Raw genomic sequence first — 60948 nt, forward strand, 5'->3', positions numbered from 1 at the left:
GACAAAAGTCATGTGCTCCGTGACTGCGAGACAACGCGAAACCCACGTTCGCATTTGGCAAGACCCGAGGCTGCTCCTTCCCTCCGTAGCATTTGACGACCTCCTTCCACCCCTATCACCTATTACATAGTGCGGATCCGGTCCTTCCTAACCTGTCCAACATCGTGCTTCCTTCTACACCTACACAGTAAATTAACCTTTTTTTATTTTCAGGCGTTTCTTCCCCTCACTTTTGTTCGCTCCCACCGGAGACGTCGACTCCGCTTGCACTGCCCAGCCGCAAACACAGTGGACCGCCGTACTGCGTCACCCGCGCTATTTTAGCACCGGCAGGCGGCCCTTTTCCCGGCAGCTGCATGCCGACCAGTCTGGTGCGGCGTCCGAGGCCTGCCTGGTCAATCAGATGACCTGGCCATATTGCGGCCAGGGGTGTTGCGGTCGTTCTTGCCAGCCGCGAGCTAGTGTCCAGCACAGGTCCTGAGGGGCCAAGTGCTGGGGAAGCTGGGAAGGTGCAATGGACGACCACAAGTGGAAACAAAAACAGACAAGAAAAAGGAAAGAGCGGCTGGCACAGCAAGCGACAATGGCCTTGGCAGCATGTTCATTCACAATGCCGAGATCCCAAGCGAGGTGTGCCAACCGCTAATGCTTCTTTTTCCTTCCTCCATCATACGGCGCCGTCGCATCCAGAACGCAGACTTCCACGCATGCTGCCAGTCCTGCTTCCCCTTGTCCCACACTCATTGTGACAATGCGGCTTTCCTTAGCGAGACCACCAGCTTTTGTCAACCTTTTTTCACCCTCGCCTGTCGCATGCCCCTTGTTCCCTGTCAGCTTTCAGCTGCCACGACCTACTGTGTATCTCTCATGGCGATGACGCTTGCTCCTCCCCATGCTCGCAACTGTTCAACGGCTGATGGGGCTACTGGGGCCCGATGTGCGGCCCTTTGTTGTTATTTTTCAGCTTGCATAATGTCTCGGTCACCTGTTGCCGCCACTCAGCTGAAAGGACACCGAGGGGGACGGGAGATGAATGGCCGACCGACACACCATGCACGCTCTCCAGTATGCACAATATCGAGACATGCAATACGACCTTCCAGCTCGAATACGACCGCAGGAGCATTGCAGTACCACTGCGCCATGAACCAGGCTCACGGTGACCGCACGGCCGCTCGCGGGAGTCCCGACCCAGCGGCCTGTTGGCATCTCGCGCATTGGACGTCGACCACAACCTACCCAACTTTTGCCAGGCGGCACTCGAATGATCTCTCCTGGTGCCCAAAGCTTCATTGGCTGCCCTCCGCCCCTCGTCTCGAGTTCCCATTTGCCCCCTGACGGCCCCCTCATGCCTGCCACCTCCTCCCATTTCATTCGGTAAAGCCCAATTACAAACGGTTGTTTTGTGGCTCAAATAGGGGGTAGGATCCCGTCGCTTGTCCCGGAAGGCAACACACGGGCCAGGCCCAGGTGCCAGGTGCCAGGTGCCAGGTGTCAGGTGCCAGTACTGCTGCCCAGGCTGCTGTGCATGCACGATGTACTCAGAGCCTCATAGAAGAGCTGCATACCAAGATCCGGGGTGACTGCTTCAAATGGTCGCTCTGAATGCATAGTTTGCCCCAGTAAAATACCCCAAACTCCCTTTTTGAATGAAAGGTATCATCGGTGCAATTTTGTTTCCGTAGCGGAAATATGCAAGTGGTTCAGAAAGGAAAGGCTCGACACGGACAACTAGTCTGTGTTTCATGGTCCCCGATAAACAGGTATTGTGAACTTGTGAGCCTGGCCACATACGGAAGTACTCCGTAATTGCAACCGCAAGGGTCCGTAACATTTGAATGTGTTTGAACAACTGGCGTGTAAGACCTGGAAAACGACAACAAACAGCAACAAACGAAAACGAAGAAGACATCACAAAGGAAACCAGCTTGAAGATCACTTGACGTAAGGGTTTTGATAGTGTACATGACCCTGTGGGCCATCCATTTCCGCCAGACGCACAACTGTGTGGGTACTCTGCACATCGTCGCCGTGAACACAAATACTTTGCGCCCTGCGACGGGAACAGTGATTGCAAATCGCAAAAGGCGCAAAAGCACGGCGCTTAAAATGGCACGAAGGAAGCGAGACAATGACAAATGTTGCCCGGCGCCGAAAATATCGACGAAATAAGCAGAAAGACCCTCGAGATCTTCACCACACGAGAACCCTACGTTCTGCCGAGCATGTCTCACGATGCAATCCGACTACCGCATTTGTCCTCGGCACAACGGGGCACAGAGAAAGGCAACGCTCCGCTCGGACGGTTTCGAAGTCCCAAGACAAAAAGAGAAAATGCGATGTCACCGAAACGAAACAAGGCACGAGGAGGGGGAAGAAGGTTTTTTTGGACTAAATGGACGAAAACACACAAAACAAAATAGAATAAAAACAAAATGCTTTGTTCCCGCTCTTGTAGGTAGCTTGTGCTTGCATGATCTTGATCGCCCTGTGCGTCGCGTGCTTTCGTGTGCTCCGTGCACAGTTTCCCCCAACCGTGCCCTTGGTGCCGGGATTTTGTGTCGGGACTTGTGTAATAGGCAACTGTCATCCTATCGTCCTGTCAACCTGGCTTTTTTATGCAAACGATTTGCCCGCCTTTTCGGGCGTACGTTGAAATGGACAGACCGACAAGCAACGCAACAAAATCATAGTCGGCAGATACAACACCGTACTCTCCTCCAAGTCAAAATACTCGAACACAATGAAATTGTTGGGGATGAGCCGCCGAGAAATCAACGAGCGGTGGCCGATATTGCTCTGTGCTTTTAGGCCTCTAGTGATGTGGTGATACTGGTGGTGATACTCGATATGAGCTGCATTGATTGGCAGGATGTTCCAAGACACCCACCATACCAAAGTCAGAGGCTCGTAACCCACCCGCGCAGTTGGCCGTACTCCGTGTTTTATTTGGTATTTGTGTTATTGCTGTTTTGATCATATCGCTCGTCTTATTTGGTGGGGCGATCCCGCATCGCCGACCTCTCCCCCGTACCATATTTGCTCGCTATTTTACACAACGGATCTAAGGGTCCGAGGGGGCCTTTTCGATAAGACGGACCTGATGGGCTTCATGGAACGAACAGATGGGTCCCAATGCGCCTCCAGGGGGGACGGGGAGGTGATTGTGAAGACACAGCAGCAGAAGAGACGGCGAATCTGACGATCTTGTGCAAATGCGGCAAGCAACGTAAGATAGAGGGGGCGTGTAGAATGGCACAATGCGTCCGTCGGAGGTATTGTATGGAAGAGGGAAATAAGATGACAAAATCGCAACAAAGGATGAAGTCCAGGAGGACACCACGCGCACTCCTGCCTCAGCCGCGCTTTCCTTTCCTCGCCGCGTTCTTTCCTTGGTTTTTGCGCACTTGCCCATTGTCAGTCCACCCCCCCTCGCGCTTTCCGCCACGGGCCCGCACACCTTCCTTGGGGACATCGCACAATTAGCGCCATTGCAAGGGTGGAAGGAGCCACCACAGGATGGGGTCGACTCCGTACGATGTTCTCAGTTTCCTCCGTTTCTGCATTGGCGATCGCTGTCACTTTGCCCTTTGATTTAAGTCTTTCGTCTCTTCGTCGAGACAACAGCCCAGCGTCGCCCACTCTGCGACGGGAAACGACAAATACAAGCAGGCCAATAAGCTGTCCAGCCTGAGCGGCAACAAAGAGAGCCGGCCTTCGGGCTCCACCGGAACTTCGTGCCATTGGTGCTGTGGGCACTGCCCACCATCATGAGGCCGCTACAGGCGAGACAAGACGAGACAAAACAAGCAAAACCCCGAGCCAAGGGCAGAGGGCGAGACAATACGAGACAAAGCTAACGGCGTCGGACAAACCCAAGGCGTTACCGACCTATCGAAGAAACGGAGCTGAGAGGCGGGGGATTCAGAACGGTGGACGGCGCACCGAAAGCAAACCCAGCAAGAGGACTGCCCATCAAGCACAGGATGTATTTCAGCGTCAACTGCGAGCATGCGGATTTGATGCACATTTTTGACCTAGGTCAGTTGGCGGAGTCGACCCAGAACCCCAAACGACCTTGGGATCTGCCTCTGCCATTGGTCCCGGAAAGAAATAAGAAGAGGACTAGGCAGGGCTCAGACCTGTAGTGCAAATGCCCAAAGAAGCAAACGGGGTGTCCCTAGCAGCCCCAGTGATCGGCGACCCGCCGTGTGCCTGCCCGTATCCATATCCTGGGCGCTGGGTTTGGGACGGGATGATGTGCAACAAGCTGGTCCTGATCCTGGTCTTGGTCCAGGTCCTACGAAGTAGGTTCTGGTACGGTCTCCCATTGTATTACGTCGTCGTCGTCTTACGCCGTTCTTGCTTCGACACCGCAGGACAGATGCAGCTTACAAGACTCAAACAACCAGATGCGCCATCCATGCTCCGTCGCTGTTTGCTGTTCAACCCTCGAGGGTCCAAATCTGCAAATGACACGAAAGGACGAGACGAAACAATGGGACCGAAAGGACGCCTATCGCTGCATTCAGCGTAAGTGCATTGTCCTCGGTTTTCATGTTCGCGCCACATTATGATATGTCACTTTTTGTCGCTTTTGGGCCCTCAGTTTTGTCCTCGGTCGTAGCACCCTCCTTCAGCCGCCCCCCCCTCTTATGCCCCTTCTCACTTATCCCGTTTGCACGTCGTGCATCGTACGGCTTCCCAAGGCCGCTGCTTTTGGTCCCATGCTATCCTTGCCTTGTCGATCGACTGGCCATTCACGATGCTCATATCGTCTAGGCCGTGCAGGAAGCTGCAGCAGCGCCGTCCAGAAAAATGTCAAGGTTTTCGATGCGGCGCCCAATGAAGTCACTGATCAATAAGACAAGAAGACAACGGGGGGCAATGGGATGCCACACAGACGACGTCCGAGGAAAAATAAACAAGAAAGCAAAAGCCTACCGTTCACCAAGAAAAATTGACAGGATACGACATACATGAACAGGGCGACATCGAATCACTAGTCCAAACGACAGAAGTGCACAAACAGGGATCGAGGTACCGAAAGATGATCAAGGGTGCAGAGAGCCACTCTCCTTACAGATGTCATTTCGGATATTTTATTTCATGGCCTCGTGCATTCGTCGAGCAGAAGCGATATCAGCTGCGAATTATTCATAGTCGCATGTTAGGGCACATGGACTCGCAGAGCAACAAGAACCGACGACAAAGCCACAAATCTGACAGCATTGACCCTCGACTTTTCTGTGTGCTGTATCACGCCGTGAGATGATACGGATGCCTTGCTAGTGATTAATGATGCTTGTCCTACCGTCCGCCTGCAACAAGGACAAGATCGGCGAAGCTTTACTTCTGCTACGCTCGAAGGCGTACCAGAACACATCCGCCTTGGTACATCTTGGACACATGTGGCCAATCAACCTGGCCTGCATGCATATATATGCACGCCCTGGCATGCAATGTACGCTCATTCCAGATCAGCGGTGTTGGCAGAGTGCCGGCCGAGACATCCTCCGTTGACTCCCATCTCCTTTCACTTTTTCACACCTCGATTCCACTATTCCCCCTGTTCATGTCGGTAAGGCTAGCCCGTGACACGAATCAATGCAGAATCGCCGAGATTGGATCAAGGTCGCACATCATAACGGCGAGGCCGGACCTTGGGGTAAGCAAGCAGGAAAGTGAGACCAAGAAATATGGAACCACGTTGGAATGTCAGCCTTGAGATGTCTCGCAGTGAAACGAAACAGAACAAAAAAGAACGAAAAGAACGAAAAAGAAAGAAAAAGAGAAAGAACAGAGATTGAAATCACGGGCGCGGAAAGAACGGGAAATTTTTAAAAAAAGAAAACATCAGTGGGTTCACGAGGACCGACGTCCCAAATGTTGCAGGACTAAAGAATGGATGATGTGAAATTCAAGGAAGAGGAAAAGAATGACGATCACCGGCAACGACCACCCAAAGTGGCATGCCGTGAGAGGCCCCAACCTCTTGGGAATAGAAGCCACACACATTTCGAATACCGGTGTGCGGAAAAGAAAACATAATACGACGTGTGAGGGGGGATATGTGAAAGTACGGGTGTGGTCAGCGCGCCCAAGGTGAGCAAATGAATATGTTGAGTATGTTGAACAAGCTAATAGACAAAGCACCTTTGCAAGAACATTGCGCCACCTGATCCCAGGCATGTCTTGCATGCTCCTTTGTAATGCCTTTTCTTTCCTATTCTCTCACTTCCCGTGGATTTCATCTTCGGAATGTTCGCGGATGTCCTATTTTGGCAGAAGAGAAGCAGAAAGACAGAAAACGATCGTGACCGTGTAACAAAAATGAAGTGGAGATAGAACCAGAACGAATGGGACCTGCGAGAACAAAAATGTTATTTCAAGCCCCCTTCCCCAGTCACTGCAACCTCCCTTCACCTCCCTCGTCCTCACTGCAACCCCCCTGTTTCCACTGTCCCGCTTTGTTTTCCAAGGAAGCAAAGAAAGGTGTCGAATGGCACCCTGTCAAGGAGTCATTTTCGGCTTTGTGCCCCAGTTTTTTGTTTCCAAGGCCACGGTATCTTTCCAACTAGATGGGAGAGGAGGAACGATGTACATGAACGCCGAAACAAAGGGGCTACCAGCAAAAGAGGAACCAGATGAGAGGAGGAAATAAAGGCTGCCTGATCGAGTACGACGCACGGCTTCGGCACTTCGAGTGCAGAACGAGGAGACGAAGACACTGTTACTGTTTACAGCGCAATGTAAGATACAACTATCAAGTACCGGTGGCTTGAAAGTAGAGAAATGGCACAGGCACAAGCACCAACACGGACATGCTTGTCTCGGGGGCGAATCCACGGTGGTTTTCTACCACATGCAGAATACAGCCAATGAAACTATAGATAGCCTTGGGAAGGCTTTTTATCTTGAGGAACCGCCGTATGCGGTCGTGATGAAGTTTCAAATCGAGCCTGTATGAGGCCTTTTTTAAGTTAGTGCATGGAGGAGAGTGACAACTCTCGGTACAATGTATGGAACGCCTCGTCACACCGGCAGACATTGACTCCGGATATTCGGAGCAAAATGCAACACAATCGCGCAGTACAACCTTGACACATGTTTCGATGGGCATGTCAAGACGAGAAATGTGAGACACCCTGTCATATTCGTTAACGAGGAAGGAGGAGATATGATGGTGGCCATGGAGACCTATGGGTTACTGGTCGGATGAACGACCATGTGTGCAGCCTGCGCCGGACGTTGCACTGCAATAAATAGCACTCAAGGTAAGTGGCGTCAAGATGCAACATGGATGAGCGGCATGGATAATAAAAGCTGCAGACAAGAGGCCGTTCTCAAGAACCTCGGCTGCGCTTCGTTTGTAGCGGTGTTGTTGGTCTGATTGTACTGCACAGTAGGTAGCCTGTTGAACTCCTTCTTCGACATCTTCCACGGTGCTTCGTATATGTGTCCGCTCTCTCTCGAAGAGACGAAAAAATAAACAAAAGAATAGCTTATATTGTACGATGGTATCAAAAGTTCGGTTCTGTCCTTGTAAAACGACACCCTTAACAAAGTAAACAAAACACTGCGTGGCAGTCGAGAATATCTAAAAACGCCCAGTATGTGTTTTCTGTCCAAAAAGAGATGTCCAAGAAGGTACCCAGAAAAGAACAGCAAACTAAACAAAAGAAAAGGCCATCGTCGCAGCTGTGTGTAAATCAAGCCAGTATGGGAATAAGCCGCTATCGCACGAGCTTCTCAATCCGCACCAGCAGCTTACCCTCTGTCGGGTTGCCGCGGGCATCCATCAGGCTGACGAAGCGGTAGCCCGTCCGGAGCCGATCAAGACGGATACAGGTCCAGCCGGCCAGTGTGTCGTTTCGTCCGAGAGCGGCTAGCTTGGCACGTTCTTGTGTATTTTTCGACCCCTCGTCCTCGACACAGAACCTAGAACGCAGTTGTTAGCAGATGTTGACTCACCTCACAAGAACTGGTTACACATGAGGTTGTGGGGGGCGCGATACGTACGATACAAAGCTCAGCGACTCGACGATGCCTGTAATATTTCGGAAGCGTAGCGTCTCGCCCTGGACGCCCCAATCCGGGTGGTCGGTCTCACCGGGCGACGTCTTCTGCTTGAGAACAGCCTCAGGGAGTTGCACCTGTGACGCGGCCAGCTTGAGTGCCGCGGCCGTGGCCGGCGACCCTGTTGCTGTTGTCGCCGCCTGGGACGCGCTCACAGCCGTGGCGACGGATGAGGCGCGTCTTGTGATGGGCATCGGCGGCGTTGACGAGTGCGACAGTGTGTGCGACGTAGCCGTCCCACCTGTCTCCGGACAGCGCTCCTCGTTGTGCTCCACATTCAGCTCACACTTGACTACTGGCTGGAAGTGTGCATGCCCACGTCCCGTGACCACACCGGCTGTGGACGATGTTTTGTTGGCCACGCCGCCAAGCTTTTTTTTCTGCTTCCTCTGGAATGCCGGCGGCAAAGGCAGATGCTGACCGGCGTAGATGGTGATGTAGAGGTCAATGGTCTGGACTGGCTCGGCAGTGCCAACAGGGCAGATCTTGGATCTCAAGCCGATATTTGGGTTCGGACTCGACATTGGTGTTTTTGTCGTCCGTGGGGTCATATTGACAGGCGTTGCGATGGCACTTTCACCAGCGACGCTGCTAGCAGCAGTGCCCGTAGCTGTGGGCGCGCCGCGGTAACCGGGCGGCTTCAGGACCCAGTCGTTGGACCCTTCGAACATGCCGTGATTCAACATCATCGCCTTGTCCAATGTTTGCCAGTTGAGAGCCACCATTTGCACGCCACGACGCCAGCAGCAAGCCGGATCAGGATTGGAGCTTGTGACATGCTTCGTCGCGTTCGGATAGGCCCGCATCATGTACTTCTTGTTGTGCAAGAATAGGTCTTCGTGGTTCTTGAGGTGCAGTGCTTGGATGGTCGTTTCGCTGAGGCTGAAGATGTGCGACGGCAGCTTTGCATCCCGATTGGAGAAGGAGTGGTAGTGGCGGCTTTCTGTATAAACAGCGAGGCTGCCCAGTTCCTCAGTGATGCGAGAGTTTTTGGTGGCGGCCACGTTAACATTTGTCGATGACACGTCGTCCTCGGAACCTGACGTGCCACCGCTGTTATCCGTTGTAGTCATGACCGTCAGTGATGCGCCGAGGCCGAGCCCCTGCAAGTTGGCTGTGTTGTTTGTTCCAGCCGATGTCCATTGTGGTGTGTAAGGTTTCTTCACTTTGACGAGGATCTTATTCTGAAGCTCACCCAGTGTGGGGAGCCGCAGGCGAGGATCGGTCCCTTCCAGGGCCTGGTCTAGAAGGAACTCGCCCCATTCCTCTTTCATGATTTTAACCATTTTTCTCTGCTGCACGGCGTTTGTGTGTACCTCGAGGCTCACGATGACGGGCAGCGTGTTGGTTCGAAAGGCGGTGTGGCGAACAGCCCTGCACACGTCACGGAAAGGAACGTGCGTTCCCAGCGTCCAGTCGTTGTAGAGGATGTTGTGCGCGTGCATGACAACAGGCTCGTCGTCGCCGGTCGCTTCAATGTTGTCTGGGACCTCTGCCGGTATGGCAATCTCGGTGTCGGGTGCTGTAACCGAAATCGTGGCAATGGTGGGCTCAGACGGATCCTGTGACGTCTGTGGTGTTTCCGAACCGTCTCCAGCCGACGAGGCATCATGCGTCTCGTTACCCTCATCGTCCCCGTCAATAGCCTCCTCCGGGACAAGCGTGCTGTCACGTTCCTTGAGCTTGGCCAGCGCATCCCGTTCTAGGGCGTTGGAGCATGGGGGTCCACCATCAACGTCGGCATTTTCGATATGGGTGGGCGCAGTGATGCTCAGCTGGCTGAAACTCGACGCACGGCTTCGCGAGATTTTCGTCGCGAGCAAATTTGAGATGACCTCGAAGCTTTCGTGTATAGACGTGGCCACAGAGCTCGACGAAAGATGACGGCGGTGACTTGACGGCTTGCTGGCGTTCTTACGGCCGGTGGTCTGTCGGCTGGCTTTTGTCGGCGGGTTCCAGACGTCAATCTCAATACAACGGCAGTTGTTTTCAAGGACCTATCAACACCGTTAGTAATGGATTCGTTCTATTGTGAAGCTGTGGAGGTTGTAAAGGCAAAAACGGTGGTCTCTTGTTAACCTTTTGATACTCGCCGACAGACGCCTCAGACGAAAGCTGGTTGCCGACCAGATACGTGTTGTGGCTGCTGCTGATAAAGTAGTGCGAGATGGGAAACGATAGATCTAACACCTCGGCCACGTGCGGTGGCCGCGCAGCGGCCCAGCCATACTGGTAGCACCAGACCTCGAGGAACTCTTCAAACTTGTACCGTTCTTTCTCTAGAGGCACAGCCAACGTTTCACCCTGTGTGTCCTCAAAGAAGCGGGCCAGCTGCCGTCGCGAGAGCGACGGGGAAGACACAAAGACGGCTGGGAGGGCTTTGTAAAACGTCGGCGAGCGACCGCAAAGCTCGCGGAAGATGTGTTCGAGTCGCGCGAGGGTCGTATCGCCGAGAGAAATAACCGGGCTGTTTGGATAGGCCTCCGTTGCGTCGGCGAGGTCTTTGGTCGTCACGACCAGCCGCCGTCTATGGTGGCCATTGTGGGTGGGCGATATGAGGGTGGTTGTGTCGACGAGCAGGCGCAGGACATTTCGGCCGCCAGGCCGGTTGTCAGCTACGGGTGCTTTGGCAGACGAGCGACGGCTGCGCTGCCGAATCTGACAAGAGAAAAACATGTTAGTGTAAAAAGAATGCAGGAGACGTTTTTTGTTTGGGGGCCAGTCACGAACAGAGAAGCACATCGCAGCCGAGTATGAGCCCGAGCCCCTAGGGCCGGCGCGGGCGTGGGAGCGCTGTCAATTCCGAGCCGGGCCGCTGTGCCCAAGCAAAAGAAAACAAAGCAAGGTCGAACGACGGTTGATCGGTGTGAGTTTCACAGCCGCGACGCCTTATGTTGGGGTTTGTTGCGTTTTGCCGGGCCTCTGGATCGGGTGCGTGCTTGGTAATCCGTGCAGCAAATCGCAGGCAATTCGGCGAGGAAAAAGTCGTGAAGGCCGTCGAGAGTTGGTACGTGTTGTCGTTTGCGTATAGATGGACAAGGAGGGTGTTTGTCGAGTGCAAACGATGCTGACAAGTTTGTTGTGAACAGATGGAAAGGCAGGGGAAGAAAAACGTCGCGAGATGAAGAACAGGAAAGATAGCAGGCCAAAGAATGTGGAGTAGGAGCGATGGAACTCGAAGACGATTGCTCAAAGGAGGGAAAGCTAAATGGAAGGAAGGAACGAATCAGAGTAGCTGGTCGCGCTTTCTACCTTTCTGCTTGTCTTTGGCTTTTATTTCATCCCTCGTGCCTTCCGTTATTTTTGCTTCATCAGCAAGAGTTCGTTAGGGCTGGATCTGGTCTTGCATCGTCTTGCTCACAGCCTCGACGCCTCGCATGCATGGACCGAAACAATGGACCCAATAGATTGAGAGCAGCCCTACGCTCGGTCGCGGAGGGCAAATAGGGGAGCGCGTGGATAGCCACCGAACAGCAACGTAGTTCTGGAGACGCCCTAGAAAGCACCTTATTGGCAATGGCCTGGGAGGGAAAGTGCGAACGAGGAGCACGGCTGCGCGTCTTGTGAGGAGGTAGAAAACTGGCAGGCGTTAGAGCCTCAATAGTTGCAGATCCACGCCGAAAATGGAAGGCACGGCCGGCGTGCCCAGAAGGCTGCGCCTCACCAGCTGCCTGTCTGCCGCAAAAAAATAAAACGGAAAATGAGGGCGACGGCAAACAACAAAAGAAAAATATATTCCGTAAATGAGTAAAAATAACGAGAACGAATGAAATAAAAGCGATGCTTTACCAATGGTCGGTCGGTAGCCATTTGTGACAATGAAATCGTGGCGATGAGGCTCTCGGGGCATTTCATTTGTTTTGACAGGTGCGATGGGCCAATGACGTAGGGCGCCTGCTATGGATTCAAATTTGGCAGCCCATTTGATGGCAGCCCGTTTGATAGCAAACCGCTTCAGTGCGCTAAGCTTTCGCTGTCAAGGCAGTTGGCGGCGGCCAGGGCCGCATAACGCCCGCCAACCTAATTAGCACTATTGCAGTTCTAGCCTTTCTATTCTGCTCTTGAATAGGTAGCTTAGTACCTCTGGGGATTAGTAATTGCCAGAACGACAAGTCATGCGAACCGCGTCTCGGTTGCCTTGAGACAACCACCCCGGTCTGCGCAAGGCGTTCACGGCTTCGGGCGCTCACACTGCAACGACCACATTTTATATTGCCACCTATTCATTGATGCAATGTCGAAGTCATCCGAGGAGAGCGAGGCCGAAGTGCGGTCGTGGGGCTTTGCCCACGTCTTTACTTGGACGGATGGACCGTGAGTGGGTTGCCCTGCAAATATCTCCCATCCACTGAGCCTCGTCCAGGGACTGACCGAACATCTAGAAACTCCTACTACCGGCCGCACAAGCACGCCGGCCCCACCACACATCTCATCCTACGCGGCCAGTTGACAATTGCCTATCCAGACGCCCCTGGTGCCGCAGCAAAGACCACTCTTGGAGTCGGTGATCGATGGGATGTGCCTGCGGGCAGGAGCCACGAAGTCTGGGTTGGGCCGGAAGGCTGCACATATGTCATTGGCGAATAGATGTGCCAGGAGGCAGCAATGACTGCTACGACAGGAATGCCGTCTGTTTGAATGCAGGCACAGTTTTTTGTATTAGCAGTCACGTCGGGGAGGAGTCGAGCTAAAGTGTTTCGGGGCTATGGTCGGTCTACACAGCCTTCCTTGTACTTCTTACCCATATATTGTCCGCGTACGACATGACTGAGAGCGAGAAGCTGTTCAAACAGCGTGGGAGGGCCTCAACTTATCTCGGACATGCCACAGCATTGGACAGCCTGGATTTGAATTGACGGCAGCACATTAACTGGTTGAGATGCCGACGGGCACGGCGACTATGAATAGATGTCTCACATTATGATCTCATAATCGCAAGACAGGTCGTCCACCGACTGTGCATAATTGATTACGGTATGAAGCGCTTATCTATTGACCTCCAGTTCTGGATTGTCTGTATTTGCTATCCCCGGGTTGAAAGAAAAGAATAACGTGACGGTATCCGGAAGCAGGTACGTCTTGCATCCGCTACCAGACATCTGCTGTCCCTATTCTGGAGATGTGCGATTTCGCAGCATGAGATTTGCTCTGGGCACAGTCTACCCGGCTATCAGATGCAATGAGGCAATGTGAACGGCCTCAATTGTTGATTAGGCCGTATCATGTTCTAGTTTATTCTCTCACTTTTTGCATTTTTCGTCAAGACACAGGGGTGGTGTAAGGGAGAAGAAAACGGGGTTGAAAATGGTGGTTGAGGCGCGAAGGATGATAAAACGACGGGAAGCAAGTTCAGACGAAGTCAAACAACAAAAAACATGTTTGGCGTCGTTGCTTTTATTTATTTTGACCCATTACAAGCAAATTTCCAGCTCCGTAAAACGAGCCTTGAAGATGATTGTCGTTCCTCTTGCAACGAAGCTGCCGAGAACAGTAAGCTCTGAGTAGGGAAACCCATGGATACGACGGCGTATCCATCTGCAAACCGAGCATCAATCTAACTCAAAATCAACATAATTCTACACAAGGGGAACGGGTCTTGTTGCATCCGGGGGCGGGGAAGAGGATCAAGACCGGACCGCGTGGTTTGAGTGGCAGACAAAACTGTCCCCCTAATTGTGAGTCCGAAACAAGAAACGCATAAAACTGGCAAAGGCGTCGCAGAAGTCCCCTTTCGGCAAAAATCGAGAGACGATTTGGTCCGCGCAGGACAATCTGGCGAATGCGCTCCGTGCAATCCCTGCCCAGAAGGCTGGAGGGGATTGCGTTTCAATCGGCAAAAGTCGACGCCGCGTGACGACTTCTCTTGTTTGAGCCCTCTTATACAGTCTGCCAATGAAGATCTAAATAGTAACGTGCATCAATTACGATCGTGCGTCGTAATCATTACCCCCCATCCAGACGGAACAGTGTCTGCTTGATACATATTGTGACCGCTGACCACAACTCCAACTGTGGTGTCTCCGGCCACTTGATCTGTGGTGTTTCCGAGGCGTCAGACGAATTGCAGCTAATGTCCTTTTCATGCCCGTCAGCCGGGGCTTGTGTACACCTACAGTATGTTGTACGTCAAGTGTGACCAGAGTAGAGAGTATAGAAATGGTTACATGGCACATATTCGTGAAGCTCCGAATGCACCAGTGTCACGATGCACTATCTTTGCTTCTGTTATTTTTGGAGTCTACACATGCATTTGTTCATCCCGCTTTATTTTGATGTCTCAGCCTTGGCAGAGTTCATGCTTTCGGAATGTAACTTTGATCGACCGATCGGAATTCATAAAAGACAAATGCACCTTAAGGAGTAGATACAAGATCAAATTTCAGTGTGGTTGAGAGCTGCAAACAAAACATTCGACTGCAGTGTCAACTAAGCTGATCAGCATATGGTGCGTTACACGATTGTCTTTGATTTTATTTGCTTCTGCTGAATCACCCTCGCGTCCTACTTGATCTTGACTCATAAAGCATGGGACGGCCGTCTACGACATACATTGTCTCTGAGTGTACCATGGAACTTTGGTGGCTCCTGCAAGCCCTTTTCCTGCTGAGCGCCTACGTTGCACGAAGTACTTTTTATTGGACCAAGCAAATTTATGGAGCAAAGCAAGACAATCCACGGAAATCCTCCTTCATTCCTGGTTTATTTCATATCGCATCAAGACAAAAGCGAGACGGAAAAGGTCCAGCGCTGACCATTCTGGTTGTGCATCCCGTAGGAATATGAGAAATTGCCAGCTTACTCTGGGCAATTTGCTGCTCTGCTGCATGGATGTTGGATCCTACGCCCTGATCGAGACGGCAACCCAATGCCAGCATCGCTCCCGCCAATGACTGGTTGGGCTTTTTGCATTGGGACTCAGAAACGCATCCAGCACATCCACGGAGGAAATGGACTTCTGCTCTCTCTCTGGGCGGTGGTGGTCTCTGAAGGTCCTTCAACCTTCTCCTGAGAACATCCACGCAAGGATTCTTTGATGTCTGCTTGGATACCGCTTTCGAATGAGAAATATAGATCTTTGAACGGCGACCATCCCGATACCACGCTACAGAGACGCTACCAGTGAGGAAGCTGGCTCAACGGCAATAGGGCGCACGCTCGCGCGTTTGCGGGAGAGGGAACACAGGGCTGAGGACGTAAGAATTCTCCGTACAAGGAACGGGGCAGGCCTTCGATACTTTATTTTCTGCACTTTATGTCACAGACGTGGACGCACCTTACCCACAAGTGATACGAATAATCCAGCGTCGTATCACATCAGCACCCTCATTTCATTAACGCGAAGGATGCAATACTGTTTTTAGAAATTTGTTTGCTGGGAGCTTTGTGTTCTGTAGGATTGGCCTATTTCGCTGACCGCTCTACACATAAAGTACTACTTCGTATGTACGAGTAAGTCCACCTGCCAGGACATCGACCGCTGTCCGCCTGTCCCATTTCTTCTCCGCTCGTAGTTCTTCGCCGGGACCGACAGGGCAGATTAAAATGCCGTAGGAGCCAAGGCTGGCCGAATGGACCCTGAGGCTAGTTTCGTTGTTCGTATTGTACGAATTATGGAGTTCGTTTTCTTCTGCTCCATCTGCTCACACCATCTCCATATTTCCCTTTTGTGTCATTTTTACCGTATTTTCCGTACCCCGTACTCCGTACTCTCCACGTCAGCCGCCTTTTCCTTCTTCTTTATTTCGGAAAGCGTAAGAATTGGGTACGATGTGCGGTAATGCGTGAGAGCTGCAGCTCAAATGAGCCCTCTCATCCTGCAATGGCGAATATGGTCTAGTACTCCTTTTTTTCGTTGCTTCCTTACACCTTAGCGTTGCTCTCAAGCTTACGCCGCTCTCATACGCTCCTGCCTCCTGTCCAGCCAAAAACTAAAGAGAAAGCCAATCGTTGACGGCCACCATTTGAAGGTCTGAAACGCGTCCGTCCAGCCGCCCCAAACGGCCGTGGCGGTCTGGCCACTCATTTTGCCGCTTCCTTTCTTGCTTGATTCGTGACTTTGCGATCGGTATTCCTGGCGAGCCGTTGCGGAGCAGTTTTTCTTTTGTCTCCTAAACGGCGCCGCGCAGGACGTGGCCAGCATGGACGGTGTTGTTTGCTCCTTCCTCGCCTTGGACGCTGGAGTGTGCTGTTGCTCCTTCCTGCTGTGCTTGCGATTCGACGTCCACAAATCTGGCAGGAACGAAAGCCAAGCACAGAAAAGATGCAAGATGCGTCGTTCTCCGTACTTCGTACGTCTTTCCCTCCTCAAACAGGTGCGGAGTCTTTAAATGAAACTGCATTGCATTCCAGCAGATCGAGAAAGTGCGACAGGGGTGTCGCTCTTGCCACGCACCATCAATCAAACGCCCCTGCGTCCCTTCCTTTTGCGCGCGCACTGTACTTTCGCAATATGGGCAATATTTGCAGGAAGGAGCGTGCAGAGCCGCGTTCCCCATAATGCAGTCGATACGGGGGAACAGAAAGACAACAAAGCATCCAATCAACAAAACCTCAACAAATCCTACTGAGTACTTCCACCCAGTCCTCTCACCAACGCAACGCCAGGGGTCGTCTACCGCTGTAGCCCGTCTAGGCATAGTGGCCAAGGCCGCACCCGCACCCCCTTCTTTGCCTTTCACACGCGCCTCGTCTACTGGCCCAAGTCAATTAATGGGAATGGGCTTGTCCACCAAGTAGACCAGGGGTGAACAGCTCCCGTGGAGACTGGCAGTGAGGTGAGCGGTGGACGAAGGCCTTGAGATGTAGGCCGGAACTGGGTTGCATGACAGCTGCAACCTCTTCGAGGTCAAAACACGACTCAATGGCTGATGCAGATTCATCAGCAGAGCAACACCACCCGCATCCACCAACGGACTTACATCGACCCAAATCCGGCCTGCTCTGTTCACCCGACTCTGCCATAGGCGCCAACGTCTGCTTTTGGTCGCCCTGCTCTGGCTTCCTGCCTTCCTTTGGTACGACCGTGTCCAGTCAATCCACGGGCGGGTAGCAACGCTGTGGCCCCAAGCTCGTTCTCGGTAAGTGCTGACAGGGTCTCATGTCTCTCCTCCTTCGACCGCTTGCTTTCACCTCCAGTACGCTCGCCGTTGTCCCCAATAAACCACTCATCCTACTCAGTATGTTGTGCTGTCATACATGATTGCTGTCTAACTTGATCATAGGAAGCCCCTGTCTCTTCGGTCCTCGCATCTCATCACCTGCAACTTCTTTTTTTTTTTTGTCATTCTTTGCCTCGTACCCTCCGCTTTGTCTGTGGGCTCCATCTTGGCATATGTTAATACGACATAATTGCACGCCCCTCCGTCCGCTTGCTTTCTCTCCACTTCGACTTCAGCCACCAGTCGTGATCGACGGCGAGCCTGTTTCCTTGTTCTTCAGATCTGTTTTCTTTTCTCGCCTCACTCCCCTCCTTCGCTCCTCTCTCTCTCCTCTTCTCCCTTTGTTCTTTGTTCTTCTCTGCGTGCCCCCCGTATCAAAGGGCTCTTCTAACAGCTCGTCACTTTGACGGGTGTTGAGCAAGGAAGTCTCGACTTCGACAAACCGGGCCCTTTTCCCGACAGGTCCTCTCCTAGATGCTCTCCTCGCCTCCTTTTCTTCTCCTTGTTACTTGGACTTTCGTCTCATAGTTGCTTGCCCGGGATCGGTGCTTGTCTCTCCGCGTCACGACGTTTTTCGTCCTCTTATTTTACGTCTACACCATCGACGCCTGAATTCAAGTGTCTTTTCTTGCCCATTGAGCCTGCTTTATATAGAGGACACTCCCAGCTCTTCCTTCCATCCGGTCCTCCGCCAATCTTGCTCTTGATCCTAACCAGCATCAATATTCCTGCATTGAAGCATATATAGCCTCCAGAAACGATCTACATACGTCCCCCGTTCTAGCATCGGCCACCTTCTCTTTTCGTGCCTCTCGCCACGCAATGCCAGCTTCTACTTAACATTTTTCCGGCCTCAACACGCTTCTCCAGTTCCTCTCGACCTGCCGCCTCTCCACTGCCAGCTATTTACATGAAGCCGCCCATTGCATCCACTGCTTGTGTAGCGGCTGCGCAGGTATAGAGCATAGCTCTGTATGCTGCCCTGCGGTTCGGTTTGACGGCATGGGAGTTTCAATGGACCGCATTGTCAACCTGAGCCGTCGTTCTTGTCTAGAACCCACTACCGGACGGGAGAACCAACATTTGTGACCATACCCTCTCATCCTCCTCTGTTCCGGCTGTTTGCGCCTCGTGCGCGGCTTCTCCCTCGAACCTCGCCTCTCATGCCTTGTGATCGTCTAGCCGTCTTTCAATCTCAAGGGTTCCCGTTTCTGCTTTCTTCCCTTTGAAGCCGAGATGGGGAACCAGTCATCATCCGAGGCCTACGGGGAGCCTCTTTCTGTCCCGCCGCCGCCGCATGAAGACCGTCCTCTTCCACCACTCCCTCCTCTCTCAAACCACGCCTCTCGCACCTCGCACATCTCTCATTACTCCCACGCCTCCGCCTCTACCTCATTATCTGCGTCTGCTGCTCTCTCTGCTTCTGCAGCTCCTTCTGACTCTGCTCAAAGGTTGTCCAAACCCCGGATCCGTTCGACAGCTGCCCTGTTAAAGAGCTCGGATGTTGCTGCAAAGGGCCCAGGCTCTGGCCTGAGACGCTTGTCAACCGCTGGAATAGCTCATCTCGTCACCTCATCCTTCTCCTCTCCCAATACGCCCACATCGTCATCCTTCGCCACCCGTCGCCGCTCTTCCTCTAAATCGCGGCCACTCCCTCTCCCACCACCCTCTCTCCTCCCACCGTCACCAGGAGCGCAGAGTCCGACCGTCTTCACGTTCGAAGAAGCTGTCGCGGCTGCCTCTAATCAGCGGGACTCTTTTGCTTGGCACCCACCGGTTTCATCAGTCTACCCATCTCCCAGCCTTGATCTCGAGCTCCTCCAAGAACAACAAGCCCGCCAGCTCGCGTTTGAGTTCCGTCAACAGCAGAACCTGCTTGAGTTCCACCAGTGGCAGCGGGAAACGAAGAAGCTACTGCGAGAGCGTGAGCGGCGGCGCTTCACCAGCTACGAGTTTGGTTTTTATGACCAAGCCGTCACCGACACTGAGCTCGACGACGAAGACGACAAACTCCTTGAAAGGGGGCGCCAGCAGCGACAACAACTGAAGCAGAAGCAAAAGCGAAAGGAACGGTCAAGGCGATCTTCCGTTTCTTCCTTCTTTCGGTCACGGTCCTCGCAACGGTCTAGCCTGGACCTAAATCGACCGGACGACCGTGAATACCGTGATTTTCGTGACTACCAACGGCGAAACAGCATCGGTTCCGTGTACCGCGGCACTGGCGACCGAGCTGCGTGGGATATCGGCTCCATGACGCACGACCAAGTCTTAGGCCAGTACTATGGTGCATCGCTTTCCGAGAAGTGCGTGGCTGCTCCCTCTCTCCCTCCCACTTTGTTTTCCCCTCTAACATGCACCCAGTTGGCCACCACAGGCCGGTTCTCGCACCTCTTGGAACTACGACATGTCGTCATATGCGGCCAAGCGACTGCTCCATATGGTCGACGACAACCCTATGGATAACAGGCTCGAGCAAGCGTCAGTAGCATCAGAGAGCAGGTATTCCATGGTGTCCGAAGTGACTTGGAAGAGCTCCCACCCTGTCCGCTCCGAAAGCCCAACACTCGCCAGGGCCAACTCGGATCTTTCCCTCTACGCCCCTGTCCGGAGAACATCGATCGTTCAGATCCCTGGCGTGGCCACGCGTAGAAACAGTACGAGCAGCTTTACGAGCGTTGGTGGCGCATCGATGCGACCTGTGTTCCGCCACAGCCATCCTGCCACAACCCCAAGTCTTTCCCGACGTACATCATTCGAGTCAACCGGTAGTCGCATCATGTCGATGCCGCCACCAGAGCTTCAAAGACTTGAACTGAGTGCCGACAACACCGCTAGATCAACGGCCCGTGTATCAACACCGCCCGATGGCGAGTACAACACCATTGGAACTTTCAAACTGGGCTCGTTACGTATCACGAACGGAGCTGAGAGCCCCATGTCTTCGCCCGAAACAAAAAGGGCGCGGAGAGAAAAGGAACAGGCGGCCCAAGACGAGGCGTCGGCACGCAGCCAGGCCCACGCCGCAGTGGAACGAACACGAGCCTTGGCTGCTCTATCGGCGAATAGTGACACAAATTCCAATGCCGTCGTTACCGTTACAAACGCATCGTCGGCAGCCGAGAAAAGCGATGGCGGTCGCATAATTAGTCCCCTCTCGCCGGCCCTCTTCCAACCCCCCGCTGAGCTCTTTGCCGGAAACGTGCCAAAACCTGTCGTCATTCACGAGCTGCCCGCTCGCGAGCCTGTCGTCTCTCCTACTGAGCTTCCCCAAATTGAGGTCTTGCAAGACATCTTTGCCGATTTCGAATTCAGCTCGTTTTCGTTTGAAGACACGGTTCCTGCCACCTCGGTTGAAACGCCGTCCGAGCTACCAACTCTCGTACAAGCAACGCTGCAGACAACATCCAAAGCAACCGCCCAGGACGATCTACTCTTCGATGAAGATGATCACAGCACCTCCGGCTACGCCGATGCAGAGGTTCTCGATGTCCGTCTCGATCCGAATGCAAAAGCTGCGGCCAGCCGTGGCAAGTCTGAGGCTGTGACAGCTCGGAAGAGCGCCCACAGTATGCAGAGCGTCAGCCGATCCGACAGTGGCTTTGTTTCAAGCCCAACATCCGAGTCATCTCGCAAGCCGCTCAGCAAAGCCGACTCTGGCTACAGCTCCAACGTATCTCTGCGGTCGTTCAAGCAGGCTGCGGCAAAGCTTATCAATTCTGGTTCCAAGGCGGTCAACCGACTCTCTTCTGATAAAGATGCGAACGCACAAGGTGCCGAGAGGCAGTCATTCATCATTGACGAGCTGCAACTTCCAAGCCCCACCATCAACAGCCCTGACATGGAATTCCGGTCAATGTCTCCGGCCACCAATATGCAGATCAAGAGGAAACCAGTTCCGGTAAGCGCGGTCCCGCCTCCGCCACCGCAAAGGGATGCTCCTCTACCTCCAGCCCCGCTGCCAAAGCCACAGGCTATGTCTCCAGATAATATGTCCAGAGATGCGCTTCCTCTCTCGCCTAACAGCATTTCGTTGACCGGTACCTCAACTCCTGCAACTTCAGAGTCGTCTGTCCCCGGTCTACAATGCGGCGCTCCGGCGATGAGCAAAAAACACCACGCGGCACCATTGCCACTCGACAACATCCCGCCCGTGCCTCGTTCCGGCAGCCAAGCGTCGCCCGCAAGAAGCCCAGTTCTCTTGACACCTGCCAGCGTTAAATCAGACGGCTCAATATCGGCTCACAGCATTGGCAGTGGCACTCAACGACCTAGCAAGCTACTTCGGTTCCTCAGCTTCGCTAACGCCTCGCCCAACGGCACCCCTGCCAACAAAGGTCCTCCGACTGTGAATGTGACACATATTGAAGAGGACGACGCAGCCAATATTCCTTCCGTTCCAAGCAATGTCAACGACAACTTGCGTGAGCAAACAGGCCTGTTTCCCATGACCAGCAAACGATTGGCTTTGAAGACACAGATGAGCAGGGATACACTCAAGACCATCTTCAGTGTTGGCAGTCTCGAGACACGGAGCAGCAGTGACCTTTTTTCCAAGGCGAAGGATAGCATGCCAAGCGACTCGCCCGTCACATCAAATCGCCGGAATACATTCCAAGGCCCGTCCTCGCTCGTTTCTGCGGCGGCTGCTGCCGTCAATCCTCTGAAAGCCGTCACTAAACGCAAATCCCGCCTTACCATGACAGTGGACTTTACCGACGAGTTCGAAGAAGCTCTTCATGCCGAGGAAGCTCAGGAGCACCGAGACCGCTCTTCCAACACGGCCACCCCCGAACCATTGCAAGAAAGCAAAGTTAAAACAAGCCGGCGATCTTGGCTTCGCTGGAGCAGAGAAGGGGACCGACGGACGCCTAGTCCGGGAAAACCCTCGGATGACGATGCTTCCGACCAGGCCGCTGATCAAGAACAAGGAACGAATACAACCGATGAGTCTGCTTTTGGAGCAGGTCGCCTCCGCCGCACAGAGTCTCGATCGTCGTCGATCATTAGCAGGACCATGAGCCTTACTTCGCAGCTCGAGCGTTCTCTCAGCTTAAAGATCACGTTCCCCAAAATCTCGATGTCGCGCCCTTCGACGTCCGACCGTCCGGCTATACCGATTTCTGCATTTTCTACTGCGTTCAATAACAGCCAGGCGCTGTCTCCGAGTCTTCCAAGCCCGCTATTTGCAGGAGTCATGGAACAGCAACGGCGGGCTATGCCACCAGATACCTTTGCAGCCGCTTCGCCACCCGTGAGTGCCCGGATGCAACAAATCCGCCCGACTGTGCTTCGAGTCCCCCCTCCTCTACGTCCGCAGTCTGCATCACCAAGTGAAGCAGGATGTCGCCGCCCGTCGCGCCAGAGCAGCCAAGACAGCCTTTACAACTCGGCGTCCGCCCAGTATTACCGGGTGGCCAACCTCGCGTCTGCTACGGACTACAATGATACCAGCCACATTACCGGTACCATTGTTGCATCGCCACCGCCGCTCGATTCGCCATCGCACTCAAACTATCCCAACCTAGAGGCCCAATTCGGCCAAGACTATGGTAATGGTGTGGATCGCCACCGCCGTGGTTCTCTAGACAGCCTACCTCACGCACATCGGTCCGTTTCTCTTTCCGGAAACGACACGCACATGGCGTTTGTGGCAGCCGGAGGGGGCATGTTCAATCGGCACAGACGGAGTGACAGCCAGGACAGTGAGCCGCGTGTCGTCCGACATCGCGCAAGCTTCAACGGCTATAGCCTTGGCCCCAGCCAGTCCTGGAATGGGGACAATTACTCAATATCTCAATCAAACCGGCCTAGGCGGAACCCTCCGCAGATGTCAAACGGCTACACAGGCCAAGTGATGGACCCATTTGGTGGCGGCCATCGGCGGAGCGGCAGCGCAAGCAGCGGACCTATCGATTTCTACAAGATTCAACAGCAGCAAGCCTGGGACTATTACTACCAGCAGTACGCACGGCCTCCTCCTAATGTCGTACGAGGCTCGCATCATCGCAACAGGAGCATGGGCTCTCGCCACGGCCCAGTTTCCGGTCCTCAAGCACCCTATCGAATTCTCCACAGCTACAACTCGCCAGCATACCGTGGTGTGCCCATTTGGGGATAAGAAACCATCATTTCTGCTTTTCATTCTCTCTTTTCCTGTCTCCTTTTTTTTAAAAAAAAATTGTTTCCGATACAGTCTTTTCCGTGGTCGATCACTCTTTACCCATTTATCCATTTTATTCCTACGTTTTGATACCCTTCGAATGTGGCTTGCACCAAAACACCTCGAACAGCTCCTTCTTCAATGAATGCGCTGTTGACTCTTTTAGTTTGCGCAGGAGCTAAACGGTTTTCAGCATCATCCTATTACTTTCTTGATATTTCGAACGACACTCAAATTATCCGTCTTTTCGGATCTCGCGCTTTTTCTTTTGTCACTCGCTACCCACCTATTACGAACGAATACGGCCGGGTTGTATTTTTATCGGTATCTATGGTGGCACTCCGTTGCAAAGAACAGAAAGTTGGTGCGGCTTGTCGTACACGCTCATTACTTTGGCGCCCACGTTTTTGAATTTTTCTTTTTGTTGGCCCTATTTTGGATCTCTCAAGATTGCTTTATTTACTTTTGCGGGATAGATTTTTGAACGGATCCGATTGCTTTTTATATTTTGGATATTTTAGCATACAGCGAACAAAGGTTGCACATGGACGGGAGGATTTGAAATACTTGGAATAAAGCACACCAATTTGACAGACGCAAACATACCACGTCGACTTCAAAACCAACATGCCTATTTAACACTACCATCCTTTGGGCCAAAGTATGTCAAGTACGTTCGATGTACTTTGCTTCTTGTCTCACCCTGTCCAAATTATTAGTGATTATTGGCCAGCTCGTCTCAGCTAATTTGTTGCTCGTTAAGGTTCAAAACGCAAAATGGATCCTGCCCGCCGTCCCCCATCCACCAACAACACGAAACAGAAAATTACAATAAACGACCGACCGACCGACCGACCAATAAACTAGCTGACCACACGGTTCCTCTGATTGTATGCCACCGCAAAGCACAACGTTGAATTCGCTCAAATGACCACGGAGATGTGGTCATCCATGTACATGCCAATGTCGTCCATGAACAGACTGGCAATCATGGAGATGACGCCGAAGCCGATGCTGCTATAATACACGAACGGGTAGGCACCGGCGTACGCCTGCTGGCCGGCGGTTATGATCGAGTGATACAAGGCCGAATCGGGCCCGCCGATGCCCTCGAGACCGGCAATGACCTCCGTCTGGGACGTGGCCGTCAGCATAATGACCTGGCTAATCAAGGCCGTCACGTTGGTGACGCCCGTGGAGCCCGTGGGCGACGCGGCTGCGGCGCTCTGCAGGCCCTGGAGGACAGTGCCAATCAGCTCGGACTCGAGGCGCGGTACCAGCTCGTGCAAGAAGACGTTGTAGTAGACGCAGTAGCCGACCGCACCGCCCACGACGCGGACAGCCAGGGTTATGGCCGTGGCCGTGGCAATCAGGTCCTCGGGGCAGATAACCATGGCGACGAGTGATGCGGGAACGACGATACCGCCGACGCCGAGACCGGCAAGGACCAAGATGACATAGACGGCGGCAAGGTTGTCGAGCGTGGCGGCAGCCAGCGAGCCGCAGCCGGCCGTCATGACAACGCTGGCGCCAAAGAGCAGCCAGCGGTTGCCGCCGCGCCAGCGGGTCAGGATGGCGAGCGAGATGATGCAGCCGATGAGGACAGACAGGGCAAAGGGCAGGCCGCGCAGGCCGACGCCGACGGGATCGTGGCCGTACATGTTGTAGGCCTGCGAGGGCCACAGCATGAGGACGGAGAAGAAGTTGGCGCCGGACACAAAGGTGATGACGAGGGCCAGCCACATGGTGCGCGTGCGGGGCGGCGGGCCGGTGGCACCTTCGTGGTGAGGGCCGACGAGGCGGCGTGGCACCATGGGGTAGGGCGCGAGGCGGGACTGCCAAAAGGCAAAGGCAACCAGCAGCGCAACGCCAATGATCAGGGGCGCCAAGACGTGGGCGCTCGACCAGGCATACTGATAGCCGGCCCAGAGCAGGCCGGCGACCAAAAGGACAATGCCGCCAATGGATAAGACGCCGCCGACGACGTCGATGCGCGGCAGAATCTCGCTGCGCCAGGAGTGGAAGCCGGCGCTGTTGGCACGGGGCGGTGGGTGGTAGAAGACGGCGAGGACGAGCAGGCCGGCAAAGGAGTAGACGGCGGTCAGGACGCCGACAAAGCGCCAGCCGGCGTTAGTGGCGATGAGATTGGCCCAGAGGACGGCCGGGCAAAAGGGCAGGATGGTGAGGATGAGGAAGCCAATGTACTTGCCGCGCTGGCTGGTGGGCGCGATTTCGGCGGTGCCGGCCAGGGCGGTCAGTTCGTTAATGCCGGCGCCGACGCCTGAGATGGCCATACCGGCTGATTTTGTCAGTTCTGGGCAATAAAACTTGGACACAGCACACAAAGGGAGGAGGAGTGAGGACCGACCAATAAACGAGTTCATGTTGTGGGCAAAGGCGCAGACGAGCTGGCCTACGACGACAAGGCCGCAGCCGAGCAAGGCGACATAGCGACGGCCCATGAGGTCGGACAGGGCACCGACAAAGGGGCAGACGGCGGCCGAGGCCAGCAAGTTGGCCGTGATGAGCCAAATCCAGCGGTCGACGCCGCCAAGATCGCCATAGACAATGGGCGGGATGCCGCCCCAGAAGTAGATGGGAATCTGGGCGCTTGTCCACAGAAATGCCATGCCCACGAGGGCCATAAACCGAGCGCTGTTCATCGGTTGGGAAGTTAGCGTTGTGCTACGGCACGGAGTGGAAAATACAAAACATACTGGCGCCTTCGCTTCTTGCCGGCGTGTTCCTGTTTGGTCGCCGTTGGCCTCCACCTCCATGGGCTCAATGTCCCGCATGCGGTTGGACTCGTCCGTCTCGTTGACGGTGACTGTGATTTCTTTTTCGTTCTGGCCCTGGCTCTGGCTCTGGCCCTGGCTCTGGCTCTGGCTCTGGCTCTGGCTCTGGCTCTGGCTCTGGCTCTGGCTCTGGCTCTGGCTCTGGCTCTGGCTCTGGCTCTGGCTCTGGCTCTGGCTCTGGCCCTGTTTCGGTTGCCGGCCGTGGACAGCTTGGTCTGTAGCTGCCGAGGTCGAGGACGTCGAGGCAGCGGCTGTGATCATGGTTGTGGTCGAGGCCGATGGAGATGTGGAGCAGATGGTTTCGTTGTCGGTTGACGGCAAGCGCACCGATTCTTTTCCGTGGAAACTCGACATGTTTCGAATTGGAGCGAGGGAGAGAGGGAAAGAAAAGAAAATCAAGGAAATAAGAAGAAAATATGAACAGGGGGGATACGGGAAGATGTTGGTGCCCCTTCTTATGATTCTTGACAGTAAACAAGAAAAATATGGAGAGGATGAAAGGGGGGCAAAGATGAAGAGAAAGAAACAGGGAAACAGAAAGACAAGGTAAAAGACAACAAGTTAAACAGGCGTGCCAGGGGAACGATGGAAAACGCTGCAGAGAAACGAGAATTATGGGTACTGCACCGGGAGAGTCAATCAGGAGAGCCGAAGAAAGGGGAAAGAGACATAAAGAGTGGAGGGTGCAACGACAAAAGGAAATAGCCAAGACGAGATAGGAGACCAACAACAGGAAAGATACAGGCACAAGGTGGAACAACCGAATGGCAGACGGAGTCGACGGGACGTGGAGACGCCATCAGCATGACATGCATAGGATGCATACATGCCGAGAGTTCTGGCCTGCATCTGCAGTATATTCCGGTGAACCGCGACGGATTTTTCTACAGCGTGGCCTATTGATCAACTGCTTCGACATCCAGGAAAACCTGTGGCCCTTGACAGTCGTCGACCGCATTTGGCGCCGTCTCTCCTTCTCGCCCTATTCATTAAAGTAGGGACTGAGGCGATGGCGTTATGGCCGTCTTTCTTTTGTTGATCTGGAAACGTTTCTCACGTCTGCTGTCTCTTTTCCTCGTCCGCTCGTCTCTTGGCTGTATTGTTTGGCTCTTGTCTGTACCACGCAATGGTGAAAATTTGTGTGCACCCTCTGTCTCTTGCTGCCTTTGTGCCACGTCATGGTTCGCTTGCCACCATTCCGAGATCTGTATGTGTGTGCAGGGGGAGAAAGGAGTGGAGAGATTGCCTACGAAGGGATATGTGCCCTGCTCGACCAGGAACATTGTTGCGAAAATAAAGGGTCATGGGGGCAAGACGAAAATCACAGGCGAATATATGGATTGCAGGGCAGTGCATGGTTGTACAGACGGGAAATGGTCTGGTCGTACAAGCCGTTGTGCAGTTTCCGAGTTTTATTGTTATTATTATTTTTTGTTTAGGTCCTCGATCATTTTCAAGTCCAGGTACCAGTTGACCAGTTGAGCCGAAATCTTCATGTTTGACTGTCCTTCATCATTTTCATACGAAGTAGTTAGTTTAATTGCACTCGACGTACATCCTACTATATCAATGTTATTACTGTTTATAAACAAAGCAGACATCTCATACACCGTCAAGCACGCGTGCTGCCGAAGACCACTCGGCCATCCGCATCCACCTTCATTTCAAAAGAGGGCAGTGATACTCTGTATTTCGCACCCATTTCACTCTCTGCTCGGATAAGACAAGAAATGGCTCAACGAGAAGAAAGAAGACGAGGACGGGTTTTTTGCAGTCGAGACAAGACGCAGAAGAGACAAGTGGGAGCACGTCAAAACGAGTCCTCGGCCGTGAGGGCAGATTTGAGGTAACGGTGTACAAGAAGAGGAGGATACGGTTAATCAAGACGAGGTTGGAGCACCGAAAGGGGTTGGGGAAGAAGATAGGAGAGGATAGACGATAAACGATAAACGATACGAACAGAGAGAGAAAGAGAGGGGGAACGAAGAGGTGAATAGGAACAAAACAAAAATAATAGGCCCAAGACGAGAATACACCCTACCACAGTCGCTGCCACCAACTTGCCCTTCTCTGCCTTGTTTTTTTCTCTGCCCGTACACTGCTGTTTAAAGAGTGTGGTAGGACACATACAACCTGATACAAGCCTTTACCGTCCGCCAACGTCGCACAAAACGAGTGTGAGAGAAAGGGCAGTCTGTTCATTGGCAAGCTGCCGGTCCGGTAAAAAAAATGAGAAAATGAAAAGGGGCAACCAAGACGAAGAACGAAAAGAGAAAAGAGAAAAGTAGAGGAGTGTGCCAAGTTAGGACGGAGGACACGAGAAAGGAGGACAGCACAGCATGCACAGGGAAACCCCGAGTTGGAGGCGCCAAACAGGGGCGAGGAGCAAACAAACACGATAGACAGGATGGACACATGGGCACACCGAGTTTAGGCCGTGATAGGCTGGTCTCACTTGCGCTACAAATTCAGATACAACCCGAGCTGGAGACATTGCAAATACGGGATCACAAGCAAGTCATCGAGACTGTCAACGTGAGACAGGAAGAGGAGAAACAAACGAGACTGGCAGAGAGCCATGAGACCAAGAATGTAAAAGGTAAGATTGGATAGACAAGGCTGTGTGGATGGAGGCAAATGGCGCAGAAATCAGTCACAATTGGATCTCAGACGAAAGAGGCGAGTTAAACAGCTGCCACCTCGATGGCCGGGCTGAAGGTGTTCGCAACATTGACTTACTGTCCCAAGTGACTATGAGAAGACAGCCCTAGCCGGAACAAAATTCATACTGTCTACAGAAAGATCCTACATCCTTCACGTCCAGGATATGGGGACGAGACGAGTCGAGGCAGATTCACTTGATGGTCTTTGTTTAATTATCGTCTGGCCGTCATGAGGCGTTACTTTACTTGGTAATTTTACAAGGTTTCTCTGTTTTTGCGATATTTTGTCCTCCCTTATGTAAAAAGGACACTCATCTATCCGTTCATTTTGTTCCGATGCAGCACCGAGCAAAGCCATCATCTCGCTTTACTTCACTTGCGCAGACAAGCCGGACGCAGCTGGTATTGTAATTGCCTTTATTTTTTTAAATAAAAAAGACATAAAACAACCGGTCAACGGGGATGAGTCCATCGATATATTCTACTCTTACATTTTGTCATGGCATTACGCTTACTCTTTCCACGCCGTGCTCTTCCTTCCTAGGCCCACGGAAGCGCCGTCTTTGCCCATCAGGCCCTGTTTCCGCCGATTGAGCGGTTCCGTGGTGCAGTTGGTTAGCGCATCGTACTAATATTTCCGCAAGAGAAATCCAATGCGAAAGTCGAGGGTTCGAGCCCCTCCGGGACCATTTTAGTTTTCTTTTTGCACTTTTTCCATTCTTTCCCTTCAGTGTAGACAGTTTACAAATATATATATACAAGCATGGCCCTCCTGCCCTCCTTCGTCGGACATACGGGTGCACCGATAAGATGAGGGCAAAATCGAAGTAAAAAAGTATAACCCTCCCGCTCCGTCGTCGGACGTACGGTTACTCCGATCGGCTCGCTGGGTTGATTCTACCTACTATAACCTACTACCGGGGATCAGAGGGAGATAATTAAGAGAATAAAACAGTTAATAAAAGATAGAAGTTAATGATAATTTACGAAAGAAGGTTGATGTTAAAGTTGTGAGAACACGGCCACGGTAAAGGTCAGAATAGATCGGACCCATAAAAACGGACCATAAAACCCCCCTCTAACGAATCAAATCGATTTCGCGTCAGAAACTAACGAAAAAGTGGAGTAAAAAAGCGATTCTGACGAATAAGAGGGCTCAAATGGACGAAAAACTGGGGGCCGCTAGCGTGACGGACCAATCAGGCTGCAACAATCCGCAAAGTCTTTAAACAACCAATGAACGGAGCGTATTCAGGAAAAAGCGGGCCGAAACGGACCAATAGGAGGCGGCTCTCAAAACTTCTTCATGGTACCTTAAGATTACCATTTGAAGTACCATTTGAATTGTTATGAATTCTCAATCGTGGCCTCTGAAAATGGTCTCGTCTCTTGCCTCGTAACAGAGGGAGTGATTACTCTGAACAAGGCGATATTCGTTTCCATAGTACCATACTCCATAGCACACCGCACCAACTCTGCTGTATCGTATTTGTCCTCCCAGTAAACACAAAACTACAATTCAATAAGGAACCGCAAGGCGGCGTTCTCGCAGCCGCCGGCCAACGGGTATACAGTAATCGAACAGGATAAAATACAGTAAACACAAAACACGACACACTTCATACCAACACCGTCATTATCAATGGCTCCGGACACCAGCGCGGACATCAATCGGGGCGCGGCACCAAGCTTGGCTGCCATTGCTCGCCGCCGTCGTGGACTATCCGAAAAAGTCTTGGGCGCCGCTGCCGCCGGCCGTCTGCTGCAGCTCTTTGCCGAGCTGTTCGCGAAGCTCCTCCTCGAGCAGCAGGTCTTCCTTTTCCTGCTCGAGCGTCTGCTGCTCGAGCGACGCCTGCTCCTTCGCAGCACGGGCCGTCTGCTCGGGATGCTGCGGCTGGGCCAGCAGCTTGGCGCGCCGCGCGCTCGCAATGTAGTTGGACACGTCGCGCGCGCCGACGTTCTTGCGGTACTTGAGGCGCAAAAAGGTGACAATCTGCTTCATCTTCATGTCCATCTGCAGCAGCACGTCGATGCTGTCCTTCTGGTCCGCGTCCAGCGACCGGTGCACGCGGTGCGCAAACACGTCTTCGCTGGGCGCGTGGTTGTGCACCGAAAACTGCGCGCCCGTGCGGTGCCGCACCTGCCACAGCCCGTCGCGCCGCTCCTTGACGTACACGGAAAAGTGGCAGTCCGTCCGCCGCGACGCCGCCCGCTGGCGCTTCATGACGCGGTTGGGATCGCGCCCGCGGCCCGAGCGGTCGCACGAGTACATGGCCGTCGTCAGGCCGCCCGACGTCTGGAACGACCGCGATGTGATAAATGCGTAGCCGTGCGCAGCCGCCAAAGCGTTGATCGCCTTGTACGCGTCCTCGCGCGAGTGGTACACGGCCTCGGGCGGCAGCACTTCGGGGCCGAAGCCGGGAAACCCGTCGGGGTAGACCTGCGTTGCTGCCATCGGCGGCGCCGTCGCGCTGGGAGTGTGGCCCACAAAGGAGTCGTCTGCATTCGCACCCGCATCTGCGTGTGCATTTGCCCCTGCCATCGGTCCTGTGGCCGTGCCGGCACTCGCATTCACTGTCGCATGGTGATTCGGCGTCGCGGGCATCGCCGCCATCGGCACCGCGGCCGCGACGGCGGATTTGGCGGCACCGGAGCTCATTGTGGCCGCTGTCGCATGCTTTCGCGCTTTCGTGCGAACCCCAGCGAGGGCTGTACGGTCCCCTGAATAAAGAGCGGGAAGACGAGAGCGAGCGTACAGAGGGGACGGTTGCAATGTCCGGCGTCGAGATGGGGACAATTGACAAAGCTGCAGTACGCCGTGCTCCGTGCTGGCGTACCATTAGAGATGCCACGCGCTGCAGGGCTGTTTGATAGCCGCCAAATTGAGGTGGCGGGTATCTTGACAGCTTAGTCATATCTTAGGTAAGTCTGCTCCGGGGCGGGACTGCCCTGGCGGACAAAGGTGGGGCTTCGGCGGGACACTGCAGACGGTGCACAACGGAAGCCGCGATGTCAGGGGTCTCTTTGTTGATCAATACGCTCTGCTTTTTCACTGCACCATACTCTCGTTTCCGCCAGATCTCACCCAGTCCACCCGCTCCCCCGTTTCCTTCAAGCCCCGCCCACCTCTCTTCCACCACCCTACGACGTACAATGTCCCGGTTGGCCCCCCTTGTGTTCCCCGCGGCGGGCCCGCGGCACACGGCGACGGTGATCTTTGCACACGGCCTCGGCGATTCGGGCCATGGCTGGGCCTCGGCCGTCGAGAACTGGCGCCGCCGGCAGCGCCTGGACGAGGTCAAGTTTATCCTGCCGCACGCGCCCGCCATCCCCATTACCGTCAACATGGGCCACCGGATGCCGGGCTGGTACGACATTGTAAGTACTCCGTAGCTGTGTCCAGCAAACACAACAATCGCGACCGGATGAGTTTTGAACCCAACCTAACGCCGGAACAGGCTGCCCTTGGCGGCTCGGCTGATTTGCTCCGCGAAAACGAGGACGAGGCCGGCATGCTCGAGAGCCGCGACTACTTCCGCCAGCTTGTCCAGCAGGAAGTCGACAGCGGCATCCCCGCCAGCCGCATTGTCCTTGGCGGTTTCTCGCAGGGCGGTGCCGTCGCGCTCTTCTCGGGCCTCACCAGCCCCGTCAAGCTGGCCGGCATCGTCGGCATGTCCACCTACCTGCCGCTGACCCTCAAGCTGGAGTCGACGTACCTGCCCAAGGCACCCGCCGTCAGCGCCAATGCCCAGACGCCCATCATTATGTGCCACGGCACCCTCGACCCCGTGCTGCCCTTCCAGCTGGGCCGCATGTCCAAGGACAAGCTGGCGCAGCTGGGCTACCCGATCGAGTGGAAGGAGTACCAGATGCCGCACACGGCCACGCCGCAGGAGCTGGACGACGTCGAGGCCTTTTTGCACAAGGTGCTGCCCGAAACGTCGGTTGGCAAGACGGAACTGTAAAGGTGGTGGGGTGAATAAAGGGGTTAAAACAAAAGACGGTGCGGCGGGAGTCAGGTATGTACTCCAGTTGTTGCTTTGGAAGTTGACAATCCTCGGAGAGAGCGACACATAAGCAGCGGCACATACGAAGCGACACAGAACAAGCCACAATTAAGCGTCATATAGAACCATGAAATTGATTACCGACATCCGCTGCGTTATTCCTATGAGACGAGCAAAATGCCCAGTGAGCCAGTGAGCCAGTGAGCTAGTGAACTATTAATGTATTAGAAGCATAAAGTGCCGCAGACCGGAGCTGCCATTGTGCAATTTATGCATAGTAACGATAATCCAAAAAGGTATTTCATTGCAGTTTGCGCAAATCTAACAAGGGCTACTACCCAGCCTCTACACAGTCTCTCATCGTCTCTAGTCGCTGCTCAGCAGACGCTCCACGGCCCACGAGACGGAAAAGTTGCGCAGGTCCGAGTAGTGCTGGCCGACGCCGACAAACAGGATGGGCACGTTGGTCGCGTGCACCAGGCTGACGAGCGTGCCCACCATGCTGCCGACGGTGTCGCACTTGGAGATGATGAAGCCGTCGAGGCTGCGCACGCTGCCAAACGCCTGGTTGAAGCTGCGCGCCTGGGCCACCGAGTCCGTGCCCACAAGCGCCTCGCCGACCATGAGGATCTTGTCGGGCTGCGCAAACTTGGCAAACTTTTCCAGCGACGACATGAGCCGCTGGTCGTTGTGGCGGCGGCCGGCGGTGTCGATCAAAACAACGTCGAAGCCGTGCTGTCCCGCATAGGTCACGGCGTCCTTGGCCACGGCGGCCGCGTCCTTGCCGTATCCCTTTTGGTACAGCTCGACCTGCCCGCCCTCGCGCGCCGTGAGCTCCGTCAGGTTGCGCACGTGCACGGCCAGCTGCTCGACGGCGCCGGACCGGAAGGTGTCGCCGGCCGCAATCAGCACCTTGTAGCGGTTCTGCAGCAAGAAGAAGCAAATCTTGGACAGGTTGGTCGACTTGCCCACGCCGTTGACGCCCACAATCGACATGACGTAGGGCCGCGCGGCGCGCAGCGTCGTCGCGCCGGGGCGTGTGACGGCGTCGATTTCGCGCAGCAGGTCCAGCGACGAGGTCGGCGTCAGCATTTTTGTCAGGGCGGCCTCGAGCGCCGTCTTGACGCGCGCGCTGGTGCTCTCGAAGCTGCCCGTCTTGGTGCCCAGCAGCTCGGCCTCGACGCTCTCGCAGAGGCGCACGGCCGCCTCGCGGGCCACGTTCTTTCGCAGCAGGTGCTCCTCCATGCCCTTCATCGTCTTGTCCAGGTCCGCCTTGGTCAGCGTCTTGCCGCCCACGACGTTGCGGAACAGGCCGCCAATCGTGCTCAGGCTCGAGCCCACGAGGCCGCTGCTGGCCGCTGCGGCAGCCGACGATGCCGCCTTGCTGCTGGACGCATCCGCGTCGGCGCTTGCCAGGATCGAGCGCACCTCGTCGTCCAGGTCCTTGAGCACAAACTTGCCGCCCTTGGCTGTCTTGCCCCACGTCGATGCGTCCACCTGCTCGAGCGCCGGCCGCTCTGCTGTGGTGCCGCCAGCGTCGTTCCTGCCGCCCTTTGGAAGGTCGACAATCGAGTAGTCCAGCTGGATGTCGTCGTCCTCCTCGGCCTGGCCGTCCGCGCCCCACTTGCGGCCCTTCTTGGCCGTCTTGGACGTTGTCTTGTTGTCTTTCTGGTGTTTCCGCACAGTCGCCGCCTCGTCGCTCGACTGCACAGCACTGCCGCCGCCGCTGGCTCCGCCTGCTGCTGTTGCTGCGTTTTGCGCCTTGCGCGCCCGCCGCGACAAGTTGCTCAGCGGGCTAGGCTGTGCGGATGTTGTCGCGCCATGGCCGGCCTGCAGTCCGCCGCCGCCGCCGAGGCCGCCGGTGCCGCCCGGTGTCGAAGGTCGCGAGTGGGACGGGGTGATGGTGGGAGTCGAGTCGGGCAAGTCGGCTGCTGCTGATGCCACGTGTATTGTCGACCGCGACTTTTCGCTCATCAGAGACGCAGACGCAGACGTAACCGATCCGCTGCCTTCGAGTTCGTTGAGCTGCTGGTCGAAGTAGTCGTCGAAGCGCGCGCACTCGACAATCGTGGTGTTGGGCCGGGTCAGCTGGTCGCCATAGAGCTTGACAAAGAGCGTCTTGATGTTGTCGACAAGCTTGTCGATCCACGAGAGGTGCAGCAAGGATTTGTAGACGGCAACAAAAATAATGCCCAGGTCCTTGGCGAAGGCCCACTTGACGGCGTACTGGTCGGTCAGGAAGGGCGCATGGCTGCTGCTACTACCGCCGGCGACGGCCGAGGCAAGGTCTTCCTTGGTGCCGGCAGTGGTGGCCTCCTCGATGAAGACGTCGGTAATAAAGCGGTTGACGATGGACGGGCTGACAAAGGCGTAGCTGCGCGACCACAGGACGACGCCCGATGTGGTGATGATCTCAAAGCTGTCCAACATGTTGGCGGTGCATGTAGGAAGGGGGGCGAAAAGGGAAAGCCGGAACAGGTGAGGTCGGGAGGCGGAGGTGACGATGGCGAGAAGAAAGAGTCGAAAGGAGAAAAGAAAAGAAAGCCGAGAAAATAAGAAATAAAAAAACGAGCGAATTCAGATTCGTACCGCAACGCTTAGCGGGGTGAGAATATAAATACAATGCCACACGAGGGAGGCCCGGCGAGAGTATGCGCGGTCTCGGATGCCGGAAGTGAGGTATTGGACAACAGCAGATGCGCAGAGTAGTGTATGTGGAAATCGTCGAAATGGCCTCTACAAGCACAGCCTAGAACCCTGCATGTGCTGGCGATCTGATGCGATAAGAGCGACGCGCCTATGCGATAAGGGGCACAGTACGGAAAATAGTTTAGCCGGCGTTGGGAACTTTGGAAGGTGCATTTGGCCCTCTCAGGTCGGCAGGCAGGGGCGAAGCTTCCTGGTGGGCCTTGTGGGGCATTTGTGGCAGCAGCGGGCTAACAGCAAGAAGAGCAGCTGCTTCTCCCAATGGGACTTGCCTAGAGCTAAAAGTAGCCGCAGCCAAATGAAACGAAAGACGACACATTGCGACAACGTCGACACCACATAACCCACACGCGACCACCTCTGCTAGCCTTTTGTTCGTGACGCATTCGACGGTCATTCGTTTGCCGACAAAGGGAAGGACACATTGTCACCGACGACCTACCCAAGCGCACTCTGACCACTCGACGACGGGACATCGCCGCCTCCTTTTTGTGGCATCGACCTTGTCTCAAGAAACTCTCTCGAGCGTTTCCCCTTCCTCCATCGGCTCCCCCCACACCCATCACGGCCATGCAGCGTCCCGCGTACGGGCAGTCGCCCCCACTTCACCACCCCGTTCCCCAGCATGTGTCGACGGTGCCGCAGCTGCGGTCACCACCGCCGCCGACGTCGTCGCAACCACAGCCTCAGACCTACGGCAGTCCGTACCAGCAGCAGCAGCAACAGCAGCAGCCACACCAGCAGCAGCAGGGCGGTAGCTTCCCCATGGGCAACATGTTTGGGCAGTACGGCCAGTTTATGAACGATCCGACGGCACAGGTGGCCGCGCAGCTCTCGCACACCGCGCTCCGGCAAGGGCAAGAATACGTTGAGCAGAATGTAGGCCGGATTCGCTTGTTGTCCATTCTCTTGTTGTCCCTATTTCCTTTGTCCATTGTCCCCTCCGTTGCCGTTCCGTGTCTGACCTGTCTAGATCAACCGCTATGTTAATGTCGGTGTCCTGAAACACTACTTCAACGTGTCCAACTCGTACGTGCTCAGCAAGCTGTTCCTCGTGCTGTTCCCCTGGCGCCACAAGCCCTGGTCGCGCAAGCAGACCGTCGGCCCCGCCGGGCAGGAGGGCTGGTACCTGCCCCCGCGCGACGACATCAACAGCCCGGACATGTACATCCCCGTCATGTCGGTTGTCACGTACATTTTGCTGTCCACGCTCGTCGCCGGTCTGCGCGGCCAGTTCCAGCCCGAGCTGCTGGGCTACACGGCCTCGGTGGCGCTGGCCGTCGTCGGCGTTGAGATCCTCGGCCTCAAGCTCGGATGCTACCTGCTGAGCATCTCCAACACGTCGCAGCTGCTCGACCTCGTGGCCTACTCGGGCTACAAGTTTGTCGGCGTCATTGCCACCATTGCCGTGGCCGAGCTGGTCAATGGCGGCAAGGGCACGGGTGGCTGGATCGGCTGGTCGCTGTTCCTCTACACCTTTTTGGCGAACTCGCTCTTTTTGGTATGTACCGCGTCCCACGGCAGTCTCCCAGTGTCTCCTTTCTCTAACTCGTTTTGTAGATGCGCTCCCTCAAGTACGTCCTTCTCCCCGAGAGCTCGGCCGACAGCCGGCCCATGCAGACGGACACGCGCGCCAAGCGCAACCAGCGCACGCAGTTCCTCTTTTTCTACTCGTACGCTGTCCAGTTGCTGCTTATGTGGATCCTCAGCCGTGCATAAGCGGTGAAAACGGTGAATGGCACAGGGTGAGAGACGCCAGTCGGCGAACAAATTCATCCGTTTACGGGACTAGACGAGAGATGGATGGGCATGTGGGTAGACATACAGGCGGTTGGGCGATCGGGTCGGGAATGGGTGTCTGTGCAGGGCCGGCAGACTGGCAGAGGCATTCAACGACATTACATACGGCGTACGTGTTCCCCTGGATTTGTTTTATTTTTATTTGTCTTTCTTTGTCTCCCTTGTCTTTCTTTTTCTTTTCTTTTCTTTTTGGTCTATTTCCTTCAATTTTTTTTCTCTTGTTTTAGCTCCTTGTGTATCATATAAAGCAAGCTTCTGTTTTTTGGGAGCTGGCCCCATCTCGGGCTTCGAAAGTCGAAATGGAAAAACAATAAAGTTTCTGTAGATATTTCACTTGTCATCATTAGTACGCTGTCGCTGCAACGAACAAACGATGCGGACACAGCGGCCAGACGAGTCTGCTATGGCCCAAACCGATGCTATGCTTCCAGCAGTCTTTCTTTGCCGTTAATCCTTAAGACCCCTTCGCTCAGGTGTGAAATTGCAAATGGTAGCAATGGCCAGTATTGTTTGTATTAACTAACGACTTACCAGCCATCGTGAAAGGGCGCGAGACATAACATTGATGACAAGTATTTATTTAGCATTTATTTAATATATATTAGAGAATATAAACTGGTTCTTTAACGATAATGGCGCTGTTCTCCGTTGTTGTCCTCTTGAACTCAGCTGCCATTCTAGAAAGATACAGCACTTGTCAGTGGTCGGTGCGCCGGGCCGGCTCCTTCCTCCTCTCACAACCATTGGCTTGGCGGTGTGGTCCACTCACCCACGTTGCTTTGCTCTTTCCCTTGCTTGGCGCACGCAGCTCCGTTCCTGCCCCATCTGACGGACTTGCGTACCCAACGCAGGATAAACGCCAACACGTCAAAAGTGCTCTTGCCGAATTTGCCAATGCTTGCCGGGAAATAACAAAATCCAATCTCTCACTTTTCTTTATTTTCACCTCTCTTCCTCACCCTCCCAATTTCATTCAATCCCCGCCTATCCGCACATGTCAATGTCTCCGACATCGTCGCCCGCGGCTGTTCATATCGCAGCTGTTAAGCTTAATCTATAGCCAACCCCGCCGCCCATCAACCCAGACCGCCATCTCTTAACCGGGTTTTCATTTTCTCTTGTCTTTTCTTTTATTTTTTTTTATCCTCACTCCTCTTCGGACGTTCCGCGTCGTTTCGAGTGTTAGCACACAGACATCATGGCCACGCCACCCTTGCTGCCCATCACAATACAGGCGGTTGTGATGAGCGTGGTGTCCAGCCTAATCGCGCAGCTGCTAGCCGCCTACCAGAATAAGGTCAGCTCCCTTTCTTTTGTGGTGAGAATATCATGACCGAAACGCACAGCTAAATCCCCGGCAGACTCCGCTGGCGTCTGCTTTTGACGTGGAGGCGATCATCAAGTTCGTTGTCTTTGCCTTCGTCATGACACCGCCAAACGTTCTCTGGTATGTGTCCCTATGGACTTTGACAGCTCTTGTCAATGTACAGAACTGCCAGCGTCTACGTTTGTGCAGCATTCCTCTAAACAGCTCCCGCACCATAGGCAAACCTTCCTCGAGAGCTCGCTTCCCGGGTCGCGCAAGGCCCCCGCCAGCAACGACAAAAGCGATAAGCTGCCCAAAGAGTCGCTCAACATTAAAAACACAATCGCCAAGACCCTGCTGGACCAATCGCTCGGCTCGAGCGTCAACACCTTTTTGTTTTGTTCCTTTATGGCCGCGTGGGACGTGCTCGTAACGCAGGGCCAGTTCTCGGCAACGGCCACGGCACCGGCAACGGCTGCCAGCCTCGTGGGCACCGCTGTCGTGAACCGCGTCCGCACGGACTTTGTTCCGTTTATGAAGGCCGGCTGGCGCTTCTGGCCGTGGGTGAGTCTGGGCAACTTTGCGCTGGTGCCGGACGTGGCGACGCGCAACCTCGTGGGCGGCCTGGCGGGCATCGTGTGGGGCGTGTACGTGAACCTGTTTGCGGCCGGGTCGCCGCCGGCTTTGAAGGAGGAGTAGAGGAAAAGCGTCGGCAAAACAAGGGTCGAAACCAAAACCTCGCAAAGACTGCGCATTCATCATGCCAGCAGAACAACTAATATATAGGCGGGGTATCATCTACACCGGCGTTTATGGCGAGACCGTTGAACAGCATAACTGCATGGACGAGGACAAAAGGAGGCTTGTGTGCAGTTTTGTTTTAAAAATGTAAACAATTCATAATATTCGTGTCAAACAAATGGTCGCAGCCATGCAACAAAAAGGGCCGAGTAACGCCAGGTCCCGAGTAACGCTAAGATACAAATATAAATACCGAAAAATGAGGTAAAATGACAAAAACAAAACAAAACAAAAAGACGCCACTGCACGTATCCATTTTTTACTTCTCCCATTTTCGGATAGGGCCCTTCTCATTCTCCTGCGATGTATGTAAATGCTAGAAGGGGATATAAACAGAATATAAGTGAGAAATATCGAGGAAAAGAAATTGTCAAGGCGAGAAAATGGGGAGAGAGAGCAGGCGACCGCCCTCATCAACGCTGGTTACTATTCTGGCGACGTAGAACGACGCCTTCATCCAGCTGCTCGATGTTGTCCTTTTTTGTAAGCTTCTTGAGAGCGGCGGTCGATGGCGCAGCACGAGATGTTGGCATGCTCCCCTGACGGTCGTGGGTATCGGTGTCATCGTCCGCCTTTCTGGCGGCAGTTTGCAGGGCCCGGACATCTGCCTCCCACAGAGTCCGCATCACCAGCTTGATGTGCTCAAACAGCAGGTGCATCTGGAACGGCTTCACCACGACATCGTCGCAGCCGGCCGCACGTGCGTCCGCAATCTGCTCGGGCCGCGCGTTGCCAGTGATCATGAGCACGGGTATGCGGCCCCCCGCAAAAGTGCCTGCCGCCTCGAGGGCGCGGATGTGACGTGTACAGGTCAAGCCATCCTGCACGGGCATCTCCATGTCCATGAGCACAACCGAGATCGGATAGGAGCCGGGCACGCGGCGGTCCGAGACCTTGATAATGTCCATGGCCTCAAGGCCGTTGGCCGCGACCTGCACATGGAAGCCGCTCTTTTCAAAGTAGCGCCGGGTGACTTTCTGGTTGACTATGTTGTCTTCGACGAGCAGGACGCCGCGGATCTCGGGTGGTCTGGTGGGCACGGAGGCCAGCTGACCGACGGCCTCGATGCTTCCTCCTTTCGTGGGTAGCGCGGCGGGGGGGTTCGTTGTCGATGGTGCTGCTGCGGCGGCAGTGACGAATGGCTTCTGCGACTTGGTAATGTCCACAGCGTTGGCCGTGCCGTCGATGCTGTTCCTATCCAGCAGCGGAAGGTCGTTATTGGACCCACCCGATGTAGGGCGGGGTGATTCAGACACCGAGGACGTGCAGGGATCTTCATTTGGGGCCGGCGTCGCAGTCGGGGTCGGAGCCGTTGCTGTCAGGTTACCAGTGACGCTGCCAAGACCCGCGGCCAGAGCAATCTTGGCGGCTTCGCCCGGCGACAGAATCTCGGGGACGGCGGTGGGCGGTGGGATGTAGGCCTCAATGTAAAAGGCAAAGGTTGAGCCCACCCCGGGCGTCGACGCGACGCCAATGGCGCCGTTCTGAATTTCAGCGAGTCGCTTGCTGATAAACAGGCCCAGGCCAGACCCGCCGTGCTTGATGTGTGTGTTGGACTCGGCTTGGACAAACTTTTGGAAGAGCGACTCCATGCCCTCCTTGGTGAGGCCCTCGCCAGTGTCTTTGACCTCAAAGATGAGGAAGACAGACTCCCCCATGGGCGATTGAGAGTGGGCAGCAGCGGGGGCGGACGATACAGACGTCGGAGACGTTGGCGAGGCCGGGGTGCTGGGGGCGGCAGCGTACTGAGTCCCAACATTGGCGCCACCGCCAGGGTAGTTGTACGCAGGCGCCAGCTTGTTATCGGCCTGCGGGGGCACAAAGGCGACGTGGCACAGGTCATCCGTGGGCCGGGTGCGTGACACGCCAATTGTTGTAGTGACCTCACGGATGTCGACAATCTGGGTGAACTTGAGCGCGTTGGTGAGGAGGTTGATGAGGATCTGCTTGACGCGAGACGGGTCGAGCACAAGGAATGGGGTGGCGGCGGGGGTCGACCCAATCGGCGGTGAGCCCACCACACGAGAAGAAGACAAAGGGGGGCTCGTGGTCGGGAACAGAGACGAGGCCGGCAGTTCGCGGTAGTATGAATCATCCACAGACATGCGCAGCTGAATGTTCTGCTGCCGGGCTTGGACCTCGAACATCTTGAGCGTGGAGCGCACAATCTCAATGGGGTCGACGGTGACGGGCGTCACGGCGAGCAGGTCCGAGTCCAGCTTGGACATGGTCAGGATGTCATCGACAATGGCTTTTTGGTGCAGAGCAGAGCCGACAATGATTTCCGCATAGTCAATGCCGTCCTCGAGCATGCCCAGGGCACGCTGGCGCGGGTCGGACACAGGGCCGGCGAAGGCGCGCACATCGTCACGCAGTCTCGTCAAACACTCGAGAACGGCGTCGCCGCAGTGCATGATGACCGTCAGTGGGTTGCGGATCTCATGCGACGTGATGTCGACAAAGTTCTCTTGCTGGCGTTTGGACTCTATGGCTTCCTCCTTGACCTGGCGCTCGCGTTCCAGCTGCCAGCGCCGCAGAGAAATGTCGCTGAGACAGCCAGTAACAGACTGGACCTTGCCGTCTGAGTCCCTGACAGGCAGGAACGAGGCCTCGACCCAGCGTGGCGCAACGATGCGGCCCCCCGCGCTGTCGTCGGCGGTCCAGGGCTTCTTGAAACGCACCTCGACGGTCTGGTGGTCGGTCTCTGCGTCGCCACGGTTGGCAAAGTGGCTGGTGGTGTGGGCGGGCGAAGAACCCTCGGGAATGTCCCAGACACCGCTTCCGCTTCCGCTGCCACTGCCACTGCCACTGCTTAAGCTGCTGCTGTGGCCCGCCGCACTCACAAGGCGGTCGAGACAGCGCTGGACCAACGGCTGGTCCTCGGGGACGACGCACTTGAGCCAAGGATGGGTGACTTCGTCGTCCTGCTCGTCGTCGATCCCGCTGTCCTCATCACCAGCACGCCGCTCCAACCCACACATGTCGTAAAACACACGGTTGGCGCCGCGCAGGCGGCCGGTAATGTCCATGTCGTACATGCCCACAGTGGCAAACTCGGCCATGCGGCGGAGGTTGTTGGCCTGCTGGGCGTGGCGGTCGGCCGCCTCGGCAATAGTCTGGTGCTCGGTGATGTCGCGTAAGCAGACGAGGGTGCGCACGAGCCGGCCTTTGCTGTCGGTTTCGGAGTGGGCCGTCGCCAAGACGCGGCTGCTGCGGTGCTGCTCTTTTTCGTGTATCGACGACGGTGCTAGGCTGTTGCGCCGGATGGGCGGATCTCGCGCGTCGCGCAGCACAGCGGCGGTGGCTGTGGCATTAGCTGTGTTTGATGTTGTGGCTGCCGTTGCGGTGGTCGGCGTTGTTACCCGAGCCGGCGTTGACGGCTTGGTGCTCGCCACGCTGAGAAAAGAGGCCGGCTTATGCGGCGTCTTGATGACCAAGTCGTCCTTTTCTGCTGTCGGTGGCAAACCGTCGGTAGGCGCTGATGATGCCAGAGGCGGTAGCGGGAAGGGAGTGGCTGTTGCTGGTGTTGTTGTCGTTGTCGTGGTGGCTGCAGTAGCTTGCTGGTCGCGCTTCTTCACCCGGAAACCCAAAGTCCGGTTCGGACCGCTCGCCGCCTGTGCAAAGAAACACCGCACGGCGTCCTGGTCGTCCTCAACGACACAGGCCAAGAACTGAGCCCGGTTCATGACCATTCCCTCAGAATTCGCAGTATTTGGTGCCGAGGGCGGCGGCGTACAGCCCATAATATTGTACCAGGCACGGTTGGCGAACGAAACGTTGCCAGCAGCGTCAAAGACGGACATGCCAACAGGCATAAAGTCCGTAATTGCCCCGAACTTGAGAATGTACTCGGACGGAGAGGCAGACGGCGAGTTCTCCGCAAATTTGTTACCAGACGCGGCAAGGCTCTGCTCGGGCACATCACTGTCGAAGCCGGCCTTGGGCTTGCCCACGGCGGGACCCAAACCCGACTCCTCTTCTGGAGGCGAGAAGACAGCCGACGCAGGCGGCGTCGGCGGTTCAGGTGGCGGCTGCAATGTCTGCTTGTCGGTTGTGATCGTCGGCGTTGTCGTGGGCGTTGATGCTGGCGTAGATCTGGAGCGGGTGAACAATGGCCGTGTTGGGGGCGGCGGCTGTGTGGAGACGGTCACGGGGTTTGTTGTGTTGATGTCGGTGCGTGTTATGGCAGGCGCGACCGGCGCGACTGGCAAGGCAAGTGCGGTTGCGGTAGAAACGGTAGGCGCGGCCGGCGCTGGCGGTGATGCAGGAGCGGCAATCGCTCTTTCCTCGGTTGGTGTTCCCAGCTGGTTGGCGCTAATCACGACATAGCGGGCGGGCCCGGTGCCGAGTACGGCCCGTGTCCAAAAATGGTCCAGGTGTGCGACAGGTGGCAGGGCGGAGACGGTGGACGTCGAAAGGCCGCCCCATATGGCGGCATGGTTGGCGCGCGGTGCCGAGACGATATCGCGCAGTGTTGGTAAGCCGGCCAGCGCCGGGTTGACGTATACAACAGCGGGTCTATTTGGCTCCAAAGACACCACAAAGGTCGGGCGCGGGTCGACGTCGAGGAGCTCGACGAAGCTAAATTGGGGAAGGGAAAGCATAGGCGCATGAGAGGTGGACGTAACGGTGGACGGCTCGGCGCTGGCTGCTGTAGAAAACATCAACGGATGTAATGTATTTGGCTGCAGTGATGGTGATGGTGACGGCGATGGCGATAAGGAGGATGGTGTCTGTCTTAATGCAGAGGGAGGTGGCAGAGCGACTGTCCGTGGTATCCTTGCCGTACGGGGTGCAGACCCGTCGGTCGAGCCGTGTGCCAAGGCGGCGGCAGTATTTTCGTACATTTCGGGCTGTACCGCCGCCGTTGATGTGGTTGCCGTCATCGGTCGCGCTTCCGGTAATGGCGCCGGTGACCTCGTTGCGCATGTCACACCCGGCGGCGGATCTGGGTCGTGCGTGGTGGGTGATTGGTGCGTCATGGTGTCATGCCGGGTGAGAAAGCAGCAGCTAAAAATGTTCCTCGAGACTCGACTCGCGGTCATGGGGCGGCAAAGGAAACCGTTGCCCTACCGGCCACAGGTCGAGTTTCCCGTTGCGCAAGCGGTTCAGCACCGGTTGAAACCGTGAGCAAGTAAAGTAGAGGGCGCACCAGCCATAGGTTGAGGAGAGAGTATGTGAGAGAGAGGAAAGAAGTCGTCCGGCGTCGAGGCTTAGTGAGAGAGGAGGTTCATGCTGAGGCCTCTGACGACTGAACAATTTTGATCCAGGGCTGTATCGTATGTGATCTAGTTGTGACAAGTTGAGGAGTTGAGAAGCCCCGAGGAGCTGAGAAGAGGAGATGGAGAAATGAAGGAGAAGAGGAGGTTGTTCGAGGGTACGGTAAAGAAACAAGTATTTGGGTATGTCGTGACGAGAAACAGGGGACAGGGGTGGGAAAAGATGACAGACAAGGGGGCTAACCTTGGAGCTAGCGACGAAGAAGAAAGAGAGAAGGAAAAACGAAGGCCAGTTGCTCCGTAATAGTAACGGTAAACGAATGTGGGAAGGCTACAGTTTTAATTTTTAATTTTTTTTGTTGGCACCGGGCCAATGCTCAATCAAGAAAGGAAACAATAAAAATGATAATAATAAAAGTAAGCGTCAGGCGCGGGGAGGGAGGGGGGGGAGCAAGGTAAGGATAGCAGCCGAACGCATGGAAAAGCTTGGAAGCTTGGATGGGGCGAGCGAGATGAGGACGGGCTCGTGGGTGGTTTGGCCCTTGGAAGTGACGTTGGTGGTCGGCGGTCGGCGTGTCGATCCAGGACCGAGGATCCAATTATTGTTAACGTTGTTGGTGTGCAGAGATGTTGTCAAGGACCAGTCAGGCTTGCATATTCAAGGTGAAGGAGATGGGGAGGCAAGGTAGATGGGACGGATGTGGCACAGAAAAAGCCGAAGAAGAAGAGCCGGCGAGAAAACGAGTTGTCCAGCGGGTTAAAAGGAGGGTAGGACACATGGAAAGTGGCTCTGCGGGAAACGGAAGACGGACATTACAACATACAGGTGCCCCAAACAGAAACAGAGCGCGACAGAACAGGGGCTCACGATAGTAGACGGGAAAACAACACCAGCCAGGGTCAATACAGGCCAGCACAGGCCAGCATTAGCACATGCACTAGCACAGAAACTGCAACGCGACTGGCTTGTGGTGTGGAGTCAAAAGGGGGTTTGTCAAGTTGTTTTCTTTTCGAGGGGAGGCTGTGGAAAGAAAAAAAAGAAGCAACAACAAAATAACGAGAGGCTCGAGGATAGTGATGACACTCGGTAGCGACAGAAACGTGAAGAGAACAAATAAGTAAAAAGAATGGAGCAGAGGAGCAGAGGAGCAGCAGGGGACAAATACTAGGACAGACCATAGTGAGCGAGCTCAGTGAGGTCAGGTGCAGCAGTCGAAGGGCAAAGCAAAAGCAGGACAAGGACGGGCCGCACGGCACACTGCAGATCGAGAGGGGAAAGTCGACGACGATCTTGGGACATTATGGCAGTGGTTGCGAGGAACGTCACCAAATGACATTGTGGCCGTAACGGCCTTTGAATCTGGGGATCGTGTTGCATTCCGCACGATATTACACTATGGAAATAAAACATCAGCTAGTGGGCAAAAAAGAGAAGAAAAGTAAAAAAGAAGAAAAGAAAAAAAAGAAAGAGAAAACGGCAAAAAAGATGACGAGAGGGGCGGGGGCGATGAGCGTCATGAGGCAAAGACCGTGACTGCCAGCATGACATCTGTATCCCGTTAATGCGCCCACAATGGGTGTGATTTTCGGACGACTACATCTCCGTTCTTCCCCATCTCCAATGGCACAGACAACCACTCGGATAGTGGCCGTACGATACTGGAAGGGTAGGGTTTGGAAGTGACGCGGACTGCGTATTATTTAGGTCGTGGAGGTAGTGTGGAAGAAAGAAAAGAAGAAAAAAAAGAAAAAGAAAAAAGGCGGCAAAAGTGACTATTTCTAATAGCACACCACACGCATGGAGCATTCCCGCCAGTGGGTGGGAACTGTTTAAACGCCATACTACGTTAGATCCAGTAAAAGCACGAATTGGGCCGTCAAATGGGGACTCGGATGCTAAAGGGAGGGACAGGGGGTCAGATTAAAGAGCGGTGGAGGACATGGAAGATACGGTGGAAACTGGGAAACCCAAACCAAGAATCGAAAAAAATGAGGGTGAAGGAAGTAGGGTGAAATTCAAAATGAAAAACGAAATGCATGCGAGCGTCTTTGCTGCGTGCCCCCACGGGAGCTCGCCAGAATCCGCAGATGGCAGAATAAACGCTGTGCAACGTTCGGAGTATAGACAGAATAAACACTCAATAATACCACTGTACAATAAATGGCATCATAGCTCCTTGACCTCTTTGGGCATCGCCGGATGATACAAGTAGAGGGATCCGTCGTTTTTGTGGCTGAAAGGGTCCGGCACAGTTGTGATATCAAAACATAGACATTGGGCGGGATGATTTATTTCGTTCTAAACTGTTTGGTCATGTCGTGGTTTCATTTTCATGCTTGTTGGCCATTTTCTACAGTTGATTTGTCATAGGTCGTAGTACTATCTCGTCACTCATTCCCAACCGAGCCACCGTTTTCTTCCCACACAATATCTACGGAAAAACTGTTCTTAACAGCCTCGCCGTCTTGATGGGACATGCGTCGGGTATCTCATACTGATAGTCTCTGCCCGTCAATCCACCAATGGCCCTCACGAAACACGATTGCCGCCGTTCTTCCCATTTTCCATTTGGTGTTGATCGGTTAGTTTTCTTCTTTTATTTTTGTTTTCTTTTTTCTCGTTCACTTACATTTGGCCTCCAGCTTCGACCCTCTTTTCTACTTCCCCACCCACGTTGCTCACAACCCACAAAGACAGCGACAGATTCCTAAATGGCCATGCGATGAACAACAGCCGGGAACCAACACTGCCCCAAGAAGACGAAGAAGAAAACACAACGCGAGTGGGCAAAACTTACGATACAACCAAGTAAGACTTGGGTATTCGTCGACACTGTATGTTACTTGTAAATCATCTTCTCCAGACTTTCTCGATAGAAGTAGAAGACCATTTAAGTAAAAATTGAGAAGCGATAACTGTGTGAAGGAACGCAGTGTACAGCTGTCCAGGGAAGAAGGCAACAATCACCACGGACGGTAAGAAAAACATACGATATTGAGATACCTTAAACGGCTACCTTAAACGGCTGCCCGAAGATGTGAACCCCGACAAGTCAATAGCACATGAGGCATCTGGGATTTATGGGTAAGATTTGCAGCAAGATGGAACGGAGAAATATAAAGGTATATAAAATAAATGGGCTCCAGCCGCATCATCGTGGAGCGATACCGGTTCTACACCTCGCGTCTTCGTCCACTCTCCACATGCTCTGGGAATGACACTACCGCAGCACCTCACTGGCTCCCTGCTGGCTCACACGCTTTTTTACCGACCAATGATAATCGAAGGCTGCGGGATATACCTGTCCAGAGACGTACCCCAGGCCCCATAATAAATAATTTAATGGCAGTCATTACATCATGGTACTCATTGCTGTCGGGCAGGCAAAGGAACCCCTGTCGCTTGAAAGTGAGATCATTCACCGTCTTTACCATGTCATGCGCCTTACATACCGGCAAAGAAGATCAGTACAACTGGGGAACCAGTTTTGAGACACGAAAACTTCGAACTCGTCCGGTCGTGTTGTTAAACCCCTGGTGTCATATTGACCAAGTACATTGGGAAAAGACGACGGAAGAGCAGTACGGGCAAACCAAAAATACCAATAAAAAAAAGAAAGAAGAAAGGTAAGGAAAACGAGAAAAAAAACACAGGACAAAAAAAATTCAACCGCCAAAGCCAAAAAGTACTCCGCGCGGGACTCGAACCCGCAGCCTCAAGATTAGAAGTCTTGCGCGCTACCATTGCGCCAGCGGAGCTATATAGTGTATGCAGGCCCTTTATACTGGTATATAAAGGACATGCCCTTCGGCAGGTTCCGCTCCATCGTATCAGACTTTTCTCTTTGACTTCATCACGAAGAGTATTGCTTCGTATGTTGTGACTTACTTATTTCTTTTTTGGAGACCTGTTTCGGCACATGCATCTGCAAGTTCCCAATTTCGACAAATATGTCTCCTAAAATGCCCAGCGCCGTCGCATCGCGGCTTTTTGTTCTAAGGAAAACAAATGAGTCGTCCACAATCTTCAATTTGAAAAAGCCCCTAATATCACATACAGTTAAAAAAAAAAAAAGAAGGGGGGGGGGTCCACAAGCCCACTCTCGCACTCATCCCAAGGTTATGAGGATATGAGACTGGTTGCCGCCTTCTTACCATGTTGGTTGAGGCTTTCTCTTGTTTTACGGCACAAGGAGAGCAGAGCAAGGGCAAGAAATAAACAATCAATTAAATAATCCAATCGGGACTGAAGGTCTCACAAAAGAAACCAGAGGCACACAATGAAACTCGATATTGTCAAACGGAGGATGATAGAGCAACTCCGAGCTTTCCGTATTGCCTTTTTGTCCTTCCTTGGCCTTGGTGCCCAAAAGACAAAAAACGAAATAACGTGGCCTTGCTATGGTGACTTTCCCTCATTTCAGACTCGTTGCCCCGGCTTTTACTTTCACGATAGGTTTAGGACGACGTCCTAGAAAGAAAAAATCAAGCCAAAAATAGAAATAGAAATAGAAATAGAAAATGAGACCAGCCCTCGAGTCGCATCGTCATTTCTCGTCCTCCTCTTCTTCCTCGTTACAATAAAGTATTTTATGACGATAGTTCTCCAGATTTCATTTCTTTTTCTGCAACCCCTGCATATTCCCGCTGAGTCTTGCTTCTGAGCTCAGCAGAACGCTAATGCAGCCTGTCGTTTAGCCTCTATATTTGTCTAAAGCGGCCTGGCCCTCATTTCCTGCAGTGCCGGAGCCGCGGCAAGGTCGCCCAACAAAAGAAACCGCCAGTCTTGTTTGTTAGCGTGTTGTTTATGCGCTTTCTACCCATCTGTCCATGTGGCAGTTGCTCGATCGAATCCCACCAAAGCACAAAAATTATATCTCGAAATTCTTGGCGACAGAGTTGCAATCCCGCCTGACCGTTCAATCAACTGCAAGGCACTTTACCATCTGTCTTTCGCTTTGTGCCGTCCGTTTCGCGCAAATTGTACACTCTTTTGCACTGTGAAGCGGGCTTGCGAGAGAGTTGTATGTCGTATTGACAGTTGTTTTGGTTCTGCTGTGGTATGTAAAAAAGAAGGGGAAAAAAGCGGACGGACTCATAACCCTGAACAAAAACGGTCAACGTTGCGGCCCAAAGACACTTTCAAATCTCCTTATATTGCGATGACATAGGACAAGGCGGGTAATACGATGGTGCATTATGGCATTATGTCATTTCAACCCTGGCCGTGGACCTTGTCGAAAAAGGAACACAAACTTGATTGAGGTTTCGAATACGTATCAATTGCGAGCGGACATAAGAAGCTGATTTGGATAACGTGTTGGTATACCAATAAGAACAAACCAACGACATCGACCCATTGTCCGTGTAAAACTCAAAGGTGAGGGAAGAAGGGTCGAGAGATAAGTTAATGATGAAAAACACCAGAGTATAAGGTGGACAAAAGAAAAATGAAGATGCAACCAAATAAAACCATGCATTTGATATCAAAAATGAAGAAAGCCAAAGAGAATTAAATATAAGCGTCGCGGTATAGTAAAAGGCAAAAGCGGTAAACGCACACTCAACATTATGTCGTCCTTACTGACCCTCTTCCTCGACCGCAAGCATTCGTTGAGCAATGTCTTGGCTTAGCTCGGCAATTGTCACGCCCTCGACTGTCTGCACGGTGGCACCCGTCTCCCGAGAAATCCATCCCAGTACGAAGATTGAGTCGAGGGAGTCGATGCCGTAGTTGCCCAGCGATTGCTGCCGATCAAAGTCGTCCGGCACCATGCCCTTCCGCCGGGCCACTGTGGCAATGAGAGCCGTACACACAGCTTTTGCAGCTTCTTCTGCCGTTGACGCCGTTCGAACGGCGGAACGTAGATCTTGGCCTGCCGCCTTGCGAGCTGCCGAGTTGAGGCCGTGGGGCGGTGCGTCGACTTGGTTGAGGTATCGGAACAGTGCTGCTCGCGTCCAAAACGGGTCCGCCGGCTGGTTTTGGATCGTCAGTCCGCCTGTCCCGACTGCTGTTACAATCTGCGCGGGAACGCTGAGGCTAGCCTCGGACCCGGGCGGGGCCATGGCCCGGTCGAGGATGGACAGCGCGTCTTGAATACGTATGCCAATGAAGCCGGTGGCCTTCATGGCATCGAGCAGGCTTTCGTTTTCAGCAACCATGCCAGCACCAAGCACGAGGCCGAGATCAATGGACACGCTGTGCATGCCCAATGCACTACGGTGCCGGGCCAGTGCATCTTGGAAGCAGTTTCCCGCAGAGTAATTGGCCTGGCCGCGATTTCCAATGATGCCGGACGAGCTGGACAGGAAGATGAGAAAGTCCATGTCTTTTGGCAGTTGTTCATGGAGGTTGTTCGATCCGACCACCTTTGGCTCAAAGGCTCTTTGCCAGCGGTCGTAGTCCATGCTGGCGAAAGCGGCATCCTGGTCTCTAGTTAGCGATAAATCTATGATGACCTGCAGAGGTGGAACTCGACGTACGTCAACAACGCCTGCGCACTGAATGGCGCCACGGATGGACGGCATGGCGGCCTGGACTTTTTTGATGGCCACGGCCAACTGCTCGCCGTTGCAAATGTCAGCCGTAAACGCCCGGGCGTAGATGCCGGCGGCATGCAATTTGGAGAGAAATGCTTGGGCCACCTCAGAATTCGCTCCAGATCTCGAAAAGAAAGCAATGTGCTTCGCACCACATCTCACGAGATGCTCTGCTATGCTTCTGCCAAGTCCGCCGAGCCCACCAACTAATAAGTATGTCGCAGAAGAAGACAACTCTGCCCTGAAGAATGACTGCACATGCGTGTTGACCAAGTTTGCACCTGCGTCGGCCTCTGTAAATAGTAGCCGGGATCCGAAAAAGGGGTTGGCGGATACCTCGCTTAGTACTGCTTGGAGGTCGCACATGTTGTGTTCAATGACACCGCACAGCGAGTCCAGGCCTGGGGCCAGCTCAAGCATCTTGTCAACGTCGGCAGCAAGCCGCCGTGCCTCATCTGGCCGCCGCGATTCAAGGAGGTTGATGTCGACCGTTTCGAAACTGACATTCTTATCAGCCAGAGGTGGGCTGGGAATGCCACATCCTTTTTGTGCAACCCGAATCACACGACCGCCTGAGAAACAAGCAGGATATCAGCTCACGTAACCTCCTAACACGGTACAGAAGGCAAAATGCCAAAGACGAAGACCGCGGACTCTGAAGCCGCTGAAATATGACTTACATTCTGCCACACAGGCAAAGGCCTGTCTAACATGGCAAGATGTCGGATCAAAAACAACATCCACTCCAAAGCGGTGTGTAATGGCCAGAACACGTGTCTCAAACGTGTTACCTGTGCCTTCAACCTTCAAGATATGACCTGAGGGGATATTGAAGTACTTCTCTGCCATGAGCTTCTCCTCTTCCGTCAAGCATCCCACGAGCACGTTTCCCCCAAGTGCCAAGGCAATACGGATTGCGGCTTGACTGTATGCCGATGAAACGCCGTAGACAAGAACAAAATCGCCTCTCATGATTCTGCGGCCGGTGTTCAGGGCATACATTGCCGTTGAAAATGCAGTAGGACAGCTTCCTCGCCAGTCCCCGGGATTCTCAATGTGGCGTACCCTGCTGGAATCGACAATGATGTGGGTTTTGAGTGTTCCGCGCGTTCTCGCAACCACATAACTTTCCTTTTGGAAACCAGACACCCCTGTTCCCGCTTCAACAACACGGCCGAAAACATCTGTCCCTACCATTTGTGCAAGCGTGCCTCGAGTGGCTTGAATGATGTCTTCCGGTAGAAGGTTTGTGCCTATAACGGCGATCCGGACCTCGTTGGCAAGAAGTGTACCATGTAAGGCCCCGACGTCCTCGACAAATCGCGGTCCATCAGCTGCTTGCAGTGTGCACAAGTCGAGCTTCATTGCCCTGCCCTTTGTCAGAAGCATTGTTTGCTTGACCAGAGGAGATTTCTCAATTGTGGAATTCAGCACCTCGAGGGGCACCAGCCGAGGAATGAGCAATTTTCCGTTAGAGTATGCAAACTCGACATCTCCATAAGACGATCTTGAGAGGGCTTTGCCGGCAGGAATTTTCAAAATGTTCTCGACAATATGGACGATGCTATTGACAAGGGTTTCTTGGGCGCCAGAAACCCCATGCACGCCACTAAGGCTGTAAAGGTCAGAGCGTATATCAAGAGTCACAATCTTTCTCTTACATTGCTCAGACCGCAAAGTGCGAGCCAGCCCCGAAATTGGCGAGCGGTTTGGATTTATGCAGTCGATCTGGCCGCCTTGCGAGAGCCAGAAAATGCCACAAGACTGGGTAAGAACGCTGTGCAAAACCTTGAAGAGTTGTGGCCCCATGGAGGTGATAAGAGGTGTGTCGACTTCAACTAGAGACAAGACGAAGCTATGGAGAACTTCTAGAATCGGGAGTGAATGGATATTGGCTTCGTGAACCTCAAACGCCAGTCGTTGTTCTAGGATCGGGCTCAGGATGCTTTTCAATTCGGCGACAAATGCAGACATGCTATCTGGAAGAAGGACAATCATTTTGTCGCGCTTTTTTGTCGGCGTCATATGAAGTTTTTCTCGACGAGGTAGTTTTTGGGCCGTTAGAAACGAACGTTCCTTTGCTAGTGAACTGCTGACTTGAAACCCAGCGGACTGTATTGCGAGTCTGAGTGCGCCGTATTCCGCATCTTTGATGGCACATCCTAAATTGGACAAAACGACGAGCCAGCCATTTTCATCAACACGTTGCAGAATTCTAGTCAGGCTGTTGACAGATGTCTGGTTATCTGTCGAACAAACGACGAGGCCGTGCGTGTCATTCTCAGATTCGGCCTCTGCACAATGTATGCGTTCGAGCCCGGGGCCGATTTCTTTCAGCATTCGTAAATGTTGCCATGTCTTCTTTGCGTTGACACCAGAGACGATGCAGCGAGAGAATCGCGGAGTTTCGTATCCTGCTGCGAGGCCGCCAAGAATGAATCTCGTAATGTTCACAGCATCGGCGACGACGCCTAGGTGGCGGATGTCGCCATTGGGAAAATTCATGCCACCGTAAACCGAGTTCGGGCCGTGTAACGCATGGTAAAGAATAGACTGCGAAGGATTTTGATGAGAGGTAAGATCGATGACTTCTTGGATGCTTATAGGAAGGTCGAATCCCAGTGCTGCGATGCTGCTAGCATCCTGCTTCCAGACGATCTCGGAACATAAGTTTCGGTGTGAAGGTAGAAACCCGCCATTGCCTGGCGCGGTCTTAGGGGCAACGGATTTGAACAACACGTCTTCAAGAATAACTGCTGGTGCATGAAGTCCTTCGTCAAACATGGTGATATCTGCAATTGCGCCTCCTGATGGCGGTGTGCGAGCCGTGGTAAAGCCCTGAAAGCGCGAGCCTGCACCTTTTGGCAGCGCTCCCGAGACAAAGATCCGCCCGGCGGAACAGGGAAGCATGGCGCCTTTACAGTCGCCCAAAGTTATGACTGTTTGCAGCATGGTGTCCAAGGTTGAGGGATGGATGACGTGGTCGAACTCGTATTGGTAGGGCATCATGGATTTCGTGTCGGGAATCTGAATGACAGCATGAACCGACGCATCGCCTCTATTGATCTCGACAAGATTGCGGAACTGTGGCCCATACGTCATGCCTATGACGTCGAGACTTTCGTAGAATTGCCTTGGGTTAAGGGGCGTATGGCAATACTTTTGGACATATCTGTAAGCCTGGCGCTGGGCGGCTGTTCCAACCCTTTGCTCCATCTCTGTCGCAGGAAACACACCTTCGTTGCAATACACCACAGAGAACCGACCTTTGCAATGTGTTGTCCAGGGTCCATCCGTAGGTTTAGACAATAGCGAGAACGCGTAAGCAACAACAGGCCCATGGATGGGCTTTTCGTCCTCGTCGAGAAGATGTGTACTCAGCATGTGCTCGAGTCCTTCTGTTGACGCCGGAATGAGCATCGGCTTTGCAATTTTGAAGTCGGTCACTTCATAGCCCAAGATCGCCCGACTGTGGTCTGCGACCTGCTTCGCAGCTTCAATCGCCATCGCAATCATTCCACCAGCCGGATAGATGATGGATCTCTGAATGACATGATCCTTAAGCCAGGGGTTTTCTTGCACGCGGAAGAAGCCTCGCCAGCGAGGGTCTTGTGGTGTAGAGTTCTCCAGTGGTGCCCCAATGATATCTTCACGGCCATGACTTCGGAAGCGGTTTGCCTTGGACAAATGTGACTCATGCCAGTACTTTTTGGAATGATCCCATGGGTAAGAAGGGACGTCAACCAAATGGCGAGGTTTGCCTTCCGTACTTTTACTATAAAATGTTAGTCACCTTATCCCAAAACGATTGGAAATTCTATGATATGAGCAAGGTGGATGATAACGAACCTTGTGAGAAGCCAGTTGGAGTCAAAAGAAAACCCTTGTACCCAAAGGTGTCCCAGTGCTTCCAGTACTGTCAACAGCGCATCTCGGCTGCTATGAAGAAGAGACGCATAGCAAAACCGGACGGAGGCAGCTGCCGAACCTGTGCCCTGTAAGCTATTATGGATCTGATGAAGTGTGGACTCCCACACACGATGTGGGCTCACTTCGAGAAAACTGTGGGGATGTGCTGTTGCCATCAATGCTGAAACTGCTTGGTAGAACTGCACTGGTTGTGTCAGGTTTCTCACCCAATATTCGGTATCCAATGCCGAGGGTGGGATCTGTCTTCCAAAAACAGACGAGAAGAAAGCTGTCGAGCGGGACGGTGACAGGGGATGCCCCAGGTCCTTCAAAGAGCTGCGATATATATCTTCAATGACTTGCATGTGACGAGAGTGGTAGGCTGTGGTCACGTTGACTTTTGCGGCTCGACATCCTCGACCTCGGAAAAAGTCGTAGAGATGTGAGATCTCATCAATGTCTCCGGAAAGCGTAACTGATGCTGGGCCGTTTATGCAAGCGACGTCGATGGAATTGACGTTTGCTTCAGCAAAGCCGCGACGGGCATCTTCTTCCGAAAGTGCCACCGCAAGCATCCCTCCTTGTTGTTGAGGCTTCAATTTTGAAATTTGGCAGACACTCTGACCGCGGAAGTATGCTATTTTCCAAGCATCTTCGCGGCTGATGGCGCCGGCGGCGTACGCAGCTGCGATTTCTCCCGAAGAATGTCCAATGACAGATGTTGGCACAATGCCAGCAGAGAGGAGAAGGTCAACAAGAGCTATCTGGATGGCTGTGGTGGCTGGCTGAGAAATTTGTGGATCTGAAATATGGGAGAGTTCTTTGCTGCGATGAAGTTCAACCCAAAGGCAAAAGGGGCTTTCAAGGACGTCGCTCATGTACCAACTGGCCGTGGAAATGCTCGAGTAGAACGCCTGGTACTGGAGAAGCTCCCGTCCCATGGCATACCACTGTGCCCCCTGTCCACAGAAGACGAAAGCAAGTTCTTTTGGTGTGCAACGCACAGCTTGTATTGGCTTTGGCAAGCATTTGGTCTCAAGCTTTTGGTACAGCTCTGTGGCGGTCGAAGCAACAATAAAAGTGCGCCAGCTCAGACGGGACCGGCGCGATAGGAGGGTATAGGCATAGTTGGCAGCAAACCCGTCAGCGGAGGTGTTTTTGGCAACATACTTGGCCTGAGATTCGATCACTCGGGTGAGCCCTGCCTCGTCGTGACCGGAAAAGACGAAAAGGTGTCGACGGCGACATTGCTCACCCGTTTTGGTAACGTGGCTCCTTATTTCATCTCCGGGAAAGAGAAATGTATTGTGATGTCCACCGGTGATCCTGCGCTCAGAGAGAAAGTGATGTGCGTCATCAAGGACAACGTGAGCATTCGTTCCACCAAAACCAAACGAGTTGACGCTGGCACGGCGAAGACCAGGAACCGGCCACGGCGTAAGGCCGGTAGCAACCTAGCCGGGTCAGTGAAAATTCGTGGGAAAAGGGAATTTGATAAATAAGAAAGAGCATGTACCTTCAATTTCATTCGATTAAAGTCAATGTTTGGATTGGGAGTATCGAAATTGAGATGCTTGGGGATGAACCCGCGCTCAACGACAAGGATACCTTTGATCAGGCCAGCGACACCCGCACTTCCTTCAAGGTGGCCAATGTTCGTCTTGACAGAGCCAATATAAAGCGGATTCTCCGAAGTGCGGTGCTTGCAGAACAACTCAGTCGCCGCCTGTGTCTCTTTAACATCGCCGACCTGGGTGCCGGTTCCGTGGCACTCCATGTACGCTGTCCGGGTGATATCAAGCCCAGAAGTGCGGTATATGTCGCTCATATTCTGAACTTGGCGGGCTTGACTCGGGAGAGTAATACCTGGAGCTGAGATTAGCCTCCGTAACAAAACTGGAGACTGGTGCATGCCGTGCTACCGTGAAGCAAAAACGAACCTTGTGTGTGGCCATCCTGATTGCTGGCGGTTGCACGTATCACTGCCCGGATTGTGTCGTTTGCGGCAATGGCATCTTTGAGGCACTTCAGGATAAGAACACCTGTTCCTTCTCCCCGCCCATAGCCGTTGGCTCGTTTGTCAAAGGTATAACAACGACCGTCGGGGCCAAGGATGTTGAGATTTGCCATTGGCACAAGAGTGTTTGGCGAGAAGATGAGCCCAACACCAGCAGCAATGCACTGTATTGTCAGTTTACGACGAGCCAAAACAAAAGAAAAGAGACGAAACAAATCGAGAACAAGGGGACAAAACTCGTTACTGTCACTGACCACACTAGACTCGCCCGATAGTAAGCTTTTGCACGCTTGGTGCACCGCAATCATGCTTGCAGAGCAGCCGGTGTCAATGGTTTGGCTTGTACCCGCAAAATCAAAAGCGTGCGAGATTCGGTTGGCCAAAATGGCAATGCCATTCCCCGTTGCAGAATACGGGGGTGTTGTGTCAGGATCGCGCATGCATGGTTGCTCGTAATCTAATTTATTGTGCATGTTAGTACGTTGTCGAACTGCTCGAGACTCTCGTGCAGGAGAACTCACCTCGTACAAAAGAGCCGCAAAAGACGCTCGTGGCTGTGTTGGACAACGAAGCCACAGGAATTCCAGCTGCGTGTTGCGGGTGTTAGTAGCCTTGAAATGAGAAATGGCGTAAATGGGTTATCATGCAATCAACGTACCGCTGTCAAGAGCTTCATAAACGACTTCAAGTAGCATTCTTTGCTGGGGATCCATGGACACAGCTTCGGCTGTAGATATCGAGAAAAACTATGTGCACACGGGTTAGTACATGAAAAGATGGGGCAGGTCTCATCTCTGAAAACCGAAAAAAATTGCCATTCGATTTACGCATGAACTGTGACTTACAGGTGCATCAAAGGCTGCTATGTCCCCTTTGATGAAATGAGCGCCGCGGATATGGAACTAAGGCCAGGTCTGTTAGGTTCCTGCAAACGTAGAGATTAAACTGTGACGTCGCAAAAGGCGAAAGAATACAAAGAGAGACGAGAATACTGAAAACAACTCACACTGCCTGGCCGGTTGGGATCGGGATGGTACCAGCCTTTGGCATTGAACCGGTCGCTCGGAATCTCGGACCACGCATCTCTGCCGTCTCGGATCATCTCCCAGAAATTTTCGACATTGTCGGCATCGCCAGGAAACCGACACGACATGCCAACTACAGCAATGGCGTCGTCGGTGTTGCCGTCTGGAAGTGCATCGAAGGCATCCATGGCGGCGTGGAATATATGCCGTCCTGGCCGTTGGGTGAAGGCCCGTAAGCTTGGATCTGGTACAAATGCGCCAGTCGATTGCAAAACAAAGAACGCTGAAAAAAAAAAAAAAAAAAATACAGACTGAGCAATATGTAAAGCAGAAAAGCAGATCTCGCCCGTCAACCGTCAGGAAACTTAAATTGAAAAGACACAGAACCGGGGAAGTGAATGTATGCGGGTGGAGGCAGTGCAACAGCAAAGCAATGTATAATCTGTCAAAAATGAGACCGTGGTGGAAAGCTAAATGGCAAGGACAGAATAGGATCAGTGATGCATAGATCTGCAGGAAGAACAAAGGAAGAGGAAGAAAAGTGATTTGTAAAAGGGCATATGCTAAGGAACGGAAATCGTGACTTTAAAGTAGGGAAAGGGGCAAACGGAGGTTGTTGACTAGGAGCCAGAAATGGAAGGAGCGGCTAGAACTGGTGTAAAGAGGTTCAAAGGAGGAAGGAACGGCCCTTTGCGCCTGTCTCTAGGGATATAAAGACATAAACTCAGAAACAGAGAGATCCTAGGAAGGAGCACTCGTCATTCACTTTCTTTGCTGCGTTTGCACGGTGCTGTTGCTCTTTCTGTTTTTGGTGCGTGACGCGTGGCTGCGTCTTTTATGTGTTATATTGGCTGCAACGTCTCTGAGCAGTGAACGAACACTCGGGAGAAGAACAGAAGAAATGCCCGCCTCTCCTTTGTTTCCTTTGCTTTGTTTCTGCGTCGATGAGCAATAGCAGTTTTATGTTGATTGGCGACTTATACGATGTGTTCAATTCACCAATGGTGTAGAAGAGGGAAGGGGAGGGATGGAAGGGGCAATAAAAGAGGAAGAAAAAAGAAACTCACGTCGTGCACCTAGAGGGCGCAAGAGAAAAGCGAACCGGGATCACTTTTCTATCAAAGTGGCAAAAGCTTCTCGTCGCCGCGCTGTTTCTCAAGGGGGGAGGGGCCAGGCCGAGATAGTTCGTTGGGTGGCCTGGGCCCGGTCTGGTCCGTTTCTGGCCCTCACCGCTCCGTCATTCACGGTGATCCTGATTCAAAGGAGGACGACGAAAATCACAGGGGTTGGATCTGATGTTCTGATTTGTGGCTCTGAAGCCCCGGTCGTGTTCAGGTGTTGTCTGTCTCCCTTTGTTTTGCCACCGTCGTCGACGAGTCAGTTCCTCCCTATCCGGATTTTGGGAAAGCACATCAACCAGTCATGGAAAGAAGGATGGGCATCGAGGCTCGTCATGCCATCACTCCCAACGATCCCTTTCCTTGTCTCCTATCGTCGTTCCTTCTCCTCCCGTGTCCATTTCTTGTCTTTTCCCTATTTTGAGAAACGATAGGTGAGGGCACACGTAGTCTCCTGCCGAATCGGACACACGCCGGTTGCACAGTGTCCCTCGCCGACGCCGTCGATGGCTCAAAACGGAAACGCAGAGTTGCAGAAACTCTCTCCTGGGCAGGCGGGAAGAGATTCTACGAGCTGCTCGACAGGCCGAAAGGGGGGGTGGAGAGGGAGTGTGTGGATACTTGAGGGAGGACACACATACTACGCTCGAAAGATGTGTGACGTGGATGCAGTCATGAGAAATTTCCGACAACAGAAAATCAGGAAAATACAAAATTTGCAAAAATACAAGAAACCAGAAGAACATACAGCGGCGGCGGAGACGAGCCGTCTTGACTATCTGCCAGGTCTAGTTCGTAAAGCGGCGACGAAAAAAGAGCTTCGCCTTCCCCGGAGGAAGAATAAGAGACAGGTAAAAAGCAGATCGAAAGGCAAAACAAGACATCAAGACCATGAAACAACGAGATGGGCACACAGTAGCCAAGAAGCTCCATCCACACTGAAAACAGGTTTCAAGCTGGAGGAAAGATAGAAGGAGACTGAAGTCATTCTTAGAAAGTGTTGAGTACACTACTCACATCGTCCTCACTTGACCCGTGCACAAGGGCACCTGAGCACTCTTTTTTGCGCGCACTCACGCTCTCCCACCTCGGTATCTTTCTTCTAGGCGGTTTCATATTGCTCGAATGTCTTGTTTGGCTTCCTCTGGCTAATGTGGTGAATCGAGCCTGGGCTTTGAATGAGAACGAAATGGGTGAATGGAAATGGTAACCAGAAAGGTAAAGTGAGCCTCCGTCCTATTCCTTACGCAGGCGTTACCGCAATGGCCATACCTGCATATACCAGGTAAGGGACATGGCATTCAGTTTGTATGATATGGTCTAGACGGCGGGCCGAGTGTGAGAAACGCTAAAGTTGGGCGAAATCCCGCGCTGACGGCCGCCACTGCCATGAAATCATCTTGGACAGGAATCGTTTCTGTCTCTCTTTTGCTCATGTGAGGTCAATTGCTTCGTGTTGTGGATTCAGAACGCGCGGGGACTTGGCAGGTAGTGAAGCATGGCATGATTCCAAGTCACCGTCTTTTGACAGAGGGCGTCAGAGTGAATACCCGTCTGACATGCTTCCTTGCGGCACTCTGGGGTGGCCCTGTCAGGCTGTGCTTATGCCATTCACTGGACACTGTAGTGTGTCAAATAACCATAG

At 53.6% G+C, this 60948-nt stretch overlaps 14 protein-coding genes and 2 non-coding genes across 16 annotated transcripts; 7 read left to right on the forward strand and 9 right to left on the reverse strand.

Moving 5' to 3' along the window:
• Positions 1 to 7736: 7736 nt before the first annotated feature.
• Positions 7737 to 10755, reverse strand: SPBR_05578 (uncharacterized protein; the record flags this gene model as incomplete). Its single annotated transcript, XM_040763841.1, has 3 exons — positions 7737 to 7941; positions 8023 to 10076; positions 10159 to 10755. 3 exons carry the CDS (start codon positions 10753 to 10755, stop codon positions 7737 to 7739), a joined length of 2856 nt encoding a protein of 951 aa, XP_040622612.1.
• A 1558-nt stretch (positions 10756 to 12313) lies between these two features.
• Positions 12314 to 12666, forward strand: SPBR_06276 (uncharacterized protein; the record flags this gene model as incomplete). Its single annotated transcript, XM_040764538.1, has 2 exons — positions 12314 to 12393; positions 12462 to 12666. 2 exons carry the CDS (start codon positions 12314 to 12316, stop codon positions 12664 to 12666), a joined length of 285 nt encoding a protein of 94 aa, XP_040622613.1.
• Positions 12667 to 18473: 5807 nt separating this feature from the next.
• Positions 18474 to 21455, forward strand: SPBR_05580 (uncharacterized protein; the record flags this gene model as incomplete). Its single annotated transcript, XM_040763843.1, has 4 exons — positions 18474 to 18543; positions 18928 to 19540; positions 19599 to 21135; positions 21261 to 21455. The coding sequence occupies 4 exons, from the start codon at positions 18474 to 18476 to the stop codon at positions 21453 to 21455; spliced, it is 2415 nt and encodes an 804-aa protein (XP_040622614.1).
• Positions 21456 to 21681: 226 nt separating this feature from the next.
• SPBR_05822 (uncharacterized protein) lies at positions 21682 to 23355 on the forward strand (the record flags this gene model as incomplete). The annotated part of the gene is made up of 2 exons (XM_040764085.1): positions 21682 to 22488; positions 22555 to 23355. 2 exons carry the CDS (start codon positions 21682 to 21684, stop codon positions 23353 to 23355), a joined length of 1608 nt encoding a protein of 535 aa, XP_040622615.1.
• A 965-nt stretch (positions 23356 to 24320) lies between these two features.
• On the reverse strand, positions 24321 to 26453 carry SPBR_05693 (MFS drug efflux pump; the record flags this gene model as incomplete). Its single annotated transcript, XM_040763956.1, has 3 exons — positions 24321 to 25711; positions 25766 to 26000; positions 26115 to 26453. 3 exons carry the CDS (start codon positions 26451 to 26453, stop codon positions 24321 to 24323), a joined length of 1965 nt encoding a protein of 654 aa, XP_040622616.1.
• A 2998-nt stretch (positions 26454 to 29451) lies between these two features.
• On the forward strand, positions 29452 to 29544 carry SPBR_09479. Its single transcript has one exon. It is a non-coding gene; the product is annotated as a tRNA-Ile (tRNA).
• A 1031-nt stretch (positions 29545 to 30575) lies between these two features.
• Positions 30576 to 31514, reverse strand: SPBR_06110 (uncharacterized protein; the record flags this gene model as incomplete). Its single annotated transcript, XM_040764372.1, has 1 exon — positions 30576 to 31514. One exon carries the CDS (start codon positions 31512 to 31514, stop codon positions 30576 to 30578), a length of 939 nt encoding a protein of 312 aa, XP_040622617.1.
• A 494-nt stretch (positions 31515 to 32008) lies between these two features.
• On the forward strand, positions 32009 to 32820 carry SPBR_06150 (uncharacterized protein; the record flags this gene model as incomplete). Its single annotated transcript, XM_040764412.1, has 2 exons — positions 32009 to 32233; positions 32314 to 32820. The coding sequence occupies 2 exons, from the start codon at positions 32009 to 32011 to the stop codon at positions 32818 to 32820; spliced, it is 732 nt and encodes a 243-aa protein (XP_040622618.1).
• A 408-nt stretch (positions 32821 to 33228) lies between these two features.
• Positions 33229 to 35292, reverse strand: SPBR_05707 (signal recognition particle receptor subunit alpha; the record flags this gene model as incomplete). Its single annotated transcript, XM_040763970.1, has 1 exon — positions 33229 to 35292. One exon carries the CDS (start codon positions 35290 to 35292, stop codon positions 33229 to 33231), a length of 2064 nt encoding a protein of 687 aa, XP_040622619.1.
• An 846-nt stretch (positions 35293 to 36138) lies between these two features.
• SPBR_06017 (uncharacterized protein) lies at positions 36139 to 37287 on the forward strand (the record flags this gene model as incomplete). Its single annotated transcript, XM_040764279.1, has 3 exons — positions 36139 to 36447; positions 36542 to 37069; positions 37129 to 37287. 3 exons carry the CDS (start codon positions 36139 to 36141, stop codon positions 37285 to 37287), a joined length of 996 nt encoding a protein of 331 aa, XP_040622620.1.
• Positions 37288 to 38566: 1279 nt separating this feature from the next.
• SPBR_06153 (integral membrane protein mpv17 pmp22 family) lies at positions 38567 to 39373 on the forward strand (the record flags this gene model as incomplete). Its single annotated transcript, XM_040764415.1, has 3 exons — positions 38567 to 38665; positions 38730 to 38815; positions 38914 to 39373. 3 exons carry the CDS (start codon positions 38567 to 38569, stop codon positions 39371 to 39373), a joined length of 645 nt encoding a protein of 214 aa, XP_040622621.1.
• A 515-nt stretch (positions 39374 to 39888) lies between these two features.
• On the reverse strand, positions 39889 to 44457 carry SPBR_05493 (uncharacterized protein; the record flags this gene model as incomplete). Its single annotated transcript, XM_040763757.1, has 2 exons — positions 39889 to 44123; positions 44265 to 44457. The coding sequence occupies 2 exons, from the start codon at positions 44455 to 44457 to the stop codon at positions 39889 to 39891; spliced, it is 4428 nt and encodes a 1475-aa protein (XP_040622622.1).
• Positions 44458 to 48381: 3924 nt separating this feature from the next.
• Positions 48382 to 48453, reverse strand: SPBR_09481. The gene has a single exon. It is a non-coding gene; the product is annotated as a tRNA-Arg (tRNA).
• Positions 48454 to 50274: 1821 nt separating this feature from the next.
• On the reverse strand, positions 50275 to 51654 carry SPBR_05927 (uncharacterized protein; the record flags this gene model as incomplete). Its single annotated transcript, XM_040764190.1, has 2 exons — positions 50275 to 51358; positions 51599 to 51654. 2 exons carry the CDS (start codon positions 51652 to 51654, stop codon positions 50275 to 50277), a joined length of 1140 nt encoding a protein of 379 aa, XP_040622623.1.
• Positions 51655 to 53431: 1777 nt separating this feature from the next.
• Positions 53432 to 54336, reverse strand: SPBR_06117 (uncharacterized protein; the record flags this gene model as incomplete). The annotated part of the gene is made up of 2 exons (XM_040764379.1): positions 53432 to 53449; positions 53494 to 54336. The coding sequence occupies 2 exons, from the start codon at positions 54334 to 54336 to the stop codon at positions 53432 to 53434; spliced, it is 861 nt and encodes a 286-aa protein (XP_040622624.1).
• A 3473-nt stretch (positions 54337 to 57809) lies between these two features.
• On the reverse strand, positions 57810 to 58373 carry SPBR_06226 (uncharacterized protein; the record flags this gene model as incomplete). The annotated part of the gene is made up of 2 exons (XM_040764488.1): positions 57810 to 57887; positions 58167 to 58373. 2 exons carry the CDS (start codon positions 58371 to 58373, stop codon positions 57810 to 57812), a joined length of 285 nt encoding a protein of 94 aa, XP_040622625.1.
• Between the last annotated feature and the right edge of the window lie 2575 nt (positions 58374 to 60948).

The sequence above is a fragment of the Sporothrix brasiliensis genome, assembly GCF_000820605.1.
Source record: "Sporothrix brasiliensis 5110 chromosome Unknown Cont15, whole genome shotgun sequence".
NCBI lineage: Eukaryota > Fungi > Ascomycota > Sordariomycetes > Ophiostomatales > Ophiostomataceae > Sporothrix > Sporothrix brasiliensis.